The sequence below is a fragment of the Barbus barbus genome (assembly GCF_936440315.1).
Source record: "Barbus barbus genome assembly, chromosome: 9".
NCBI lineage: Eukaryota > Metazoa > Chordata > Actinopteri > Cypriniformes > Cyprinidae > Barbus > Barbus barbus.
In genome coordinates, this window is record NC_136737.1 from 21,405,767 (window position 1) to 21,477,855 (window position 72,089).

The 72,089-nt window shown below is 35.9% G+C and overlaps 5 protein-coding genes across 9 annotated transcripts in view; 1 reads left to right on the forward strand and 4 right to left on the reverse strand.

Moving 5' to 3' along the window:
• The first annotated feature begins 14,853 nt into the window (after positions 1 to 14,853).
• LOC306874751 (uncharacterized protein) lies at positions 14,854 to 18,019 on the forward strand. The gene is made up of 3 exons (XM_079424986.1): positions 14,854 to 14,978; positions 15,121 to 15,217; positions 16,824 to 18,019. Exons 1-3 carry the CDS (start codon positions 14,894 to 14,896, stop codon positions 17,134 to 17,136), a joined length of 495 nt encoding a protein of 164 aa, XP_079281112.1. The 5' UTR covers positions 14,854 to 14,893; the 3' UTR covers positions 17,137 to 18,019.
• LOC306874750 (xaa-Pro aminopeptidase 1-like) lies at positions 17,293 to 28,345 on the reverse strand. 2 transcript variants are annotated; one of them, XM_079424984.1, is made up of 20 exons: positions 28,229 to 28,345; positions 26,236 to 26,357; positions 25,410 to 25,473; positions 24,186 to 24,290; positions 23,821 to 23,913; positions 22,809 to 22,952; positions 22,582 to 22,677; positions 22,054 to 22,135; positions 21,743 to 21,953; positions 20,558 to 20,647; positions 20,427 to 20,477; positions 20,209 to 20,267; positions 19,921 to 19,998; positions 19,759 to 19,830; positions 19,472 to 19,532; positions 19,237 to 19,306; positions 18,982 to 19,155; positions 18,795 to 18,871; positions 18,460 to 18,558; positions 17,293 to 17,550 (listed from the first exon to the last, which is right to left on the reverse strand). In XM_079424984.1, exons 2-20 carry the CDS (start codon positions 26,350 to 26,352, stop codon positions 17,431 to 17,433), a joined length of 1,863 nt encoding a protein of 620 aa, XP_079281110.1. In that variant the 5' UTR covers positions 26,353 to 26,357; positions 28,229 to 28,345; the 3' UTR covers positions 17,293 to 17,430. The 2 variants fall into 2 exon arrangements, with proteins under 2 accessions (XP_079281110.1, XP_079281111.1); XM_079424985.1 differs by having other exon boundaries at positions 28,034 to 28,304.
• A 1,036-nt stretch (positions 28,346 to 29,381) lies between these two features.
• Positions 29,382 to 42,532, reverse strand: LOC306874712 (uncharacterized protein). Its single transcript, XM_079424923.1, has 10 exons — positions 42,271 to 42,532; positions 39,179 to 41,243; positions 38,531 to 38,630; positions 37,351 to 37,428; positions 37,154 to 37,252; positions 36,944 to 37,076; positions 36,729 to 36,843; positions 36,051 to 36,175; positions 30,143 to 30,226; positions 29,382 to 30,055 (listed from the first exon to the last, which is right to left on the reverse strand). The coding sequence occupies exons 1-10, from the start codon at positions 42,308 to 42,310 to the stop codon at positions 29,964 to 29,966; spliced, it is 2,931 nt and encodes a 976-aa protein (XP_079281049.1). The 5' UTR covers positions 42,311 to 42,532; the 3' UTR covers positions 29,382 to 29,963.
• A 13,823-nt stretch (positions 42,533 to 56,355) lies between these two features.
• LOC306875200 (uncharacterized protein) lies at positions 56,356 to 58,712 on the reverse strand. The gene is made up of 5 exons (XM_079425661.1): positions 58,629 to 58,712; positions 58,135 to 58,458; positions 57,799 to 57,927; positions 57,035 to 57,150; positions 56,356 to 56,863 (listed from the first exon to the last, which is right to left on the reverse strand). Exons 1-5 carry the CDS (start codon positions 58,651 to 58,653, stop codon positions 56,771 to 56,773), a joined length of 687 nt encoding a protein of 228 aa, XP_079281787.1. The 5' UTR covers positions 58,654 to 58,712; the 3' UTR covers positions 56,356 to 56,770.
• A 4,791-nt stretch (positions 58,713 to 63,503) lies between these two features.
• The window catches only part of LOC306875199 (sodium channel regulatory subunit beta-4-like), a 57,826-nt gene continuing 49,240 nt past the window's right edge, over positions 63,504 to 72,089 (reverse strand). Inside the window, exons 1-5 of one of the 4 annotated variants that reach the window (XM_079425657.1) lie at positions 72,034 to 72,089; positions 66,318 to 66,358; positions 65,367 to 65,693; positions 65,172 to 65,253; positions 63,504 to 64,713 (exon numbers count right to left, since the gene is read on the reverse strand). The exon at positions 72,034 to 72,089 is cut by the window's right edge and continues 52 nt beyond it. In XM_079425657.1, the coding sequence (XP_079281783.1) occupies positions 64,467 to 64,713; positions 65,172 to 65,253; positions 65,367 to 65,693; positions 66,318 to 66,358; positions 72,034 to 72,044 (708 nt within the window). In that variant the 5' untranslated portion in view covers positions 72,045 to 72,089 and the 3' untranslated portion in view covers positions 63,504 to 64,466. Of the gene's footprint in view, positions 65,254 to 65,366; positions 65,709 to 66,317; positions 66,359 to 72,033 lie in introns of all 4 variants that reach the window. The other 3 variants (XM_079425659.1, XM_079425658.1, XM_079425660.1) reach the window with 3 other exon arrangements.

Sequence of the window (72,089 nt, forward strand, 5' to 3'; positions counted from 1 at the left end):
GTTCAATTGTTCGTTTTTGTGATAAGTTTGATTTTAGCTAGTAATTTGATGCTATAAAAACAGGGCGTGTCGTTATGGTTGATTGGATCTGAGGGAGTTTGGGCGGGAGTTTGATACTGCGGCTCCACCCCATGACACTACTACTCTGGCTCCAAACGAATCTCTACTGCGCTGAATCTGGCTCCAAACAAATCTCTACTGCGCTGACTCTGGCTCCAAATGAATCTCTACTGCGCAGACTCTGGCTCCAAACGAATCTCTACTGCGCAGACTCTGGCTCCAAACGAATTTCTACTGCGCAGACTCTGGCTCCAAGCGAATCTCTACTGCGCAGACTCTGGCTCCAAACGAATCTCTACTGCGCTGAATCTGGCTCCAAACGAATCTCTACTGCGCAGACTCTGGCTCCAAACAAATCTCTACTGCGCTGAATTTGGCTCCAAACGAATCTCTACTGCGCTGAATCTGGCTCCAAACGAATCTCTACTGCGCAGACTCTGGCTCCAAACGAATCTCTACTGCGCAGACTCTGGCTCCACACGAATCTCTACTACGCTGACTCTGGCTCCAAACGAATCTCTACTGCGCAGACTCGGGCTCCAAACGAATCTCTACTGCGCAGACTCGGGCTCCAAACGAATCTCTACTGCGCAGACTCGGGCTCCAAACGAATCTCTACTGCGCAGACTCGGGCTCCAAATGAATCTCTACTGCGCAGACTCTGGCTCCAAACGAATCTCTACTGCGCAGACTCGGGCTCCAAACGAATCTCTACTGCGCAGACTCTGGCTCCAAACGAATCTCTACTGCGCAGACTCGGGCTCCAAACGAATCTCTACTGCGCAGACTCGGGCTCCAAACGAATCTCTACTTCGCAGACTCGGGCTCCAAACGAATCTCTACTGCGCAGACTCGGGCTCCAAACGAATCTCTACCAGACTCTGGCTCCCCGCAGACTCTGGAGACGCGTCGTCCATAATTTTTTACAGTCTATGTTTGAATCTGAGGAAAAGGGGGAGGTTTCGCCCTTGAAAATGCACAGAACAATGGTATGACGGTACCTTAATACAACAAATTCAATACCGACAAATGTTAACGATAAAATTTGTATCAACCTTATTAAGTATTAGCAGTTATTTACAATGATTTGTAAGAATTAAGAATTTTTAAAACATTTCTTAAAAACAAGGTCTTAGTTTTTTTTTTTTTTTTTGCAAATACAAACATTCCTAACTTTTTGTCTCTCTTAAGTTTAGAAGATAAAAACAAAATTGCAATTAAGATTCATTTCATTCATTCATTCCATTAGTAACTTGTGAGTTTGCTTTATATCAAACTCAATAGCAGTGTTTACGAAGGCTAGCATTGTATTACTGTTGCATTATGGATTTTAACTAATTTTGGCATGTAATTTGTCACAAACCATTAGTGCTGTAGACATGAATGGTACCACAAACCATACAGATTTAGTTTCTAAGTGATCAGGCTTACACACACACACACACACACACACACATATATATATATATATATATATATATATATATATATATATATGTATATATATGTTTGTTTTTGTTATCTGGCAGATGATAAAACGGGAACTGTAACATCTAGCGACCAATCTGAAGACCTTAGCAACGGCCTAAACAATCAGAACACCTTAGCATCTGTCTAACAACCCTTTGGTAATCAGAAAATGCATAAATTGTGTTTTTCATTTCTCAAAAAATATTGCGAGATATTCCTCCCACTCCCATAAGTGCATGAATATACTCACAAACCTTTCCTCGATCCCATTAGAAACTTAAGACTGATAAAAGCTGCTTTTTGGACCCGTTTTAATTTTTCCGTTTGTCATTTATCTGCCTTTTTGCAGCACAAGTACATTTACGTCAACAAATGCAGCTGCATTCCTCATGTTTCTTCAACAGCATTATGTTCCCATTTCAGGAAAGATCTGCTGATAGCATCGGATATGTAATGTAGCAAAACGGCTCCTTTGCATAAACTTCACCGCTGGAATGCGTTCAGAGCCGAGGCCGCTGATACGCGCACTACTCAGAAGTCTGAAGCTGTACAGAAACACATCGTCCTGGCATTGTTCTTACAGAGCCAGACCCACCTGATGGATCTGAGCTGGAGCTTTCCGACTGCAAAACTTATTGGACAGACCGCGGAAATAAAATCTCTCTCATAAAGCTGTAGCAGTAAGATCATGGAGTGTGAGAGAAAATAGCTGACAAACTCTAAGATTAATGACCTCGTAATGGATGTATATTACAGTGCTGGAAATGGTTCTTAAATTTGACTGATATTGAGTTAATTTCTCAGCAGGATTCATGCACCCGGCTCTCCATCTGGCTCCTTAGAACCTAATTTTCAGTGCTTGCAGCTGTATTGGACGTGCTCCTAAAACTGTAGCGTTCTTTAGTGTGTTGTGTCTTTATCTGCATACACAGCTGTGCTGGCATGTGTTAGAGTTGGGTTAGATGAGCCTCATCTACTTCATTGTTTACACTTGTCGGTGCTAAGAAGGAAATTTAACCATTTACTCATTGAAAATATAACCACTTCATAATTTATAAATTCTCTTTTTTAATACTTATATTATTCTAATGTTTTTGTCCTATATGAATATAAAATTTATTTGAAAGAGATTACTGTCAATTTGGATGAATTTAATGTGTGTCCTTGCTCCATAAAAGTATTGGTTTCTTTAAAAAAACAAAAACAAAAAAACAATCAAAACAAAAAACTTATTTTGCTGATCAAAACTTTTGAATGGAAGTATAATATTATATTATTATTTTATATTACGTTACATTATATTAATGTTTTTAAGAGTTCTATTTTATATATATATATATATATATACATATACACACACACACACACATATATACACACACACACACACACACACACACATATATACACACACACACACACACACACACACACACATATATATATATATATATATATGTATGTACTGTATATAATACACACACACACACACATATATGTGTATATATATACACACACACACACACACACACACACATATATATATATAAGTTTTTAAAACAACTTTCAATTCATTTTTTGTCTTTACTGTCACTTTTGATCAGTTTAATGCATCTTGAATAAAAGTATTCATTTCCTAAAAAAAGTCTAAAAAGATTAAATGGATGTGTATTATATTATTCTATTTAATATTTTTTTTATAATATTAATGTTAAATATTTTAAAAAAAACTATTTTATTTGAAATAGTATTTATAAATGTCTTTGCTGTCACATTACTAAAGAATTAAAAATGTAGTATTAAAATTTTGTATTAAACCCCAAACTTTTAAATGGAGGTGTATATTATTATATTATATTATGTTATATGTTATGTTATGTTATGTTATGTTATGTTATAAAAATTCAAGAAAATATCACATTTAATTACTGAAAGGTTTTCTTTTTTAACTTGTTAATGTAATTTAACCTAATAACCTCTTCAGAAACCCCATAGCAACGCCAACAGTAGTTGTATGGGCAGTTTTTCCGTTTTGCAGGTGTAAATGATTTCATTTCATACACAGAACACTGGTTGAGTTGCTCGTTTGGTACATGACTGCTCTGTCACTGCTGTCCTGAGGGCCTTAGCAGGAGGTGTGTTATCAGCAGCAGACAGAGAGGAATGGCTGTGTTCTGGCATGGCTTGTGTCTGTGTTCACACTCCCGTCATGAATCATCACGTGTGTCCGTCTCTGTGCAGATGAATGTGAGACGAGACTGAATTACTGCTGCACACTGGCAGTTTTTCAGAGGCCGTGTTGACGTGGTGGAGTTCAAAACGCTTTCTGCTTCAGGGATGAGTTTGATTCAATCCACACCTCCTCGAGCGCAGGATCCAGTGCTGATTGGTTTGGCTACTGAAGATGTTTGGCAGTGTTTGTGGTATTTAACAGCGAATGTGGCTCAGTCTCCACTGAAAGCTCTTTAATCTAATAAAAGCCATAATGGTTTTTTAAAATACATATCTTATGGATGTGTCATAACTATTTAGGCAGGTGCACTGAAGCAGGTCTTCTGCTTTGATGTATAGTCCAACATGGCCAGGTTTGGCAAAATAGTAGCTTCTCCCTGAAAATATATCTTACATAGTTTTTATTTATTTATTGTCTGTCTGTATGTAACAGCAACAAATGGGCAAGAAAGTTCTTAAGAAAGTGATTTAGTCTTGATTTAGTCAAGTGATTTAGTTGATTTAGTCAAATTTGCAGGGGAAAATTAAATTAAAATATACATGCATATATGTGACCCTGGACCACAAAACCAGTCTTAAGTCGCTGGGGTATATTTGTATCATTAGCCAAAAATACATATGCCAAAAAATCATTGGAGCATTAAGTAAAGATCATGTTCCATGAAGATATTTTGTAAATTTCCTATTGTAAATATATCAAAACTTCATTTTTGATTAGTAATATGAATTGCTAAGAACTTCATTTGGACAACTTTAAAGGCGATTTTCTCAGTATTTAGGTTTTTTTTGCACCCTCAGATTCCAGATTTTCAAATAGTTGTATCTCAGCAAAATATTGTCTAATCCTAACAAACCATACATCAATAGTAATGTTTGCAATTTCTGAAAATTGAACTTTATGACTGGTTTTGTGGTCCAGGGTCAAATATTGTAATTAAATATAGTATTGTAGGCCTAATATAAATATTATTTAGATATTTCATTATCATCTATATTATATATTGTACAATAGATGGTATTATCAAAATACTGTGGAAAAAACAGTGGAACGAAATGTCGTGTCTCGCAGGACCACGGTGCTACATAAATACAGACATACAACAATGAAGTAAAAAACACTATAAACCTATACACTACTAACAGATTTAACTATAAATATACTATATATAAGTATTTACCCTATACAAACTAAAAGAATAAAGGATAAAAAATACAACTATACGAATGCTTCACATAAATATTTCCCTATACAAACTAAAAAATAGAAGATAAAAAATACAGACTATACGAATGCTTCACAAATACTGTACATGTGCAAAGAGAGACATTTGAGTCAGCAGCTGGTTGGGGAACAGTGCAGGATGATTTGTAGTGCATGAGCATGTAAACATACATATATTGCTGAGTCTTTTGTGAGATTGTGCACACGCAGCAGTGTGTGTAAGTGTCCATAGTGCACATAGTGTAAAGTGTAAGTGTCCATAGTGTAAAGTGTCCATAGTGCACATAGTGTAAAGTGTCCATAGTGCACATAGTGTAAAGTGTCCATAGTGCACATAGTGTAAAGTGTCCATAGTGCACATAGTGTAAAGTGTCCATAGTGCACATAGTGTAAAGTGTCCATAGTGCACATAGTGTAAAGTGTCCATAGTGCACATAGTGTAAAGTGTCCATAGTGCACATAGAGGAGAGTGTCCATAGTGTAAAGTGTCCATAGTGCACATAGAAAAGAGTGTGTTACTACAGGTGGTTTGTACAGGCCCACTCACCTGTGTGTAGCACACTTGAATTGCACAAAAAAAAAAAAAAAAAAAATTAAGTTCCATACAGTTTTTTGTTTGGGGTGGGGTCCATGTTCAGGAGGTAGGGGTTTGTATGGGGTTTCAGAGGGGGGCAGGGTGGTTTGAGTTCAGGGCTCTCACAGCCTGGGGGAAAAAGCTGTTGAGCAGTCTGGCGGAGCGGGCTCTGATGCTCCGGTACCGTCTTCCTGATGGTAGGAGCTGGAAGAGACTGTGGGAGGGATGGGTGGAGTCCTTCACGATGCTGTTGACATATATTTTACCATTGTCAGTAAGTTGAAACAGTGTGGACAACTTTGTGATCAGATGTCGTCTTCTAAACTGAATATTAATCATGACAATCTCTCTTCCCCTTCCTTTCTCTTTTTTGCCCATTTCATTCATTCTTTCAACAGCACTGAGGTTCATCACATGGACAGAATCTGTGTTTACACAAGTAAAAGGCTCAGACAGGACTTGCCATCACTAATGAAGCGCCGGGACGTCCCGACTGGGGTGTTTGTGTGGGCTGTCAGGCTCCCCCATCCAGGATCTGTAAAACGGGCTGAAGAGAGAAAAAACAGACAGAGATTAATCTGTGAAACACAATTCAGCCTGAAATATGTCAGACATACAGAGCAACTCTTTAAAGATTAATGCATTCAGACACACTTTATAACTGCTTACAGTTCATATCTGACTTTTAAACATCTCAGACACACACTATGTAGTAATGGCTGATTTATATTTATGTCTGTCTATATTCACAGCAGTATCCCCTGTGGGTTTTGGGTGGTCTTCTGTTCTGATCTTTTGTCACTGAACACAATCACCAATGTGCCGATAGTCGCCGGTCCACTTCACTTCATACAAACAACCCAATAATCAAAGCCAGCCACAGATGCTCAGACATGAGGCCCAGCGGCACGTTCAGACGCTTCCTGCTGTTGGGTTCAACCTGACTCGGTTTTACTGCGACAAAACTAGATTGTATTGCATGTTATATTGATTATTAGTACAACACAAGAAGATAAGTTTTCAGTCTGAAAACAAAACACAAAAGTTTTCTCTTCAAATAAATGACTTTCAGTAGGAATGTATAAAGAACATCATAGACTGGTTTGTAGATTTGCACCGTTTTCTAGCTAAAGTGTGTTTATGAATTCATCTGTTTTCATGTGTTTGATTTTTTTTATTTTTTTTTCTAATTTTCATAGATTAAAAAAATATTAGAAATGTAAGAAACATGGCCTGGCTCTTTAAGGATTCTGTCCAACTCACTTGCCAGTTTACATAAAAAAAAATTAAAAAAAAGGCAAATATTCTATCTATCTAAATGTTCTGTATTTTTTATATCTATTTGATTAGCAAACGTATTATAAATATTATCTATATATTTATTTTTATTGTATATATTTTATAACATATATATTCAAAGTAAAATATAAGTTCTAAATGTTTTTTTTTTTTCATTTTCTGTCAGTAATACTATTTGATTTTTTCTAAATTATTGAGAATTAAAATATGCCCCTTTTTATTATCATGCACTGCAGATTAAAAATGTATAAGACAACAAAATTAATAAAATAAATTTAATTTAATTTACTACATTTATAAATGTTATTTAATAAAATAAACTATAACATTTAATATATATAATATATATTCTAATATACAGTATTTTGAAAACAGTTTAAAAAAGATTAAAAAAAAATATATGGAACAAAATTAAAGACAACTAAAGAAAATAAAATCACCTGACCCTTCAAAGTTTGTGTACAATGACACTACAATTATATGTTATTAAATATATATTACAATAAGTAAATATGCTAAAAAAAAAAAAGTTAATATGTCAGTGAGGTGGACCAATGTGGTTGCTATTTTAGGAAATATAATACTAACAAATTACATGAATTTTAATAAGAAAATGTAAAAATCTAAACTTTATGCACACACACAAGTAGAATATCCTCACTGTTAAGCTCTGTAATGTCTGATATTTCCCTAACAGTAATGTTAATATTTCCTTGCTCATAATGTGGTGAAGTGTTGGTCCAGGGGTTTGGCGGTGGACGGATGCTACAGAAAAACACACAAAGCAATCTAAGCAATATGTAGTGTCACTTGTTGATGCTGGTTTCAGATAAAAAGGAGTTTTGCAGCAACAAATAGAACAGAACTCATTCGGTTTGAATGATACTTACTGATTTTTTTTTTATTTTGGGCAAAAGCAACAAAACTAATTTTGACTTTATGTGAATGAAGAGCCACACAATGCTCTTTCTCAATGTGGAAAATCTTACAAAGGGATACAATTATTTAAGTTACCAAAAGAAGTTTAATTAGGCTTGCCACACCACATTTGGAAATGATTCATAGCAAGGCATCTTTCTCCTGCACTTTGTCATGTAAGCTGTTGTTAACCTGGAGTTTGACATCTTTGTTTGAATAGCGGACAGAGTCTGAGCGCTGCTTCCATTCACTGTCACTGGGCTCTGTCTCTGACTCGCTGAATGAATGAACTCTCCGCCGCTTCCCACATTGTGCTCACGGGTCACTTCCCAAACAGTAAGCAGTCCTGTGAGCAGAAATAGCCGGGCCTGTTCGCTCTGGCCCAGCGGGTTTTTGAGAGCGGTCCAGTCGAACACACATCTCATGCTGAGCATTTGGATAAAGGTCAGGCTTTTGGATAAAGGCAAGGCCCATCGGTGCCAAATACAACTCTGTTTCGACAAGTGTTAGCCTACATACAAAAACCCTTAAAGGAGATCAAACCCCATCTCTTCATTAACTACACGCATTAGTGCAGCAATAAATACAAATGTGTAGGGAATGATTAAGCTTTATACTTTGGACAACTTTTCAATAATAAATAAAAATATTTTGTAAAAAATAAATAAATCAGAAATATAAAATATCAATGTACAAAATTATAATATATATATATATATATATATATATATATATAGAATATATATAAATCTGAAAAAATTACAGAAAATTAAGAAAATTACATTACATAAATATTAAATGAAAAATGTAAACTGAACTATTACAAATGTTGCCTTAAATGTTTAAGCTGAAGCACTAAAATTACTAACTGCACTGTTAAAAAAAAAGAGAAAAAATGTTGAGCAAACTTACAATTTTAAGGCAACCAGCTTCAGCAGATTTTTTGAGTTCTCAACTTGAGATTTTTGAGTTCTCTCAACTTTTTGTTGTATAAACTTAAAACAACAAGTTGAGAAAACTCAAAAATCTGCTGAAGCTGGTTTCTTTAAACTTTTAAAGTTTGCTCAACGTTTTATTATTATAATTTTTTTTACAGAGAATCTTAAACGTTTAAGATTAAAACTCAAAACAAACTAACAAACAAAAAACTAAATAGCAATATTTAAAATATAATAAAACATGACAATCACATATGATTGCTAAAGAATTAAACAGAAATTAAATTGAAAACTGAAAATACAAAAATCTTTAATAGCATAACTAAATAGCATATAAATAACACAAAAGTCGGAGTAACACAAAAAAAAACAAAAAAACAAAAAAAACAAATAATTTTAACATCAACCAATGATAAAAAGTTTAGAGTTCAGGTTTGGTTATATGAAATATAATAAACATTTAATCAAAAAAGTAGCAGAAAAGCATGTTTGTGAAGAACAGAAATATGATTTGCATGTTTGCTTGATGAAGTCAGACTAAGACCAAGAACCTCGTGTGTTTATATTTCGATGCTGGTTCTGAAGCAATATTTCTCAGATGAATGAACATGTTCTGATGCTGTAGATAAGACTGCATTGCATAACACTTATGAAAGACAATATCACTATTCACTATATTTTGTTCAGGAAACTGCTGCAGATTGTTAGAACATTATAAATAATATGGGTTTTGATACTTTAGCATTTTAAAATTGTAATATTTGCTTTCATAATTTCATGTCATTTTAGAGTTTCATGCCTGTGACTATAGCATGTTTATATGTTGCATGTCCATATGTATATATTGTGTGTTTATACATTATACAGTGTTTATCCTCTGTATATAGGTAAGGTCGACCAGGGTCACAAAGCCCCTATTAGTCTGTTTAATGGGTCATAGTCCATGTAAAACTACACTGATATATTATGTACATGTATAATGTGGTTTTGATTGCTTCTTATGTCCTCATTTGTAAGTCGCTTTGGATAAAAGCGTCTGCTTAATGACTAAATAAATAAATGTCCAACATGCACATAAATGGTTCCCATTTTGGATGCAGTTTGTTGTCTAGCCTATATTTCACAGAGATTTGCCATTCCCAGCTGTGGAAACATAGAACCTAACTATTTTTGGTGTGTAAATAGGCTAGTTGGGCTTACTATGGATATATTTAGCACGATAGGCTACTGAACATTTTTATTTTTATCAGACTATCTGACAGTTTGCATTAGTTAAACCCAGTAAAATAAATGCATGAAATTGAACTTTTGTTGAAATGAAAATATTTTTTCACTAGTTGTCTATGTAGTGACATTTCTCTGAATTTTCTGCAAGCGTGTCATTCACCTGCGATCACATTTAGCCTACTGTTGTTTGGCAAATTTTCGTGGGCAAAATCCAGCCGTTTCAATAGGAATTTGTGCCATCGGATAGTAATTTCGAATTTTTGTCTCACAACTCTAACTTTAATTTTGCTCTTTTTATATATATATATATATATATATATATATATATAGTTTTATATAATTCAGACTTCTTTTTGTCAGCATTCTCAGAATTACGAGATATGAGCTCAGAATTCTTTTTTTTTTCTTGAATTCTTTTATTCATTTAACTTTTGTTTCTGCAACGAAAAAAAGTCTTTTCAATTTTTATTTCACAATTCTTTCCCTCACAATCTTTTTTTTGAGTTTATTTCAACAAGTAGGCTAATTCTCCAAACAATTTTTGCTCGTGAAAATCCACTAATTAGACAGCGAATATAGGCTACGACTTTATGTGACTGTTCCTTTTAAAAATAATCAAAGAATGACAAATGAAATCACCACATAATTCAAACAGAATTCCTCACACTATCAATATTTCATTACACGTACTGTATTGGGCTTATCATGCAGGAACAATATTGATTCCTGAAATGAAAAATTGTTCAAACATAAGGCAGATTGCTGGGAACGACCCACAAGCATTGCTTGGTAGGCCTATTTGTGTGGCAGCCATTGGCGAATGGTGAGAACGATATTTCTGTGTTATTATAACTGGCTTTTGTCATAAATCAGCATTGAAGCCTCTCATTGACCCATGTCTGAGTCCAGTATAACCGAGATTTACCCAGCAGGCTGTGAGGTGTCAGTGATCCCATGAATTCTTATGCGCTGGGCACACGGTTCTGCATCAGATCTATTGACTCTGGCACAACATGAAGAGGAACACGTTTATACAAATAATTAAACCCTGCACTCTTTTACAACCCATGTTCAGGCTGGAGACCAAACAAGATGATAATTTCTTCCACATGTTGGCATCAGGCTTGAAACAGGCCTACCGTGTTACATGATTGTACCTTTCAGTAGGTCTTAAAAGAGAAGAAAATAATTGATTTCCATTTGCCATAAAATTACGAGACACAACAGCCAAACAAATCAAATTTCCTTCAGGAATAAATGGTAGGCCTATGTTTACAAAGATAAATATTGTTGAGTGAAGAGCCAATAAATCTCCAGCTCATAGGTCAATGATTCATGACTCATTATAAGACGTTTCAGAGCGGTTTATGTGTAGTATTTTGAAATATGAATTGTTTTATGATAGTTACTTGTAACTTTAGCACGTCCAGCTCGTGCTTGATACAAAGTGGATACTTCCATCGGTAAGTCCGATGTTTATTAGCTTCCTAATGCAATGCAGATTAATTGAATGACTGATTTTAATGTGTAAAACCGAGCACTTGTTAAACATAATAAGCTATAATTAAGTTCAACATCACATTGTCAATCTCTGAAGCTGTAAAATCAATAGATGGACGTTGCACTATAGGCTATGCGTTTCTTGCCAAATTGTTCATTCGCCGAAGAAAACAAAAACAAACACAAAACAAAACAAAACAAAACAAAACAAAACAAAACAAAACAAAACAAAACACAAAAGTAGGCTATTTGAAAACAAATAAGTAAATTGAAAAAGAACAAGTAAATTGTCTACTTTCCTATTTCAAATCAATTTTGTGACAATAAAATGTCAAAATATGGGGGAAATAATGTTCCAAAGTGTAAAATTGTCATTCAGCGGAATGGTCCGGGCTGTGATTTTACCAATACATCTTTAAATAAACATATAAACTACCAAGTTAAAAAATATATATTTGTTGTCTTGGCATTTTCAAGTAAGTATTGGCTGTGTTATATTAAAAGGACTATGTCTTATTGTTTTTATAAGTATTTAAATAGACAGAGGACTTTTGTCCCGAAAATGCAGTTTGTCTGAGATCATTCAGTGTAACAGGAAAAAGAAGTTCTTCTGAAATCATAGAAAAAAACTGATAGTCATTTGCAAGTCTGTGACATCATTAAATGGCACCTGGCAGAAAAGTGAGTTTAAAGCTCTTAAATACTTGATAATTTCACCTTTTCATGGTGTGGTAACATAGGTTACAAAAAAACACGTCATTCAGTGAAATGACAAAAAACACCTTTAATCTTAGATTTTTTGAAAAACAAGTAGATGTTGTGAATAATTGTGATTAACTTTACTGGTCAAGTTCACTGTTTGAAAAAGGTGAAATATTAGCTTAAGTAGAAGTTTCATCATTGGTGTTGTCATTCAGGGTAATGCAAATTCTCTGTTACAGACTGATATAAATAACAATTTTTGCATCTTATTTATATTACAGATAAATGAGGAATATTTAGAATTTACCTATGTGTTAAACTGAATAAATATTCATATTTGAATGCATTTTGGTATTGTTTTATTTGATTATTGATTAATTATAGACACCCATGAACTTAGGGAGTCACTAGACACTGTAAAAAGCCAAAAAGAAACTAAGTGTGGACCCAGTAGCTTGGGTGGCACTCTTAAAGCCCGTTCACTCCAAGAACAATAACTATAAAATAACTATAACAGTATCTATGTTAGCCTCCACACCGATGAGCAATAGCATTCATTCTAAGCATGTGCTGCAGATTTGTTGTCTGCCACTTTAAATGCTTGACCTCTTTAAAGTAGAATAAATTCTAATTGGCTGTCAATGCTTTTATCATTCATCAGCTGGAAAAAAATAAATAAATAAATCCAGCAATATAAAAGAGATTCCAACAATACGATTTCGCTGTGCAGTTATCGTTAATTATTATTTTATACAAAAGGGTTTTTTTCCCCACTTTTTTATTTTTTATTTATTTTATTGATTTTTTAAATCTTTATCGTTACCGTACTTGGTGTGAACGTGCCTTTAGCCAGGAAAAGAGACGGATATTGAGGATTGTAATTGTTGGAATAACAGCTTGCCAATAATTCTGGGCAGAGAGACCCCCTCACTACAGAATGTCAGTAGCTCAAGAGAGATCACTGAGGGGATTCTCCACCCCAAATACTCATCCTGATAATGCCATTTATGTTTGCAAATAGAAAGTATTAATAAATGTGGCTGCAAGCAGGAATTTTTGAGGCAGAGCAAGTCAGAAACAAAGTGACAAGCCAAGCAAACATGGCAGGGGAGCATCAGGAAAATGAGTATTATATTTCAACATCTGTTTCTGCAGTCATTTACTCAGGATTATTATTAAAACTAATTTAATGACACAGATTAATATGAAAAATATTTCAGTTATGGGAACAATGGCAATGTTATCTCTCTTTTTGGCAAATTGTCATTCAGAGTAACAAACCATGGTCATTCAGAGTAACACATATATTTATGTAAAAATGAAACATTATACTTATTCTGACCTGTACTTATTAAAATACAAATAAGACTGTACGATCATAATACATTTTAATCTATTTTAAATGATTTTCACTACCTTACAAAAACTTATTGGAAAACATAGTGGTTTGAAGGACATTAGCAAAGTATAAAGATTTAACAATTAAAGTAAATTGATATTTGAGGTCTGCACATGCTTAAATAGAGTTTCAAGTTTTAAATATACCTAAAAATATTTTTTTGGTATATAAATATTGTTACACTGAATGACGTTTTCTTCTGTCTTCTGTCTAACATGGTAAAAAAAATGCATGATAATTATTTTTTGTTCAGAAAAATATCAACTTAACACATTCTAATGTATGGGTAAAAAACAAAACTTTTATTTTTTTGATGCTTGAAACAACCTTTTCGTCTTTGACCCACATGCATGTTTAAACATGTATATGTTTCCTATATGATTTTATGTACGTATACTGTGTTATATTGCTCTGATGTAACTAGCAATATAAAATGTGCGTCAACACTGACCTCTAGCGGTTGGTTTGTGCATTGCATGATCACAAAACGTTCAAACTAATCATTTAACTAAATTCATTTAACTAATGTGCTTTGTCTATGTATGTATGGTGTACAAATATGCCGTTTGAAGTTAGATCTGGTATGATTCCCTGTCATTTGTAGGTAAAAGCTTTCATATTCTGTCCAAATATTATCAGCCTATGTATTTGCTTTATGTTTTACTGGGCCGTCTCAGTCTTGATAATACACACTGTGGCCAAATTCACAATGTTTGTGTGTATTTGTGTCTGAGGAATGTTCTTTAGGAAACGCGGAACTGAAATCTGTTTATTGTATAAATAGAAGGACCAATGGGATTGTCTAAAAATAGAACTATTCCCGAAAAGAACTTTGAAGGCAAATCAAGAATAGGCAGCATTTTGTAAACAATGTAGGAAACGAGTGAGCATCATGGGATTATTTCCCAGTATTCTCATGTCGAGAGCCAGAGTTAATTGTGTAATATTGTTTTTGAAGTCCCAGATGAAATGAAGCATGAATGCCAATGAATGCAGGCTTTGTGTTTATCTGTTCAGACTGCAGCAGGCCCTGCTAAAAGAGATGCAGCATACGTGTTACGAAATTTCCCCTTTATTTTGCACAAACACTTTTAACGAGTTTCCAAATCAATCCTGTTCTCTGGATTCTTTGGATTAGGCACAGAAACTTGCTGTTTCGCTGTGTTTCTGGGATGCGGCCAAGATCTTTAAGGACCCCAAACTGACAAAGTTGAATGAAGTTAGGGGGCCACTGGCGGCGTTTCCGTGGAAACAAATCCACAGTCACATGACTTCATACTAATGAATATTCTCACCACCTCTTTCCAGACCGAGCAGTTTGTTGGTCACTTTTGGCCTATGCCATCAGCAGCATGAGTCTAACGGGGATCGATCTGTCTCTTAACGGGACGGCCTTATTGAAACCAAATGACACACAAACACAAGCCGCTCTCTATGGTGAGTAAACCACGTTTTAACTCATGAACATGATCCACTAGCATTTGACAATCACGACATGTTATCTTGTTAACAGTATATTTTGTCATTTGAAACCAAGTAAATATGTTTACGCTATCTATTTTTCACTTTTCTCTCACAGAAGTCAAGGTGTTCAACATCACCCTTTCATCAATAGCTCTGTGCATCCTGACAGTGACAGGAATCATCAGCTGTATCTCGTACCGAAGACACAGAAGGTGAGTAAACACCCGTACAATGGGGCGTACAAAAAAAGTGCTGGACGCTTAAGCCACAGATAATGTTTGCATAAATGTCCTTGTGTTAAAAGGCTCTTTAAAAAAATAATAATTTGGCAATGAAACAACACAAACATTTTTTTTAACAAAATATTTCACAATGTTTGCAGTTTGTCAAACTATAGATATATTGTTCAAAATTAAAACAAAAAGTACTTTTGAAAGAATAAAAGTAAATCCCTCAAGGAGACATGATAATTGAAGTAGTGTATGTGAGTTGGGAAGTAAAATTATATTTAAATGATTTTGAGGTCTCTCAAAAAAGTATTGTGTTCCCCTGAGAATCTTTGCATTCACTTCCAAAAGCATTGGAATAGTTTTTCCTCCTGCCTCACTTCACAAAAGTTGCAAGTAAATTCAAAAGCATCAAAATATGCTTTTTTTTCATTGTTTTTGAGCTTCTTGCAAAAGCATTCAAATCTAGTTTTTCCTCCTACCTCATATTATTTCCAAATTCATACAAAGTTTCTTAGGGGATGCAAAATCATTGCAAAAGTTTTGTGAGCAAACGCATATATTTCATTCTCTCACAAAATTACTATATGCTCCCCCAAAATCTTTCCTTACAAATGGGAGAAACCCCAAAATATTGAAATACTTTTTTCTCCCACTATATTTTACACAAGTGTTGCAAGTGAATGCAGAGTTTCTTGAGGGAATGCAAAAGTTTTGTGATCAAATGCAAAAGCATTGCTATAAACTTTTGCTTGCAAAACTAGCTTCCTCTCGCAAAAATTGCAAGTGAATGCAATGGGGTTTTTTTTTTTCAGGGAAGTGCAAAACTCTAGCAAGCTAACAAAGTTTCTCAGGAAAACAATATTTTTGCGTAAGAACGCAACGTTTCCCAGAGGAATGCAAATTTTTTGCTAGCGTATGGAAAGATTTTCAGAGAAAAACAATTTTTGCGAGCGAACAAAGTTTCCCAGGGAAATGCAATAATTTTGTGAGAGAATGCAATCTTTTGCAGGGAAATGCAATGATTTTGTGAGAGAATGCAACCTTTTGCAGGGAAATGCAATGATTTTGTGAGAGAATGCAACCTTTTGCAGGGGAATGCAATGATTTTGTGAGAGAATGCAACCTTTTGCAGGGGAATGCAATGATTTTGTGAGAGAATGCAACCTTTTGCAGGGAAATGCAATGATTTTGTGAGAGAATGCAACCTTTTGCAGGGAAATGCAATGATTTTGTGAGAGAATGCAACCTTTTGCAGGGGAATGCAATGATTTTGTGAGAGAATGCAACCTTTTGCAGGGGAATGCAATGTTTTTCAGGAGAACGCAAAACTTTTGTGTGAGAATGCAAATTTGGAAATGCAAAACTTGTGCGAGCAAACAAAGATTTTCAGGGAAACGCGATACTTTTCGCAAGAAAACGCAAAACCTTTGTATGCAAACGTTAATATTTCGAGTGAAGTTTTGTGATTGAATGCTTAAGCATTGAAATATTATTTTTCTTCCCATCACCATATTTTTTGGTCAGAACCATCTTATTGGATCCTAAATTGTGTCTAATAGCTGTAACGGTACGTATCTTTGTGTCACAGGAAGTGTAAACAGGCGTGTGTCTATGAGAGCGCCATAGCCAGCGAGGGTCCTGAAGAGCCAGTGGGTGTTATGTGTGTGAGGAAAACCCATAGTTTCTGTAACCCACTCGCCCTGTTCAGAAGACAGGTCAGGCCGAAGGACAACTCACGCATCCACTACATCTACACCAACCCTCTGCCTGTGGGACACGAGGAGGACAGGATTCCCCCTCACACCGTGTCCATACACACTCCACTCACGCTGCAGGACTACGCCAACGACCCCAGCAGCGGCATCATCCTGGCCCCGCCCATTTTTTACATGCAGTTGTAGGAAATGAGTGTTTAAAGAACAGTTTGCACACACTGTCATGTCATCCCAAACTCATATCACGCTCTTTCTTACATAGAGCACAAAATGAGACGTTTAGCAGAATGTTCATGCTGCTCTTTTTCTTACAGTGTAAAGAGAAACGCTGTGTATCTTTTTCCACACAGTTTAATTGGCTCATAAAACAGCTGATGAAAGCGTGCTTTACAAAAGAAGCAGAACGTGAATTATATCCACCAGAAAAGCAGATAGAGACCAAGACTGAGAGAGAACGACAGTCAAAATCTGTCAATATTTTTAGACAATCGGCTGAGTTTCTCGGATCAGCCAATCCAGAGCCTCCTTCCTGCCTTGCCGCTCGAGCTCCGTCCCAATCGTCTCCCAGCATTTCTTGTGGTAGTCATTCACCCAATCACGCTGCAGGAAGACAAGTCTGTATTATTACAGCATTCCATGCTATAATGAAAGCCATTTCACAGAGGTTTAATGGAGAGGTTTATACTTCAAGTTTAAGTACACTTCAAGTTTTACAGGTTGCTGATGTAATTTGATGTAAATTACCTAATCGTAATGTAATAATGATGTAAATTTTGTCATTAGAAGAGTATGCAATCACATGAAGCCAGAAACGCATTTGTTTTTCATTTTAATTTTTTTTTGTGCTAGCTAGTTTGCCCATAAGATGGCAACACTGACCTCGGTTTGTGGTTCTACATTCAAAAACAAGACAGAGGACGGTTCAAAGCTTGAGTATTGCTTCGAAAAGTTGTGTGTTCCGCTACAAGTGTACACTAGCTTCAATTTCAAAAAGTATACTTTGAGGTTTAGACAGATTAAATAATTTTTAGATAATTTATTAGATTTCTTAAAAAAATAAACACTTTGTAACAAACAATGTTGGTGTGATTTTTTTTCAGAGTTACAAACAGCCTAATTGTTGAAAACACAGCACATTGTTAGCATATGCTAATTCTAAATGTTTTAGCTAAAAACACAAAACATATGTGTTTTGGCCACTCATTAACACAACAACAGTGGTTTGGCGGCCTGAAAACGCAAACTGTTGAAAACGCGTTCAAGTGCAAGAAAACAATATCATCGTGTAAAATATAAAAAATGTGTATTTGTAAAATCAGTTATGTCATTATGTGCTCAATATATAGGTATCTATTAGTGTTTCTCTACGAAGTGACATCAACTTCCGGCGTTTTAAGTAGTTTTCGGAAAACTTTTCCATTTTCAGTACATTCAGTCACGTAAAGCACTAACACTACTTAACTAAACCAAATTATATTTATATAAGAAAATCTGTCGGCCTGTTTTTACCTCTTTCTGTGTGAGCAGGTCTGTGTTGATCATCTTCAGCTGGATGGGGACCAAAGTGAGGGGTTCAAACGTCAGACTACCTTTGTTTCTGTAGTTATACTGAAAGAAAGGAAAAGCTGAAATATCATACTTGAAATCTCTCAAAAGTACATGATTTTTTGGTTTAGATTGTGCTGTTATGTCTTTGACTCAATACTGACACTTATTGGTGTGGATGAAGCATCACTCACAACAACAAAACACTGGGACAAAAATAAACCTAGTGCATCTTTGAAATGAACCATGTCAGAAAGTTAAAGTATTTTCTAGGTCTCATTATTTGATGCAGTCATTACTTTAGTTTTGGCAGGAATAACCAGGACGACGTTTTCTATCCGAATGCCAAAAGATCCATCTTCATAGTACCCAGGCTCTTGAAACAAATAAATGTACAAGACATAAATTTACCTCAGAAGTCATTTACAATGTACTATGTAAAGATATCACTAAAATAAGGAGAGAAAATATAAATGATTTCCGTACCATCGCTGACAATCATTCCAGCCTCCAGAGGTTCGTCTGCAAACGTTTTGTAGCTGATGCCACATGGACCTTCATGTACATTAAGGAAACATCCGACACCGTGGCCGGTGCCATGAAGATAGTCCAACCCAGAGTCCCAGAGAGCAGCACGAGCAAACGAATCCAACAGGTGACCTGAACCCAAGAGCACAATCCACTGAGGCAAAACATTTCTCTCTCTCAAACTGCTACAAGTGTCTGATTTTAAGCTCTTACCTTTGGTTCCATTGGGAAAAACGGCAGCACTGACAGCGATGTGTCCCTTTAGGACATATGTGAAGCATTCCTGTGGAGATCAGAGCGTGGAAGGACAGAATTATTAGCATTATGGGTAGACCAATAGCTTTCAGACTGTAAAGTAGGAAGAGAGTTTGATCTTGAAGTAAAATAATAAAATAAAAAAATAATGTAATGAAACTGGCAAATCCACAGGTTTTTTTAGATTATTTACCTTCTCATAATCCGTGGGTGTGCCAAAGTGCACCGTACGGGTCACATCTGTAGTTCCATCTCTGGATACCATAGACAAAAAAAAATCTAAGTTCATAGTAGATATTACTTGTATTTATTTGATCCCGGATAACTACATTAAGTACAGAGTTATTGTATACGAGTAAAAACAAACAAACTTTTAATTATGTTGTTTTAATACAATTTCACTCAGGAACAGCTACATTTACAAATAAATATTATCTCAGGTTGACTGTGATTTCTCTTGAGCTGTGTTTGTATGCTTACAAGTACTGAGCTCCGGAGTCAATAAGATAAACTTCATTAAGAGAAAGAGTCCTGTTGGTTTCTGGGAGAGGCCTAAAAAAACAAGACAGAAAAGGAGACTTAAACATAAAACAAAAATTCAATTTAATGTATTATTAAAAACTGATTATTAGAAGAGCTCACCTGTAATGTATTATGGCCCCATTTGGTCCCACACTAGAAATGGTTGGAAAACTCAGGCCAACAAAGTCTTTCTGTTGACTAGATAGAAAGAAAAGAAAAGATTTTCATTCGAGAGTAGATTGTTTTGCTGCCTCAGTGTCTGCAGTTCCACAGATCACCAGTAAGAGGCTCCACAATCTCATAAAAGACAAAAACAGCAAGCAAATTCACTAAAAACAGTTCTTTATAGAAATACATTCATCTGTGGATAAATTCATTATTTGATCAAATGCAGCATGTTTGCCTCACCTTCGCAATTCTTCAGCTTTATCTGCCACTGATATTTCTGTAACCGTACCTTTGGGAATCTGTGCATATGACAAATACAAGCTCTTATATTTTCTTCATTCATTCAATAAAAAAGGAAATTTTACTACAAAAAAAAACAAAAAAACAAATGCATTGAGAAAATCTCCTAAATATATTTCCAAAGAATTAAAAAAAAAAAAAATTGTATACAATGATACCTCTTTTTCCAGCCAAGCAAAAAGTTCACACAGTGCCACTGCGTCTTTGATCTGTGATAAAAAAAATATTGTGATTCATAAAGCAAAACAAGTTTAAGATTTCTGAAATATCTCTAGTTATGTGGACTTACGTGTGCCATCTTCATGCCTTGGATCTCTGTGGGGTTCTTGACGGCTTTAGCCAGACATAAGGGTGTGTATGGGATTGCAGATCTGTGGGACTGAACGGTTACAATTCTTTAATCAATAATATTAAATCATATTCGACCATTTTAGATGGAAAAACTCAAATATCAAGACTTATTGAAGCAATAATTCACCCAAAAAATGAACATTTTGGGAAAATGTACTTTTCCACAGGTTTCCGAGATGTAGATGAGTTTGTTCAGATTTGGAGAAATGTAGCATTATATTACTCACCAATGGATGGGTGAATGGGTGCCGTCAGAATGAGAGTCTAAACAGCTGATAAAAACATCATAATAATCCACAAGAAAACTACACCATTCCAGTCCATCAGCTACACCTTGAGAAGTGCAAAGTAGCTCATTTCTAAGAAACAAATTCATTAAGGTGTTTGTAACTTCAAACTAAAATATCTATAATATTGTTTTCTCCAGTTATAATATTGTTATTGAGTCCTCCATCTATAATATTGTTTTCTCCAGTTAAAAAGTTGTCTTGTCTGAATCAGGAGAGAAATATGCCAAATTAAGCACCGATTACAAGTGAAAAATGTCTGAAACTGTTCTAAACAAATATTTTGCTGGGTTTTGATGCAAGAGGACGACAAGGGATGGCCTTTTTTACTGGATGAAGCGTTATTATTGATTATAGACTCGTATTTTGGCGAAAGATGGTTCAACGTTAAAAGTTCTTAACAAATTTGTTTCTTACAAATATGCAGCTTTCACTAGACATTAATTGATGGACTGGAGTGGTGTGGATTGCTTGTGGATGTTGTTATCAGCTCTTTGAACTCTCATTCTGACGGCACCCATTCACTGCAGAGGATACATTGGTGAACAAGTGAAGTAATGCTGAATTTACCCAAATTTGTTCTGATGAAGAAACAAACATCTTGGATCTAGAGTAAATTTCCAGCATAATTTTCATTTTTGGGTGAACTATTCCTTTAAGGTTTAGAAGGTTTTTTGCATTGCAAGAATAAAAAGACATACATCAGCATTCAAAAACCATTTAACGTAAATAAAATGACAAATTTCTGAGCAAAATGGAATGTTCTGCAGGAAATAACATCAGTAAAAACTTGCACAGTCTTCACAAGCACAAATTCACCACATATCTTGACTCACCTTGGGTATGACTTGTGTAAGAGCGCAGCTGGCCTTGTCACAAATCCACATTTTTTCTTTGGGCGCCAGCGCCGCACAAACCGCCTGCAGCTCCATGTACACAGACTCATATGGAAAACACTGTATGGTCAGTTCTGGTTTGCTCGGCCTGTCCAGTTCTAAATGCTCCCGGACCGCAGGGGCCAACAGACGCTTACTGTCCACAAACAATCTAAAACAACATATTGACCAAAGGACAACTATGAGTAAGAGTTCATTTGAAATCTGGAAAATTTTCAATATGAAGTGAAGAACCAGGAATGCAGTTTTACTTTATGTTGCTAATGCCGATGATAGCGTAGGCGAAAAACACAGGGTTGTATTCGATGTCTGACCCACGCAGGTTAAAAAGAACTGTAGAGAGAAAGTGAGATTTTATTTGATATATTTTCAGTATTAATTCATTAATCTTCTATCATGCAGTAAAAAGGCCAAAGAATGAGAATAATAAATTGTTGCAAATACACAAACACTAGCATTTAAATTCAAAATATTATTAGAATTTAAGATAAATTTATTTAAATATACTTGAAAATGTAATTGTATTTCTGTAACAGCAAAGTTAGATTTTCAGCATCATTACTAAATTTACTTACTTTACTAAATTTCCTAAATATGGCAAAACAAGCTTGTCCCTCATGCAATCATGTCCATAATTATCAACATCTGACACAAGAGCTCTTTCACGGGGGTTAATAAGAAAGTGGAGAGGGAACGAGTGCCAAGTCGTGATCTGACCACTAAAAACACACACACACACACACACACACACACAAAGCGTGCTGTATGGCGATACGTACATGCGATCTCATCTAGAGCTGTGACCACAAACCAGGAAATCTTCCTTTCTGCCATTTTTCCTCTCAGAGATGTAACTTTATCTTGCCAGGTGAGACCTACATGGGCAAAACCAACCACCACAACATATCGTCTTATTTTACTGTGGCACAAACTTGTGCAGAGGCTTTATGACTGACCTGTAAGATCATATTTCTATACTGTAAATCATCCAGTGAGATGTGCTGACCGGTGTATTTGAGGCCCAGCGTGATGAGTTTGGTGCTGGGTCGAGCGGGCCGGTCCCCCCAGACGGCGTCAATGAGATTGTCCTGCACCGCAACCAAAGAGTGACCCGCACTGCTCAAAGCCTTAGACATGTTCTTCCACTGGTCTGAAAACACAATCACAGACACATGATGCACCTGCACGATGTCTAACAGTCAAAATAATTAAGATTTCTCTCATTGCATACACAACATTACTGAATGTGAAAATACTATAGAAGGTACATTTAAATAATAAGAAGTCTTGAAATGTTAAATATTAATACAATTATGTTTTTTATGAAAAATAGGTAAACAGAGCATTTAAAATTCAACAAAATACAGTATATTTACACATATGTAAAGAACAACAAATAAAGAAAAAATAGAGTAAATGTTGCATGACACCCCTACTGATATGATTGAAAATATTCATATGGATATGGATGTATATTCATTATTTTCAGTAGTCCTAAACTAACATGCAGAAGTGTCATGCCCATTTAAACAATTAATTGATTTTTTAAAATGGTTTATTCAATATATTTGTTTTTAATTTATTCTAATTATTAATACATTTTTAAATAAAATAAATGTATTACTACCATTAAAAAAACTAAACAAAAAAAACTTTCACACATATGTAAAGAATAAAAAAAAAATCTAGCAATAAATGAAATCCCTCCTAATATGTATGAAAAAATTGTATGGATAACTATATTCATTATTTCCAGAAGCCTAGATTGATATTGACAAGAGACATGCCCATTTTACCGATTAACACTTTTAAGAAGATATTAATTCAATAATTTTTAAAATAAATTATTAACATAACTTTAAAAAATAGATCATTTTGAATTCACTAACACATATTTGTACACATAATAGCATGTTCCATTAAAAAATAAGTTGCATGACACCCCTATTAATATGAATGAAAATATTTGTAACAATGCAAAACTCTCTTCATAATGGTCTTGTTGTTGAATTCCTCACCGGCGGCGATGATCCAAGGGTCGACTCCCACTTTGGAGTTTTCTGGAAGAATGCTGATGAGCCAGTCCTCCTGAGATGGCGTTTCTTTCAGCCCTGACAATACAAATAGTCAATCATTTTTGGATTGCTCTTTCGAACAATGTTGTATATTATACACTAATCAATGTAAAGCTCAAGACTGATTTCTGTAAAATCATGAAGTTCAGTTTCAAATTCAGGAATATATTCTAATAAATGTTTTGCAATGGCTTATGAAAAGCAGCACCTTGGCCGACATGCTTTCACGATTATGTAATAGCAATCCGATAACAAAAGTAATGACCCAGCAAGCGCACATCATAAAACTATGCTAACAATCACTGTACCCATTTTCATCAAAGTCCAGTTATTGTCCATCTGTTGGCTGGCCTGCAGGAAGTACCGGCCGTCTGTCCATAAAGCAGCATGCTGTTCTGTCACAATAGCAGTACCTGGAATAATCAGGTTTATAAATCACAGTCTGTGCATTTATAAATCACAGATTAACTGTTTAAAAGGCTTAATGTTTATAAATTACAGGATGCATATTTACAAATCACAGGCTCTATGTTTACAAAGTTATACATGTTTACATAGTGTATACCTCACAGGCTGTTGATTGCTTATAAAGCAAAAGCTGAATATTAAATGTTTATGAATCACAGGATATACACTTACAAATCACAGGCTGTATGTTTATAAATCATGGGTTTAATGTTTAAAAGGTTGATTGTTCATAAATTAGAGCCAGACCATTTTTATTAGGTTATATGCTTATTAATCACAGGCTGTGCATTTCTAAATTCGCAAACTGCATATTTATAAATCAAAGATTTAATGTTTAAAATGCTATGTGTTTATAAATGTTTATAACAGACTGTGTTCTTAAAAATCTGTACATTTCTAAAAACCATAGGCAGTAAGTTTATAAATAGGGCTCTGTTTATAAGGCTGAATGTTTACAAATCACAGGCTACAGTGCAATATACAGTATAATACAATTTTTATTACTATTATTTATATATATATATATATATATATATATATATATATATATATATATATATATATATATATTTTTTTTTTTTTTTTTTATCAGTTGTAGTATATGAGGGAAGTTTGTTCATGGTTCATCCTGCCCTTGAATGAGCCACACATGGGCCACCAGTCAAAAACATCTGGTCAGACCACTGAGCTGTAAATCATGTATAACAAAGCAGCCTCTCAAAGTCATAATATATGAACCACAAATACCAGTTTAACTTCCCCATGCTTTGAGTGAAATTCTTTGGGGTGGGGTGAATTGAATTGCATTGTCATGTAGCGACTGTTAAGAATTGTCAGGTTTTTTTTTATAATCTGGGATTATACTGTGTGCTTTTGGTCTATTTCTATTTCTATAAGTAATCTATGTCTCGTTATTAATGTCATTGTTTTTATGTGTGTGTTCACCTATGATTCTGCAGCTCTATAGTTGATAAATCTCCACTGTGATCGAGTAAAAACTGTATTTATTGGTACTATTGTCATATTGCAATTAATAAATTTGAATACTTTGAAGTTACACGCACCTGCAGAGCCGTTGAATCCGCAGATGAATTCACGTCTGCAGTCACAGGGCGCGATGTATTCACTCTGCAGGATGAACGGATGAAGTGAGAAAAACAGAGATCAGCTCTGTCAGCAATCAGTCCTAATTACTGCTAATTTAACCTGCCAGCAGCATGAAGGAAAACACTCGTCAGGAGGTCTCACACACACACACACACACACACGCGCACGCGTAATCAGAGGTGATTTCATAATCACAGAGCCAGAAAGGAGGGGGTGAGGGAAGCCCATCACTCACACAATAGATGTTAAAAGGCACGACAGGGACAAACACACACACACTAACACTGCAGCAGCTGAAGTGAATGATGTCAACTGTTTTTTTTTCTAGGACGTTGAATGTTTATAATCTTAAATGTATATTTATCACAGGCTGTATATTTTTAAATCACAGGCTCCATGTTTATAGTTTATACATAGTTAAAGTTTATAAATCACATTCAGTATTTTTTTCAAATCACAGTCCGTACGTTTATAAATCACAGGTTGAATCTTTATAATAACATGCTGTGTGTTTATAAATCACAGGTTCAGTCACAGGCTATATAAATCACACTATGCATGTTTATAAGGTGAAGTGTTTAGAATGGGTTAGAGGTTGAATGCTGATAAATCAGAGGTTATGTGTTTACAAATCACGGATTGAATGTTTATAAATCACAAGATCTATGTTTAGAAGATGAGATGTTTATAAAAACAGTCTGCATGTTTATAAATCATAGTAGTCACATTTGGGGAGCACAGCTCAAAGGGTTTCCAGCAGGTTTTAGTGTATTGATATATCACCTGATGTGCATCTCCTGATGGGACGATGTACGCTTGTATGGGCTCTGTGATGTACTTGCTGTTCTTCATGGCCTGGCGGAGCTGCCTGAGCAACTCCACTGTGATCTTTGGAGACATAGCGTCTGTTGAGAGAAAAAGAAAGTCAGACGTAAAATTTTCACACCATGTAATTTATGACATCTGGTCATCACCAATCACTACCCTGTAAAAAAAAAAAAAAAAAAAAAAAAAAAAAAAAAAAATCAGCAATTTATCAATTTTTCAATCAATATCTAATTCTAAAAAACATGACCTTTCACTTTCAGACATGCACTATATTGCCAAAAGTATTGGGTCACCCCTTTCTAATGAACATGTTTGACTACTTTAGTAATTTCTATGAGTACAAATCTTAATGTTTAAGCATATAATGATATTCTAGGGAACTGTGTGCTTCTAATTTTATAGCAACAGTTTGGACAGGACCCTTTTCTATTCTAACATGACAGTGCCTCTGTGTATAAGACACGGTTCAAAAAGACATGATTGATTCAGTCAGTGTGGAAGAACTTGACTGGTCTGCAGAAACCAAGTCCTGATCCCAGCTGAACACCTCTGGTGTGACTTTATATGCAGACCTTGAGCCAAAAACTCATCAACATTGGTACGTTAACCAAGACCAAAAAACAAAACAAAAACAACATAAAACAAACACTATTTTGTAAATTTGTTGAAAACATTGTAAAAGAAAAATGCAACCTTGATATTTGATTATCATAAATTAAATCCGCTGCTAGTGACATCAGATCAATTTACGAGTTTATGGACATGATCACAATTAACAACCAAAGCACTGACAGAACAGACATCTACACGTTTGTGACTGTGCAAGTGTGTGTATAAGTGCCAAAAAAAAGGCTTTTGTGAACATAAAGAATTACCTGCAGCCATTTTCCCTCTGTGAACCGGAGATCTTACTTGTAACGTGGAGCTCAAAGTTGGAAAGATATGAGACTGTTAACCTGCACCTTGCACAGACGGTCTCTCAGGTGGCATAAAGTGACCGTCCCATAGTTAAAGATTTACTGTCTACGTCTTCTTGTTCTGTGATCATGCAACCCAAACTTTTTACAAAAGACTACCACCTAAACCTTCTCTTTTAAAGATACCATTTTCTGTAATTATTATCAAAGGATGAGGGAATCAAATTAGTGAATGAATGAATTAATTAATATTCTGATTCAAGTTTATACTGTTCCTATGAGGGACTACATTATAATTTATTAAAAATAATCTTAGTAATTTAGGGGGAAAACATGGTTACATGGTTAAAGATTCCAGCATATTCAAGTTATAGATATTTCAAATATCTCTCATTACAATTTAGTTTTATTTGTACTTATGTATACATATATATATATATATATATATATATATATATATGGCTTATTCATTCATAAAATAAACAACTTTTCTCAGAAGCTACAGCATCAACAAGCCAGCGTTAAATCATCCAATCACAACGCTGGAATTATCATATCGACAGCTGATTGGACAGAAGGCTTTACTGTTCAACAATATAAACATCTATATTTAAACAATCAGTTTTAAGCATTAATTTAGACGGGAGCTCTGCAGTGTACGGGGGCATAACAACATATCAATAAACTTAAATTTAATCCACAGAAAACTTTGTTAGAATGTATTTTTTATTATGTTTTGTCTGTGGTAGGTGTGGCAGTCCCCCGTGCCGTTTAAATAATATGCTTTCAAAATACTCATCTGCAAACATACTTGTTTTTATTTATGTCTTACTTACTACTTTCCCTTTCAAAGGAGAGAGCTTGTGTGATCCGCGCCGACGCTTCTTCATTTATCAAAACACAAGCATGTTATGCAAGCAACAATAACAACAACAACACTCGAGTTGATCTCAAGCAGCACAATCCACTGCTGTTTTCTGAGCCTGGAGCACACACACTGAACCACTGACATCAAACAAGTCACCAGTTACCTTAGAGAAGCGAGTCTTGAGATGTAAACTATTGTGTAAACTCTGCTGTTCCTTGTGTTAGTGTGCAAAGGAAGCTGCCATTACAGTGATGTCTGCGCCACGTGACACACTGCCTCTTCCAATCACGTGGCGCGAACAGAGACACGCCCACTTTCAGCCAATGAGCGCAACCCATTTGATCTAGTAGTACACAGCAGTCTAGTAGACATTGGACATGTTTTATACCAGGGCTGTCCAAACTCGGTCCTGGAGGGCCGGTGTCCTGCAGGACTCCAACTTGCCTCAACACACCTGCATGGAAGCTTGTAGTATGCATAGTAAGAGCTTGATTAGCTGCGTCAGGTGTGTTTAATTAGGGTTGGAGCTAAACCCTGCAGGACACCGGCCCTCCAGGACCGAGTTTGGACACCCCTGTTTTATACAAATAGCTATATATTTTTTTGTCTATATTTAATATATATATATATATATATATATATTGGTATTTTAACAAGACCGAACGTAATGTATTCATTGAAAAATAAGAAATTACAGATCGTCTCAATATAAACCCACTCAAAACCCTACCACCCAAAAGACGTTAGAATATAGAGCCAAGAGAAAAAAATAAAACTAAAAATAATTTTAAAATAAAAAAATGAACTAAATAATACATTAAATAAACAAATAAAGATAAACAAATACATAAAAATAAATGAGCATTTCTCTCTCAAGAATCAATCTCCCCTCTTTCCAATAGAAGTTAATTAATATTTTCAATTTACTGCTTTTTATTTCACTTTAGTTTTTTTAGTTTTAGTAATTTTGCTGTGTTTATTTGTTTATTTGTTTTTTTATTGTGTGTGTTATTTGAAGTAATACAAATGTTTTTGTTTTTTGTAACTATATTTAAGATTAATATATTAATATTAACTAATGAACATGGTAAATGGATTGGGTAAGAAGTCTCATGTGCTTAAAAATGCTGCATTTGTTTGATCACAACTATTTTGTGAAATATTATTACAAATGAAAATAACTAATTTAATTTTAATATTTTTTTTAATTAATATATATATTAGCATTTTCTGCATCATCAGTGTCACATTTGAGACATTTCTTATTATTATCAATGTTGAAAACAACATTGAAAACAACATTAGGATTCTTTGATAAAACGTTAATTTGAAATATGTATTTTTAACAGTGTAAAAGTACATCCTTGCTGAATAATTTATCTTTTTTTATTCTTACCACCCCCACAGTTATATGTAGCATTTATATGAGTAATATTCTTAGTAAATCACCCGGCAGACACCCATGAAAAACGCACAAACAATGTTAGTAAGACGTATGACTTCATTTCACAGGCTCACATAACAAATTATAGTCATGTTGCATGAAAACAAGGGCTGTGTTGTATTCACTGCATCATACAAAATATAAACTGAATAGAAATAAATCAGGGAAGAAGTAGAAAATAGTATAAAGTTAGGTTTTTGAGGAATTTATAATGAATGCATGTCCATTAATCCCATTCAGAACAGTGCAGCAAAATACAGATGATTGTGAAACATGATCATATCATTTTCTTTAAAGGATGTAGGTGTGTAACATGATGAAACGAGGAATGTTCTTTAAGGTTTGGGTTGCAGTTTTGATAATTTGCCACATTCTTGGAGTTGAGCTGAACATGTCCTGGTTTATTAAAGTAAAAAATGTGAAGGCAGTGCTGTGATATCACTGAAAGGTCCATCTAGTGCCTCAGATACCCGAGCAGACAGACTCCAGTCGACATGACAGACAGTAACACCCTGCAGGGGACCAGCATCAGTCCTGTGTTTCCAGCTGAGGAAGAAAGAAATTCCAGGTGATCAAGTGTAAAACACTTAATAATAATAATGTAAATGTTGTAATCACAGAGTTACGGCTTACTTGGAGTGCATGCCTTTGATTCTTTGAAAACACCCATCTTGTCACTTGTCTGAACTGATTTCAGCTTCTCTTTGCTCACCTCACCTGGAAAACAAGTTGTTAATATAACAGTTTTAAACTATTAAACAATAACTATTAAACTTTTGGTCATTTCTAACTTAAACTAATCCAAGTTAATAGGTTAAAACTGTGAAAACTTTTATGACTTTTTACATATTTTAAATCAAAAAGTGTAACTAAAATATATATTTTTTTTTTCTGTATTATAGAAGAAATGTTATGTTTAAATTTGGAAATGATACATAAATATGTTACTAATTTGCCTAAATTTGAACATTGGATGTAGTTCAAAACTCTAGTTTTATTTTCTTGACTTATTAGAGTCAAAGGTTCAGATAAATTACAGAAAAAATACTTTTTTTGACTCAGTAAAAAAAAAAAAACTTTGTAATATAGACATATAATAAAATTAATAAGTTTGGTGTATCTAAGTGCTACTGAAGTGGGGGGAGGGGGAACTGAGAAAAAAGTCTTTAAGGATGTGTATTAGAATTAATATCTAGATAAAGTGCAATAAAATAATCACTTAAAAGTGTTTTCAGCATGTTTTCTTTACACTAGTATGAAAAACACTTTATGAAAAGCCAAAAAGCCTAAAATCTCAAATTGTGGATGAAAAAAATATATGTTTTGCCTGTAGTGTCGAATTTTTATTTATTTATTTGTTTGTTTGACCGTCAGCTTTCAATATGTAATAATTTCAACTATGCCATATAGGCAGCTACAAAGTTATTTAGGTACTTCATTTAGTATGCAACTATATAGCAACATCTTTTCACCCCCCACAACTCACAAAAAAACTTTATATGACTAAAGTTACTTCATAGTAAAATTTATTTAAATTGATTTCCGGGTCATTTTTTGTCTATTTAAAGGGCATTTTCCCAAACCGTATTAAATGCATGCATCATCTTTCATATTAAATTCTTACATTTTATTAATAATTTCACTTAATATAATAAGACACTATAAGGCTGTTACCAATCCTACGTAATCAGTATTAAAAAAAAAGATATTTCCACTGCAGAAGACACAGAAGCAGCTGAAGTGGCATTTAGATGCATTTACACACACAGTTTAATGAAGCTGAAATGTAGCATAATTGCATTTACACTCCAAAATTATAACAGCAAATAAGGTTACGAGTTTGGTGTTTTAAATCAGTTTTTTTTTTTCTAAATATACAGATTAAAAGATAAGCTACTTTTAAATCTAAACGTAAACCACCAGTAGGTGGCAGCAAGTGACTGTCTTAATGAGTGAGTCATTGGCCCTGTCCAAAATGTCACCCTAAACCCTCTCGGTTCCGCTTTGACTGTCTGGTGGACGTCTGCTGCACAGCTCAGCAGAAGTGTGGATCGTGGGCACATAGCGGGTGCAAAGGACAGACAGGCTGCACGAGCCTCAACTGGTGCAAAATCAGAATCATTCTCGCCAAAATTTCCATGCTTCCCTAATTAAATGTTTTAATCAGATTAGTTTTCCGTTCAGGTAATACAAATGATCTTTCACTTGCTCCTACAAAAAATCTACTTGTTCCAGACAAGCATTAACGTCAAGCTCTGTTACCGTATATAAAATTCAGCCTGCCGAAGTGGCTAGTGGGAGTGACCATGTAACCCGCCACTGCTGAAATTCACCCACATTTGGCGGGTGTTAATGTCAAGCCCTGAATGTTTCTGTTGTTTCCTCAGTTGTCCTGTGGTATAGACCTCTGTCATATACCACTCTCCTGTTTCACGATGTTGCGCAAGATCACAGGGTCTCTAAGCTCCAACCGCGCATCAGATTACCGTGCAATTTTCCTTTTTTGTGTCTTTTGAAAGGACGGGATTGTTCATTGTTTTGACAGACAAAGCATACTAAGTCAGTTCAGGAGAGGAGAGCAACAATCAAACAACTTGAAAATATATGAAGAGACACACCCTCTTCTGCCAGCTCTTGTACTGGAATATGTGTATAATATTAATATTTTATATATAATATTAATATATTATATATTAGAATTATAAAAAAAAATATGTTAATATTGATAATAATAATACTACAGTATATACATAATATGGATAATGTCAGGGTTAAGCGGGGCAAACACTATTTAAGCAATGTTTTTGTTAAAGACCAACTCTCACTGTACAAAGAAGTCGCATGCGATGTAAAACCAAAGCTCAGGATGTGTGTGCTCACACCAATGAGCTGCTACTTGACTGCTCATACTATACATGACTACACACTATACTTAATTCTGTAGTACTTGGAGTTGGTTTGGCTCTGTCATTCGTGGTTTGAGTTATCCTGTTAGTTTGCACTGTTTCTAGATCAGTTTCATTTGTTTGTGTTCATCAGTTACCATGGTTACTCATTAGTTAATTTAGTCACACCTGTCCTGTTTTACCCCTCATTAGTTTGTGTATATCTAGCCCTCAGTTTGTGCTAGAGTTTGTGCGTTATTTGGTTGTTTTGTTTGTGTTTCCTAAGACTGCTGAGCAACCTGTGAGTTCTTTCCTGATTTTGGTTTATTTACAAATAAAAATTGTTACACTTCGATCTTGCCTTTTTCATCCCTGCTGCAACCAATGTGTCACAGAATACGGGCCAATAAAATGGATCTGGGAGCAGTGAATTTCAATTCACCTCCTCTCAATTTCTTAAGAGACACATGCAGGCTTTCTTAGATTCGTACAACCTTGTCTGCTATGACAACGATAACCTGTGTGCTTTTCCAGACAGGTCTCAACACGAAGACAAGAGCGCACCACAGAAAGTAACTTTATTACAGAACTAATGTAACCCCTCTGGTCACATTAACAAGGATGTTAAAGACCATAACCCTTAGCATAAATCACTAGTGTGCCTCTTGAGATCAGGGAAGTGAGGTTTACCTGCATAGCAATTAGCAGCTGGCCTCCGTTACACTCAACCCCCTAAACCTCACTTACATCTGGGTCACGGCACCAATGTAACCCCTCCGGTCCTAACCGCCCTGCCTCGTTGTTGTTGTGTTAACTGATAAGGTCACACATTCTGACTTTGGCTTGACCAATAAGAAATGTGTAAATTAGAGCAGGAAAAGTTTCTTTGTATGGAAGCTGGCTCATTTGCATGATCAGAGTGGCCAGGCAGTTTTGTGCCCTTTAATACTCTGATTATTATATCAAGCATACAATGCCTGTTATGATGACCTGGTATATACCAATGGATAGTGGACTAAACAAGGATTGTTTTAATATCAAATACGTTGATATCATATGCATGTTTATTTATAGGAAGGTTTGTCTATGAATTTAATGCAGAGAAGTTCTTGTTATAGGCATTTTGTGGCCATTTCAATAAGGTATTAAGTGAGAGGAAAACTCTCTCTAAATTTGTTTGGGTCTTATCTGGACAGACTTTTCTGAATACTGTGCCCTTGATGCCATTGTAACCAGGGTTCTGTTCTTTGTTTGGGGGTTGTCTGCAGTTCGGGGGATGGTTTGCTTGTTGGGTGAGGAATGTTGCGGATTATTTGTATAATAAATCCGATAATAATGTGTTTACCTTGTCCTGCCATTACAGCAGACTATGAGCCCTAGCCTGCCGTGATTAAAGAGCCAGAGCTACAGATTACCTTGGAGCCTGGGCCAACCAGATGTTTGAGCTGGCAACAATGACTGTCATAGAGGGAATACTGGTGAAGTATGAGGGGATGGATTGGAGCCCTATCTCTTCAGTTAAGGTGGCTGTAGACCAGGGTTGCCCAATCCTGCTCCTGGTGATCGACTGTCTTGTTAATATATAATGTATATATTATATATTATAATGTAATGTTTGATTAGAGTTGGAGCTGATCTTTGCAGGACAGTCGATCGCCAGGAGCAGGATTGGGCACCCCTGCTATAGACACTTTAAACTCTGAGCCATTGAATAATTTTGAGAATGATTGCACAAAACATGTTTTGTCACCCAGCACTATGTTGCTAATGTCTGTGGTTCTGCCCAGCCCTGAATGTCCTGTGTTCCCGTCCAGTCCTTAATCTCCTGTGTCCCCGCTATTTCCCACAGGGTCTGCCCAGTCCTGTACTTCCTTGTGGTTCTGCTGGTTCCACCCAGAACCAAATCTGTGTTGGGTTCCTCCCAGCCTCCCACTCCTTTGTGAAGTGAAGTGAAGTGAAGTGAAGTGAAGTGAAAGTGACATACGGCCAACTATGGCGACCCATACTCTGAATTTGTGCTCTGCATTTAACCCATCCAAAGTGCACACACACAGCAGTGAACATACACACACCGTGAACACACACCCGGAGCAGTGGGCAGCCATTTATGCTACGGAGCCCGGGGAGCAGTTGGGGGTTCGGTGCCTTGCTCAAGGGCACCTCAATCGTGACATTGAGGGTGGAGAGAGCGCTGTACAAGTGGCTGTCATGTGTCACCCTGAGAAGATAATTCTGTGTTCCATGTGGATTTTAAGACTGTCTTGTGTGTTAATGTTGAACCTGTTCATTCACAGCCAAATCGTTAATGTTGAGCCTGTTCATTCACAGCCAAATCGTTAGCCCTGCCTTCACTGCCTCTCCTCAGCCCTTCGTCTCCTGCTCTGGTCACCATTAAGTCACCTCGGCCTGAGTTGTCATCAATCTAGACCTGAAATGGTGACCCATTAGTTACATTTTGGACCTCCATTCCTGTCACTCCTCCTAAGCCTGCTGACCAGTCGGTTCCACCGTGGCTCTTCACTCCATCAGCTCCAGCTGGGATCATCGTCCCCTCGGCTCCACAAGGCTTCCTCGTCCCTCCGGCTCCACCTTGGTTAGTTGCTGATCTGCCTGTGCCGCAGACTTCCAGTCATTCACCTGCACTTTGTCCACCCTCTTCTTCAGCTCAGTTGGCTCCTCCTCACCTCCAGTTCCACCTTGGATCTTGGGTGCTCCGCTTCCGCCTCAGTCCTCCGGTGCCTAGGCTCCACCTTGGCCGCTAGTCACCTCGGGTTCCCTGTCATCGCCTGGTCCCTGCAGTTGCTCGGCTCTACCTGGGTCTCCACTTTGGCCAGCTCCATTTCGTTCCAGCGTCCCCCTGGCATCACCTGCTAATGCTAAACCCATAACCTCTCCCTTCCTCATCTCTGCCATGTGCCTGCATTCTGGCACTTCTGCTTGGGATTCCAAAGTGGCTCCTCCTGTCGTCATGTTTCTGCCTCTGTCATCTCCTTGCCTCCTCCATCCTGCGTTGTCCCTTCTGCCAGTTCTGCATCACCCTCCTAAACTGCCACCCACAGGGGTTACAGGGGTTGCGTGTAATGGTAGGGCTACGTTCTGTGTTTCTGTAGTACTTTCAGTTGTTTGTCTCTGTCATTCATGGTTTGAGTTATCCTTTAAGTTTGCACTGTTTCAAGATCAGTCTCTTTTGACTGTATATATCAGTTACCATGGTTTATGCTTCAGTTTGTGGTTGTTCTGTTCATGTTACCTAAGACTTGCTGAGTTCTTTTTTGGTTTTGGTTCAGTTGCAAATAAAAATTTCTGCATCTAGATCCTGTCTAATTATAATATTATTTATACATTTTACAGCTGTTAATAATTAATAAATTATATTTGATTTAATTAAACAATATTTACACATTATAGAATATTTATATATTTATAGAATAGCATATTGTATAACAATTTTTCATTTATTTTATTTCCATACAATTAAACATTGAGCTCTTTTTAATTGTTGGTCTGTGCATACATGTGTCAGATGAACATCTCACAGTTTTTTGTTTTGTTTTTTCAATATCTCACAATTTGGGCGTCAAGATTTTAAGATGTTTTGTGAAGATGAAAGCAATTCCTTAAAGTTGCACTTCAAATTCTGTGCTATTCTGTGTTACCTGAAACCAGATAATTGACCTGCTGGCATTTCCCATCAGACCTTTGTGAAGGAGAACCAGGTAAAATAGAAACTCTGGATATGTGGACGTTCAACACATCTGCCACTCTCTTCCGGAAATCATACCTGTACACAACAGTAAATGTGTCATAATAAAACATGTATGGCTTATGCAAAAACAATATTTTATATATAATGTAATAAGTGACCTGTGATTTTTTTTTTTATGCTTAAAGGATAAAAAAACACATCACAGCATGTACTAAAAACCGTTACAGTAAGGTGTAGAATTGTGTGTTACATGAAACCAGGAGTCATCTGAATTATAATAGTCATTTCCCATCCATTATTTTTTCCAGTTTTGTTTGTCTTTGTGAAATTTAGCCAACAAGGCTTTAAACATAAAACATTCAGATATTTTACTAAAGACATTGATATAAACATTAATTTAAGTTATGGAACATCATGACACTGGCAATGGCATAATATGTATATTATTGGACATTTAATTAAGTTATTTCATGTAGTAAAAACATACAGTTGTTACCTTAAGGATCTACTTCTATTTAATCTAATATTTTAAAAAAAGCCTTTTTTAGTTGTTAGGTTGATACAGATAATAATTCTGAATATTTAAACCAGTTAAAAGCATGAACATGCATGGATTTGAAGAATATACCTGCTGAAGGAAGTGATTTTGGGGAAGATCTGCGTGGCAGAGGGAGATTCTGGGAGAATATCTGCACATGTGGTTGTGGTGTTATTGAGCCTGAGAACTAATGACCTCTGGACAACTGCGGGTAAAACATTGAGACCATTTCTATGTATAAGATCTATGCCAATGCATGAAAATATAATATCTGCACAAGGGTTAAAGTTATTCATATCTGCTACCTGTGAAGTCTCCGGCCAGTTGCAACAGAATGTCATTGTACAGCTGCCTCTTGGTGAGACTTATGGATCCATGTCTGCCCTTCAGATCTCCAACCAAACAGGACAGAGACCTGACCTGAGAACAGCTGTTCATCTGACAAAGAATGATTTCTGTCTTAATTATTTTGCATAATGTTTTTACAGTTTGATGAGAAAATAGGCTTTACTCACATTTGTCGTGTTGAATGGATTAAATATTTCTTCTTCACCAGGACATGCTCCACCTGACCCCACTGGCTTATTTGCGATGTACCAGGAAGCCTCTGCAAGCTAGAAACCAATAGCAGAATTCCTCATATTCAATGAAATGAAATATAATTGTGATAGCTAATATGACTAATAAAAAAAGCTGATAAAATATAACTTACATTTGATGATTGTGATGCCCGCACATCCACTTCCAATATAACATCACCATAGCTGCCATCTGGAAAGGTTATCTGGGACTAAAGACATATAAGGTGTATCACTTAGCATTTATTTCCAATCAACCAAATTTCAGAAACTTCCCTAACTCAAATTTTTGATTTTGAATTTTTACACCCCTGTAATTTGGCTCTGAATCTCAGGTGAAAACAGCCACTTTGGAGGAAAAAACTTGCGCAGTGCTCTTTCCACCATTGGCACATAATGCAACAAAGATTGCAGAAGTCAACAGATTTTGTAAAAATAAAACAAAGATGCTGCCATCTTTCAGAAGTCATTTTTACAGCCCTGTAATTTTACTCTGAATCTCAGGTGAAAATAACCATTTTGACCCCCCTCTACAAAATAGTGGATTACTGACTAAATATTCATCAATGGAATTTAATATTTTGGCTTTCATCACTATATCTTTCTTCAGAAAAATATTAGCAAAATCTAAAATTTAAGCCAAAGACCTTGAGTTGACACGGAATGACCCATTTAATATTTGTTTATATATATATATATTATGCAAACATTATAAAGTACTGTATAAACAATATTTTAGGACTGGGTGGAGGCAAAGATAAAAAAAATTTAATTAAATTAAAGACAGATGCTTAAATGCACCAGATGCTCGGGACAAGATGTATTATAAATATAAAATTATTACTCATTACTGTAAATCATGTGTATCATTCTTCTGCATGCAACACCAAGACCACAAGACAGCTGCTGGTTTGCTGTGCAGCATGTGACAGATCCATCTGCCTGCATACCATCCCAGCAGGACAAAAGCTGTACCCCTCCACAACCACAGCCTCACCCAGTTACTCATCTCCCCTCTCCACCCCATCCTCCTCCATCCAGCATTATTAGCAGCGTCATCTTTTTGTGGCAGATTTAAAGTGACGGTAGATTTAAACCACTTTAATGTGGGAGAGCGTAGAGATGAGGGATACTTATTTTTCACAATTCCCTCTATAATTAAGCTACCATAGGAACAGTGAAAACTATTCAAAACAGGCAATTCAAGCCATTTAGCAACATGGTCCTGGCAACCAACCAGCAAAACCAAAAGAGTTTTGAACAGACAAGAACCATCTATAAAAATCTGCTTATACAATGTATTTTTCTTTTTACCATTGTCACTGTCCCAGTTACAGCACTACTGAACATGGCCTTAGCGATCACCCAGTTTCCATCTGGGGAGTCTTCTGCTGAAATATCTGCACACCGCATTCTGTAAATAGTGAAAGAAACCATTTTAAGTTGATAATGTTCAAGTAAGTTTTGAAATTTTCTTTTCATATTCCTGGGTGAGTCAAAGAAATCTTGTTTATTACTTGTATAAATAAACACTGAATGACGTGTGTAGACGAATAAGCTGTGTGAATCTTCCCACACATGGTTTTCATTACAGTTTGGTTTTTAGGTATTTCAGATATCTGACAATGTAATTATGCTAAAAAGCTGTACAGGAAAATTATGTGAGGTCTCTTCCGGATTACTAAATTTTGCCTTTGGGGAAAATAAATATTAAAAATTATCTTGTTGTCAGTTAAATGTGGCTAATTCGGCAGACTGCCAAAGAAGAACTGGGGAAATTAGACAAAATGCAGAACTGGGAATCAATTGTTTCACGACCTGCACCTGCAGTTGTTTTCCTGTCTAGACTATTTATGGTTCTGCTTCTAACAGAAGAGAAGCAAACTAATATCTTATACTTATTTTCAAAGGTCAAAATACTGTGCCTGGTGAATGTTTGAGGATATACGATTCGTAACTAACCTTGAGCCGTTAGTGTAATGTATGACCAGAGACCGGCCAATTATGCTGTTCGGTCCTGAAAGTGGCATATTTCCATCCGTGTACTGATTCTGAAAGTTGTTCTGACTGGTCAGGTCTCCAAACTTCCCACTGATGTCTCCAATCTCATACTGGTCAACTGTGCCATTCCCTGGAGCTGGAGATGAGGCTGCGTTCACAGAAAACGGGTTGAAGTGTCCCATTATGTTAGTGTCCGAGCAAGGTTCCTGTGTGCTTTTGATTGGAAGAACATGGATGTGGTAGCCACTGGCTCTCGCATTAAGACCAGTAAAGGAGATATTTAGGATTGTTGGTCCTTGAGGAGAGACTTGGGAGAATCGGACTTGACCTTCAGAGGTTCCAGGTCCAAGCCAGGAATCTGAGCGTGCGGAGGGAAAACGGTACAAGGTGAGGTTAGCACAAGCGATCCGTGGACCTGTTTGGTTTGGACCATGTATCACCACAGAACGTCCAATCATTCCAGACATCCAAGAAGTGGTGTCAGTAAAAAAGTTCTTGGTTGCTACCGTTCCCATCTCAGACTGCAGGTCAGCAGTTTTGTGCTTGCCAGAGATATCCCCAACTTCACAAGCAAAAGGGCTGTCGGGAGCACAGTTTACAGCGTATGCACTCACTGTGATGTCTATGTTGTATGGGTTCCAGTGTCCCCCAGTGGACAGACAACAACCCTTGTCATTGTCAGTCTCTGTGCTGATGGGATAGTTGTGGATGTGCCAGTTGTGATTCACTGTAGAAGGTGCAGAAAGCTGTCCGTAGGATACGTCCATGAATACGGAGACATCAGAATATGGGTCACTACTGAGTTGGGTGAACACGACTGTCCCCACAACCAGACCACGAAAGGCAGCCTTGGCGACAATCACTTCGCCGGGGTAGCCGATACTTGCACAGGCAAATCTGGTTGAGTTGGGCATGTGTATCACCACAGAGCGACCCACAATGCTGTTCCGCCCAAACAGGGGTAGGTTCCAGTCCGTGAAAGTGTCTTGAAAGTTATTCATATTCTCCAGAGATCCATGTCTGGCGCTCAGATCTCCGACCTCAAAGAGATCATGAGTGGAGCCTCTTGGTGGCGGATACGCTGGTGCCTGAGTATTCACATTAAATGGGTTCCAGTGACCCCCAAGGTTGTTGTTACTGCAGCTGCTATCTGATGGAGAACTCATTTGAGGAAGGGGAAACTGATGAACATGGTACGGGCCAACTCTTCTGTCCAGGTTTGTCAGGTTAACAGTGATGGTAGTGAGATCAAACGGAGATGGTTGATGGAAGGAGAAGTAGCCTTTAATCCCTTGCATGTTCACAACAGCACTAACTACCTTCATTGCAACGCTTCGCATCTCTGCACACATGTAGCTTGAGGTCAAGTCGAGAACGGCGAAGCGGACATTAGAATTGAGAGTGGATATATCCAATCGAGATTTAACAGGTTCCAGAGGTGATCCCACGTTGATAACACCCAACTTTGTAAGATTCTTGGGATCCAGACTACTGAGAAGTGCATTGCAGCTGGTGGCAGAGCTTTGTGATGCTAAAATCGTGACATTTGAAAAAGTCCTGGTCTGATTGACATTCCTTAGATCTGAGAGAACCCTTGCCCCTGCTTCTCCCATCGCTTGCCGGATGTAGACGTTTCCAGCCACGGGACTGAAAAACCGTGCCCTCCATGTTCTTACCTGGGACTCCGAAGTAAGTCCGGCACAAATCCTTGAACCATTACATGTGTCCACCAGCACCGAGAAGGCATCCAGACTAATGTGCTGTTCAAACAGAGTGGACACATTCACAGCAGCCTGAGGCTGATCTACAGAAAATGTGAACACACTGTCTCCTATGTGTGACTTTTGACAAGGTGAAGCAAAATGGCCATACATAACTGGGAATGTAGTTAGGGAGACATTGAATCGACATGTGCCAGTTCCTGTGAGATTCACTGTGGACTTGTGCTCTGTGGAGTCAAAGAGGATCCAACCAGTGACTCCCATCATATTGAAGTCAGCCTGATACTGCACACAAGAGGCAAAACCTGAATAGAGTCAACAGAATAAACAAAATTAAACATTGTCATTCATTTCAGGAAATCTACAAACTATTTCAAGCATTTAATTTTAGAAGGTCACATGCAGATATAGCAGTTCAGATGCTGTCTTCTGTATCATTGAAATATTCATAGTATATTCTAAGAAGTTGAGTCATGTTTCCGATCATGTCAGCACCTCTTCTGTTATGTCTACACTTGTGAGACACCAGTAATTCTGATTAAAGGACATTATTATCAGCTTTAGATGCGCTTGGGTGGTTTCAGGTGTCAGTGTGTCACCTGCAAACATGACATTTCTAAGAGATTTTCTAAGAAAAACATTGACGATTGTCCTGTTGAATTCAGGGAATTGTGAGGTTTGATACATAAACAAATAATGTCACAGTTGAGCTGGGTCATACTGAGCAAGAATGCCAGAGGCAGGTAACTTTATTCAAAACTCCCAAACATGAAACATATCAAAGTCATGGAAGCATGATTTTACTTTTCCACCACTTTCCTTGAGTAACAGGTACGAAGGTTAAATTGAATTTTTAACTCATACAGCTTAAAATTTGGACACAGTTTAACTAAGTTAACTTAAAGAAATGGGGCTTAAAATGAGCAATATTTCAACATGGAGTAAAAACTTAGCATGAAAATTTTCTCACATACATTGACCTTGACATTTGTTTACAGTGCCTGTTATGGATTAAGCATTATGTTATACCTAATGAAACACTAGGTACCACATACAAACACTAAGTATCACTAGATCCCTGAATAATTTAAGCATTGTTAAGCAATTGCAGACTGTCACATATATGCTAACTAAGAATGTATAATACTCAAACAGTATCCAATAGAAAAGTGTAAAATATCTTAAAGTGACACAGTCTAATGCAAATTCATAAACTTTTTCCTTTACTTGCAACAGTTTTCCAGAAACTCAAACTTGATAGACCAAAGGTTTTGGAAATACAGTGTTGGGATACAAATCACAATTTTTCTTAATAAAAAAAAAACAACTTACCGCACAGGATGAACAGGGTCAAAGCTCTTGGCAGCAACATGTTGACAGCTGTTGCTTGTGTGTGTGTGTGTGTGTGTGTGTTTGCAAGCAAGATGTAGAAAGTAATATAGACAGTCGTAGGAGTGGTTTCACAAGGGAAGCCCCTCTGTGTGTGTCTGTAACCCTCTGTACTGGAGAACGTCTATAATGATGTGTGCTTGTCTGCGTGCATGTGTGTGCATGAGTGAATTCCTTGCTGTCTCAGTGTGTGACTGGTTTGAATGGGACTCTGGCTTGTCCCTTCTGTAGTCTCAAAGGAGGGCAGCGGAGGGAGTGGCTTCCCAACATCCTGTGTTCACGCTTTTCTTGACATAGGCACATAACAGCTGATATAATATATAAAACCATGGAAACATGGTTTAGCAAGTTTTTCCTAAACAAGAGTTTATGAAATTGATAAATACACGACAGGAAAATAAATACACTTAACATTTTTGGGAGCAGGCATAAATTAAAGGAACAGTTGACACAAAAATGAAAATTTGCTTAGAGTTTATTTACCCTCAGGCCATCCAAGTTGGTTTCTTCAGATTTACGTCAGTTTCTCAGCAATGGATCCTCTACAGTGAATGGGTGCCGTCAGAATGAGAGTCCAAACAGCTGATAAAAACATCACAATCATTTACAAGTAAATCAACAGGAGTCCATCAATGAACATCTTGTGAAAAGCTGTGTGTTTGTAAGAAATAAATCCATCAAGGCATAATCCAACATAACACTTCCTCCAGCGAAAAAGCCCATCTCCTCTCACATTAAAATCCACCCACATTTGTTTAGAACTGTTTTGGACGGTTTTTGCAGGTAAATGGTGCTTGATGTGCCTATTTTTCTGCTGATTCAGACAAGCTGAACTTTTCAGTTTTGAAGTAAAAAATGCCTTACTGATGGATTTCTTCATTACAAACACACAGCTTTTCGCTTCCCACTTTTTTGATAACTTGTGAATTGTTGTGATGTTTTTACAGTTTCAACAAATGTTTGAGTGAACTATCCTATCAACTATCCTATGGCATTTTCTTTTTCTCGTAATATGTTCATGTTTCTTGCTGTTGTACTGTTTGATTTCTCCTCAGTGTTGCAAATGCTAAATATTTCCTTGCTAATTTTTTCTCCTTGCTAAATTTAGGATCAGGGTATTTTGGCCTGAGCTGTTTCAAGAAGCTCTTGAGGTTCTTCAACCGGTGCTATTTTAGATAATGACTGTAGAGGCCTCAGCGAGGAGATGTGACGTAGACAAGAGTTCGCTCAAAGACACAGACTCAACAGTCTGCACACTATTATTTCTAATTATAGCTAGTTTCAGTAGAAGAAATATTGTGTGTGTAATTTTAAACATGAAGAAATGAGTACAAAAAAAGTATTAGATGAAAAAGTGACTAAACGTGATCCACAGAAGCTGCTATACAAATCTGTTGTTCCCTCACTTTCACTTCATTATTAAAAAGAGAGAAGCAATTATTTCATCAGATGTCTGTTCTGTTCATTGTTAAACAGGTGGCTGTATTTTAATCAGCGTTAATAATAATTAAAGATACATAATTGCACATTTAACTTCTGGGTATTCACATTAATAAGCTGTTAAGGCCACTGAAATAACTACAAAATCTGCATTTTATTAGTATATGGTCGCAAATCCTTCAACAGTTCAAACATTTATGGATAGCCTATACATTATCGCTTTATGTGCATACTGTAAATACAGTATGTAACTCTGTATTGTATTGTTCAGTGTAGCAGTATTTTGTTTGTTTTATAGACATAGTCCTACATGTGTGTTTACATCAGAAACTGTTCACAGCAGTCCTTACTCTCCTGAGCATGACGTAAATTCAGCTCAAGTTTTAACCTGGTGTCACATGCCATTATATTCACTTCACAAGTTTGCCTTCCCACCCAGTCCGCATGGTCAATGGTAAACAAACTCAGCTTGCTGTCCTCAATGGAGGTTTGAACCCGAGGCTCTGCTTGAGATCAGAGTTCAAATCCCCCCCACCCCCTTGCGATATTACATAGAGGGAGAAAAACTAAAACATATACGTTTGGAACTTCATTTTATATTCTTCTCTGGAAGGCTAACATTGTTCAGCTTCAGGAAACTAATTTGCTGAAATTATGATTCTACAACAGTGTCAGAGGATCAGAAAAGTTGTTAATAGGCCACTGTCACTAAAAAAAAGCAATCAAATTACACATATTGTTGATGTTGTTCCAGACTGTGCATGTTTGATCAGATAATAATGATTATACATGAAGGATTTAGCATTTCTTTCAATTAATTTATGAGTTAAATGATTGGGGATCTTTCTCATTCTACATCTACTGTAGTATCAATTAAATGAGGGAGAACAGCCAGTTTATATGATAACAAAAAATAGAAAATATATTTCAAAATCTAGTTTCTTCGTTATACATAACTCGAAAATTATTAACCAGAAAAGCATATTTTATTGGAAAAGTAACACAGTTACATTATTATTATCCTCAAAATGTATTATTATTATTATTTTCACAGTCACACTTAATTCCACAGTTCACTATAACAATGTTGCTGAGATTAACAGTAAATTTTATCAGTGAAAAACAGCTGACGTGATTTTTGGACATTTGCTGTAAATCATCTCTCAGCAGTTCCTCTGCTGTCCTCTGTAGGTCATTAATCAAAGTTCACTGTATTCAGTTTATTAGATTTATGGTCATAAATGTTTTTTTTAGAGATATAAAGAGATAAAAAAGGGGGTATTTATTCAAACACAACACTCAATAAAAATCATCTGTGAATCAACAACAAGAAACAACTGCAACAGAAACAGTGTCTTGAAAAATATGTTGTACTTACCATAATCAGTCACAGAAATATAAGCTATTTATCAAGGGTGAAGGTGGCTGGTGCTAAATATGCATTAAATGTGAAGTTTTAAAAATAAAAATAAATGCTGCACTGTTTCTTTTTGAAATTAAGTCATCTGTGAGAAATGAGTTACGTAAATGTATATAAGTACTGGAAAAACCCTGCACTCAGTTTAAGGTTAAACCTCCACTTGAGACAAAAGTGAGTGACCCTTTTTGTCATTGGCTGTGCCAAGACCAATGGAACATATTTACGTTTTTTTTTTTTTTTTTTAGTTTATTTACTATGCATTTCAAAAGAATCTGACAAATGCTGTCATAAGCACTGACATTATTGAAAATAATTTCACAAAAATAACAAATAAGCACATTCTCCATTCTAAGATATTTCCTTACACAGTTTACAGCGAGAACAAAGTATGGTAGAAAAATATATTATTATGTCAACAAATGGTCACAGAAGTTTCAACCAACATTTTGTAAAAGATACATATATATATATATATAATTCAATTGAGAAAAAAACTAACAAAAAAAAAAAAAAACTTATATACACAAATTGGTTTGATTGGCAGGGGTTTGAAAAACTTTTTGATGCCACAGTCCCCCAAATATGACGATTCTAAATCCTTAGCAGCTAGCAGTGGTTATACGTTTCAGACTTGAATGAATATAAAGAAAAAGTGTATAAAATAAGTGTACTCATGTGTTCATGACTACGGCAGGTTTAGAGCAGCATAGCTGCTGTTGACTTGGCTGGAGCGATTTTTACGAAGCTTGGAAAAATCCACTGTGGCATACTGAAAGAACACTATTAGCATTTTCAGCTACAGTTGAACAAAAATGAACCAAAATGAAGTGTTATAGAATGCTATTGTTAGGATAACAAGAATGATGAATAATAATCAAGACAGGAAGTGTTATATTTGACCTGTAATTCATCTGGGTCTTGACTTTGTTCTTCTGATGAAGAGCGATGTTACACGCTCGTGATTGCTCTGCTTGCCTTCTGATTCCAACATTTCTGGACAAAAAGTACTAGTCCTAAAAACAAAACAGTGAATTCAGATTTGATATTAACATACATGAAGTCACATAAATGACAAAATAATGATCAAATAATCAAAAGCCTAAATAAGGAACTTTTACACAATTAAACTAAGCTGGTAAGCATCATACTAATATCTTTTACAGATGGCTGAAAATATCTCACCGATCAGCAAACGATGTACACATTTTTTTCATTTGTCATATACATATATCTAGCATGATTCATAATAATAGAAATAATAATTACTAAAAACAGTCATACATTTAATATAAAATATATATAAACATTCATAATAATAAATTATAATGAACATTCACCATATAACAGCAGACTTAAGACAGACAGTGCATTTATTGTTAGATACAAGCACATTTTACTTCACACCAGACTTGATAACTGAAGGACCATTTACCAATAAATGTGATAATGACATTTAATATGTGTCTGATCACACAATCATTTAAACTATATATTTTTTCTGGTCTATACACACATCCACTTTCTAAATTAGTCTAAAAACAAACAAACAAACAAAACACAACAACTTATTTTACTGTAAAGAATGACAAAAAACCCCATGATACTCCTTGCATGCTACAATGTAAGGTAATTTATTCTTAACATAAGGTAAAAGCACACAATAAACTGCATGATATAAGAAAATGTTATATTGTAACATATTCAGAATGCAAGGATTCACATAAATTCACCTTATTGTGATGCTGATCCGTTTGGGTCTTGGAATTTATATACAACTCGTGTCCACTGTCCATCAGCATTATAAAAGTGTTTTTCCAGCCGTTGTGCTTTTCCAATGGCAAAAACTATGAGACAATTAATTCAACAATTACTAAATGCTAAATGACCCATTCAAAAATTCAAGAGATGCAAAATAAAAGGCAAAAGAATGGAAAATATGCAATTACAACAACATTACCTTTTAAGAAGAGGACTGGTATTTTTTATTTCATTTAATTTGCTAATATTATTTTTCTTAAAGAACAATAACTCACCAGTCACAACAATGATCAGAAGTCCATTCATCAGACTTGATATGATGAAAACAATCTGCCATTGTGTTTGATCAATGCAATTCACCACAGTACTATTCTCAATACACTCCATCGGTGCATGATTGGGACACTCAGTTAGTTGGACTGATTCTGTAAAGAAAGTGTCCACACTATAAGTGTCCACTCCATAATAGCACAATGACTGCAATATCGATCACATAATTATCTCTCTGTGAACTGGAGCAATCGTTTTTAGTGTCTGAAAAAACTAGGTAGCTAATAAAAATAGCCAAAGAACAAATGAACTCACCATTGAAGTATATTCTGGTGCTGTTGCTGAGTTTTGGAGGTGTTTCTGTGTTCATACAGTAATAAACTCCTAATTCATCTGCAGTCACATTATTAATAACCAGACGATGTTTAAACTGCACTGAATATTTCTTTCTGAATGCATTATTTAAGTAAAAAGGTGATGTTGTAGCTGACATTGATCGTAGAATCACTGCTGGAGGATCTGCTGTTTTCAGTAAAATCCAGTAAACCTCATTTTCATCAAGATCACAGTTTATGATCACATTTGATCCCAAATCGGTCAGTAGATCTGATACTGCATACTGACAACAGATTAATATATCTACAAGATTGAAAAAGAAGAACATGCATCATATTTAATATTACCTGATTAAAACACTTTAAGCCTTTAACATAAATCAATTGAATAATTGCATGTAAATACATTCATTAGGCTACATGTATAAACTTACAGAGCTGAAGCCAAATGACATTCATGCTGTTGTGATTAAAACACTTCAGAATTAAATATTTTCTCCGCACAATAGTTAAGAGGAAGTCACTGCAGCTCTGAAGCAAAGACAGGAAGAAAAGAACTTCCCACATCAAGTCTACTTAGTCTGACCTTGGTGAATTGGGTGGGCAAAAAGGGCAGCAGAGAACAATCTAGCCTTAAGTAGGCCTATCTTATCTACGGAATCCGTGGTTCCTGGAGTTGACCCAACACTGCACATTTGACATCTTCTTTACCAACTTATTCAGCTCTGAAGCTCAGTAGAGACTCAAAGACCTGTGCTGTGTTGAAAATTGCTTTTGCATAGTTTGTGTTTGCTGTTTAAGAATAATTTGAAATTTAACAAACTAGCTTCAAACTAGCATGTATAAACCTCCAATAACATATTTAATAATCAATAAAAAAGACATTTATACCCGTGTGATGTAACGCTGTAAATCACAATGGACCAGTGGTTTGGAAAATGGATGAATGTATGATTAAGCTGCTAGCACCATCTTCTGGCAGGATACGAGAATTCATTCAGTACGAACTTCCCGGTGCATTAGGGGTATTCTCTAGCTGGTGAATGTACATAGGTTGTACACTCATTATTGCAGTGCATTATGGGATTGAATGAATTTGCTCAATAATGCCACCATAGCCCCTTTCACACAGAGATTCCGGAAAATACACAGGTAATGTGTTCCGGCAATTGTTCCCGGGTCGTTAGATTTGCTGCAATCACACTGCCAGTGATTTCCCGGAATCTGTGCGTGCGTTCACACAACCCATAAAAGTCCCGGAATGACACGTGACGTCATCATGTGACGTATAATGTACGAGTCGAAAACACTAGACAGCCAAGAAACAGGACGAACGTCAAGAAGCAAATCGGAAGTGTTTGTACTGCTTTATAAACATATTTTGTTATTCACCGCTCTCCGAGTTTAAAACACAGACTAGTCCCTCCGGCACTGCAGGGCTGTATTATTGAAAACACCCGCTCAAAGAGTCGCACGATAACTACGTCATCACTACGACACATCCGTTACGGCATTGGCTCCGGCTTTTGTTCACACAGCGCTTGTTCCGGGACTGAATCCGGCAATGTTACTAGGTCCCTATCCCGGGATTAATCCCAGAATCAATCCCGGGTCGTGGTTGCGTTCACACAGAAGGCACTCTGGCAATTTTCCGGGACCAGTGTGAAATGGACTTATGATTGCAGATCCACTATAAATGGCTGTCCCCTCAAATAGTGCCCTATTTAATGTATAGGGCGATTTCAGATGTGAAAAGACCTGAAAATGGGAAAGGACAAATGCAAAATGTGCAGTGATGGTAGGGTTGCCAACCGTCCCGTATATTAGGCTTAATTTATGTGTCCTGTCCGTGACCTCCCTTGTCCCGTTTCTTGACTGCTAACCACTTGAGAATGATCACCGACGCCTGTCATCATCCAATCCACAGCCACCCTCATGCAGTATAAGTTAAGTAAATTAAATCAGAAATCGTGAACATAACTGTTCAAAGAAGGCTGTGGAATCCTCTGCCGGCTGGTCGCTCCCACTTAACAGCAAGCGGCGGTTGCGCTAACACCAATTCCATCTGTGTTTTGACTTCAGCCGTGCAGGAAAACATGCAATCTAACTGAGACATGATCAATAAGGGAAGTCGTCTTTCACTATTGTAATGTTGTAAAATAGAGAGAAAAAAAATAAAATTGTACATTTAAGTAACTACCCAGATAACATCCGGATGTGGGCCACTTAAGGTAATGATACGGCACTGCTGGCCTTCTTATGGCCCATATAAAATGGATGTAAGCCTGAAGTGGCCCACATGTAAAATAGCAAAAATGACCCAAATGTATCAAATAGCATGTGGGCCTCTGTACCCTGCAAACAAGCCTGCACTGGCCCTTTACGGGACCACTTAGGGCTAGCCTAAGGGCCCCCAGCAGGCTGCCAGTCCGAGATTTTGTTAATTGGTAAAACGTTGGCCCCTTAGTGCTGGCCCTGCACTGGCAGCTCTTCTTCTTCTTCTTCTTGAAGTGTTTATTGGCGGTGGGCAAACCAACTTTTGGTGCACTGGCAGCTCTTACTTGGCCCACACTATTAATCTACAATAGGGGTGCCCAACCTTTGTTAGGGTGGGTATACAAAATGCTTTTTTATCCTTGCTTCTAGGAAATCCTCAATACGCTTTCTAACAGCTTCATGTGGCTGTAAACGTTTAATTTTAATGTGGCTTTAAGCACTATGCATCATTAAAGTTTCACTTTCACCACGTAAAGCCTGTAAATGTGGTGTTTGTAATAATCATACAAGTTTACCTAATGGTACGAACCCAGAGTTTCCGCATCAGTAGGAAAGTGATAAACTCGAGCATCTTCCATCTGAAGACTTGTGTCGCATTTCGGGGCAAAGCAAAAAAACATTGTCGAACAACAATATAAAGTGCGGGAAACTATTCATTCATTATTCTACAATTAGTTGAATTACAAATTATACTACAACTGGAAAATACTGTACATTGATAAACTGTTTGGCGTGATGACTTTTAATGTCTCTGACGTGCCTGTAGTCCTATTTAGCAACTTGTTAGCAACCGTCTTTTTTAAGAAACGTAACAGTTTAAAAAAAATCATGAGTGGGGTGTAACTGGTGTGTTTTATGTCGTAGAATAAAACTTGAAAGTATCTTGAGCTTGTGTGAACCACGGACCTTATTTAAGGGATTTAACCAAAATCCCATTGAAAAAATCCATTGACCCTGGGACGATGGAACCGGAAGTGATGCTAACTCGCTTCCAGGTTTTTGCCTACAAAGTGACATCATAGTTCCACCACTGTACTGCTGCTTGCTATTGCTAATTCTCTCAACCACATGGCTTTACTTAAGGAAACCTAAAACACCCTAGCACCCCTAGTGGTAAGGAACAAAACTGGCCACAAAATTCTTATTAATAGGCTCATGTCTGGCCCACACTGGGCCATCATTGGATTAATGTGGGCAGTCCCATAGTTTGGGCTGCTCACAGAGAGCCTGCGGTGAGCCCAAAGCGGTGGGATTCGCCTGGGCAAGCCCGCACTGGACCTGTTTAGGTTTGGTGTGGGCTGGCCCTAGCCTACTGTGCCAAAAAGCCAGCATGGGCCCCACAAGGACATGTTTGCAGGGTAGGCAGAGATGTGGTGTTGACAGCAATGTGTAATCTGAATGTGACCCTAAAGTGGCCCATGTGGTAAATAGTGATTATGGCAACAAATAATGCCAACCAAATGTAGGCCACCTTTGGCAAAAACGTGGCACAATCGACAAAGGCTAATCAGGGCATAAACCAAATGTGGTCTGCATATGTTTCAGCAAATGTAGCCCAGGTATATTAAAACATATCTGGGCCAGTTTTGGTAAATATATGACAAAATAAGCACTGGTTAATGTGGCTGTGAGTCTAAAGTAACCTGCATATGGTGCCACAAATGTGGCCCAGTTATCCTAAAATGTATCTGGGCCATCCATCTAGATGTTGCGACTTGGACTTCTCACCCCTCCAAGAAACCTTGAAGGACCTATCTGAGAGGTAAGACTCAAACCACTGGAGTGCGATTCCTGAGATGCCCTTTGCCAATAAGGTTGACAGAAGGATCTGGTGGTTAACCATGTCAAAAGCAGCAGACATATCCAGCAAGATAAGTATTGAAGATTTGGAAGCCACTTTTGCCACTTTTATATATATATATATATGTATATGTTTTAAAATTACTATCTTGCAAATTGCTACAATTAGAAAATGTTCTTGTTTAAATTATTTTGTGAATACCAGATTTCCAGTGTTACCCTGCTCAGATTTCTGTTCCTTAAGTTTTTTTAATGCCTAATTTAATAAAACAGGCTGTGAAACTTTGATGGTAACTTACCGCAAAATGTACACTGTAAAAAAATTCGGTAAAATTCACGGTAACAAAAAGGCAGCTGTGGTTGCCGGAATTCTACCGTAAAAAAATACGGTAACATTTTAGGTTTTAACTTAAGTAGTTAAATACCATAATTTTATTAACTGATATAATGTTGACATACCAACCTATTGAACTACTGAAATCTGTTTTGCAACTTTGAAATAAACTGATAGCCACCAAAAGCAGGTGGTGACGAGAAAGTCACATGATGAACCAAAGCCCATCACAAATAGCTTTTAAATAACAATAAATATAGAAAGTGCACAGTTTGATTCACACAAGCACTAAACACCAAAATGGTGAGACTTATTAAACTGACATATGCAATAAACATTAATTTAACAACTTTAGATGTAACATCCAACCCTAATAAACATAACCGATAAGAAAAAACTAGAAACATATGGCGCTTTTCCACTGTGTGGTACAGCACGGCACGGCTCAGTTCGGCTTGTTTGTGTTTCCACTGCTGTTTATTACCGCTTTTAGAGAGGGCGGGATTATTCACGTGTCGTTATAGTTGCGCCGCCTCTACTGCTGTGACTCCTGAAAAAACTTTTAAATTCAGCGTCGCTCCATTAAGCTCTCCCTGGATCCGCTCCTTGGCTATCAACGAGAGGGACGTCTGTATTTCCTCAACAGACAACGACACAGCCATTTTTGGTTGTTAAAAAAGGTGCGCCCATTCAAAACAGTTGTGTTCAATCTTTCGCTGGCTGTGCTGATTTAAATCTAACGGGTCTGTTGTGTCTCGTGCCGCTAGTTCAATGACGCAGGCAGAGATGATTTTCTCCGGCCAATCAGTGATCAGCAGAGTTTACCCCTCACGTTTTGGTAACGGTCCGGTTCGCTTGGAACCTCGGCTGAGGTGGTACTAAAAAAAGTACCAGGTACCAGGTACTGTACCCAGTGGAAAACCCCCCAAAAGTGTGCCGTACTGAACTGTACCGTGCCGTACCGTGCAGTGGAAAAGTGCCAATAGTTATTTCAAAGAAAATACATCAAATTCAAACAAAATTTGAAATGCAACACAGGGAATTCTGGGAACTTTAGCTTACAATTTTGTAAATTTTACAAGAAAACCATTTCATAGGTTTTTACTGTAGCATTTTCACAGTTTTTTGCCGTTAAAATCACGGTCATTTTTTACAGTGTACATGCAGGTGTGAGGACTTCCATGGAATGCAGTGGATAGTGGATGTTACATTTTTTTTCTTTTTATTTTTAATCAAAAAGGTGCTGCAGGTCTGTCCTGTTTTTTTTTTTTTTTTTTTGCTGCTGGTTTTGCGTGCACTCTCTCTCATGCCAATACCTCCCCACACACCATACTGCCGCCCCCTGCCCTAGATTCACATGAAGCTGCTTTGACAGTTACAAGACAATTGTCAGATGCTCTTGTGTTAAATGTACAGTATTAGTACAGCACAAGATAAGAACAGGCAGATAACTACCCTAAAGACCGTCATCTGGTGCATACTGTTAATATAATGTAACCATATACTGTATCATTCAGTGTTGCAATATTTAATTGGCTGTATACAGTACATGTGTGTTTACATCTGAAAGTTTTAACCTGGTGTCACATGCCATTATATATTATATCATGCTTTTCTCTGGAAGGTGAAGTTGTTCATCCTGAGGAAGATTTAAGCTTCAGGAAACAAATTTGCTCAAATTATGATTCTACAACAGTGTCAGAAGATCAGAAAAAAACTGTCACTAGGCCTATATCTGTTTTTCCCAGATTAATCACTGATTTACTAATTTACTCATTTTACTACTCATTTACAGTTATTGTTAATGTTGTTCCAGACTGTGTATGTTTGACCAGATAAAAAATATTAGGGTAGTTATCTGCCTGTTATATCTTGTGCTTTATTGACAAATGTTTATGAGCAGGGTTGCGTTAGGTGCTCATAAATGTGTAAATAGTGTAATATAAATAAAACTGTTGTGACTGTTTACATTGAAAAATCACACCCCAACATATATGCAATAATTGGAATATTATTAGCCAATATATAATTTAATCATGACAATAAAATTCCCAGTGCTTTTCGCGTCGGCAGATTGACGCCAAGGGTTTCTTATTTAAAGCAATGGAGGACCCTGCAAGTCAAAACATTATGCTAAAGGTGTACCCTGTGTGTCCAAATGTGATGCCATGGGGTCCTGACCAAGCGTTAATATGTGACGAGTTGGGAGTGAGAATGTGTTGCATTCAAACTCAAGAGAGAACAACACTTCAGTGAATCAATGTGACATCACTGAGATTTGCAATAAATATGGCGCACCTCTACACAAGGTTACACGTGGCTACTTGGTTTCACACCTTGGTCTTGTAAGGGGACCCAACACTTGAAAGAGTACTGTGGACGTTTAGCTCAAGGGAACTTGCGAAACTGGAAGTAGGCAGCTGCTTGGAAGATGGGTGGGAAGCAGGGGCCGCCCAGAACATAACCACAAGTTCTGCATGTTTGCAAAGACACACTCACACTTAAAAGTATATGATTTTCTAAACATGTACCATGACGTATATGTAAATGCAATGCACATGAATCACAGAAACACTTTATCTAATACATCAATGTGTGAAACTGTAGGCTAAACAATAATAGCCAAACAAAATGGAACCCATTTTCTAAATCCTTATATTCCATCAATCATTCCCCAAAGCATAATACTTAATTTTGTCTTTCAGTTCTTTTTTTTTTTACTTTTTTATTTTGCTTTTCCTCACAAGCCCTAGATTTTCACCACTTACAGTATCACTATGAAAAGTTTTTTTTTAAATCAAATCCTCTGAGAAAGATCAATGTGAAACGGCTTTGGCACTTGGCTTCTATTCACAGCAATAGAACATTTGGTATGAAGAGTGAATAGTAATTAACAATATCAAATGATCTAGACAGCCTGCAAGCTGCAACGCTGCTCGGTTTCCACTTGAGGTTAAGACAACTGTGAGAACTGAGATACATAAATGTATAAATATACCAGAAAAAAACTGCACTCGGTCTAAAGTTAAACCTCCACTCTAGACAAAGTTGACAGACACTGTTTGTCATTGGCTGTCAACTGACCAAACAAGTGGAACACATTTATGGTTTTGGTTTAGCACTTCAGTTGAGTTTAACCACACGCTGTAGCTTGTATTTTTGTATGCAGTGTGTATCACAGGCCTATATGCACAAACTAAACAGGACATACAACTTCATAAGACATTTAATAGGTTTATTTATTATTAATTCATTATTTATTTACCACTGTATCTGCAGGATGTGTTTCATAGTCAGTGTTTAATACTGAATCCATACAGTCATAAACGTATTAATAGAGATTGTGACTTTATTTAATATGATGCTATAATTGCATTTACTACTTGCGTTTTTATTTAAATAACATTTGGTTTATATGATATATTTATATACTATTTATATTAAAAACTATAGTAAATCTAATTGTAAATTGAATGTAGATAAAATAATTAAAGGTATTAAAGTCATATTTATATTGTTTAACGATAAAAATGTTTTCCATCCAGAAAATATTTACAAAGGCAAAAATAAAACAAATGAATAATAAATTAAGTAATTAATCCACAAAATCTTTAACTATCAAAGGTGACTTACTTTTTTTTATACAGATTAATTCATACAGGTATTAATAGAGCATCTTATCAATATAAGCAGTTCTCTTTATTCTAAAAAAAATAGGACATTTTCCAGATATTTCTAAGTCTTATAGGCCCAAAAGCATGTAAAAACTCAACCAAACAGGCTCCACAAAAATGATAAATAATGTTCACATTCTCCATTTAATATCATACAGTATATAGACCAAAATATGATTGCTAACAGAAGTTTCAACTAAAGTTATTGCAAAATAACTTTATAAATAACTATACAGTTATTGCAAAACAAAGCTCTTCCAACTGAGAAATGAAACCAGACTTTTTTTTTCTTAAACACACACGTGACCCCGGACCAAAAAACCAGTCAATTTTGTGAAATTGAGATTTATACATCATCTGAAAGTTGAATAAATAAGCTTTCCATAGATGTATGGTTTGTTAGGATAGGACACACTTTTGGCCGAGATACAACTAAATCTGGAATCTGAGGGTCCAAAAATAAAAAACAATAATAAAATGCAGTGCTTAGCATATTACTTATCAAAAATTACGTTTTGATATATTTATGGTAGGAAAATGACAAGATATCTTCATGAAACATGATCTTTACTTGATATCCTAATATTTTTGGCATAAAAGATGTATGTATTGTTGATAAAATGTATTGTTGGTTATAAATATATAAACTATTTAATATTTATAATACTAATATTTAAACTGTGAAACAAATATGAATATTTAAAATAAAAGCAAAGTATTACTTGAAAATGGGATATTTATTTTCTATTCAGCTGTATTTTTTTCCCTGCGCATTAGAGTGAGTTTATATGTACTATATAAACCTAAAGAGAAATATAAAACTATAGCTTTCAATACATTAAAATATGTGTGATTCATTTCATGATTTCCAACCTTTTAGACCTTTTCACATCTTTAGAAAGCAGAATGATCACATTCAATCGAATTAAACATTTTGAATTCATTAATAAAAAATAAATAAATAAAATTTTACACTATATATATTTCAAATATTTCTACAGACCCAGTTTGAAAAGCTCTGCTCTAAAGAAGGTAAGGCTGGCTGTTATCTTGCAGGTTAAAACTGTCTACCAGTTCCTGGTTAGACATTTACATGAAGATCAATAAAGTAGCATAAGAGCAGTCATGCATGTGTTCATGATTTCGGCAGGTTTAGAGCAGCATAGGTGCTGTTGATTTGGCCGGACCGAATGTTTCTACGTAGCTTGGAAAAGTCCACCTCAGCGTACTGAAAGAACAATGAAGGAACACATTTAGTATTTCAGAAGTTTAGTTGTCCTTGTAGCAAAATCAATTCTATAAAATACTATAGTTGTAATAATAGGTCAGCAAGAATCCTCGCTTACAGAAATACAGTTAATAAATTTAAAAGTTATGATTGTGTTTTCATATAATTTACCTGTAACTGGTTTGGGTCCTGATGCTGTTCTATAACTTGTGTCCGCTGTAGATCACTGTTGAGTTGTGATCGCTTTGCTGATCTTCTTTTTCCAACAACAAACACTTTTACTACTCCTAACAAGGAACAGTGATTTAATCAGATTAGGTATTTACTAAAGGTTTTTTTTTTTATCAAGGGGTGAGAACCAGAATGGCGTAAGTGACATTTTTGTTAAAATTGAGAAATTAAAGCTCTTAATGAGCTCTTTCTACTGGCAAAACTACTGTCATCCATGAGTTTACAAATTTGTATAATACACAATTGAAATCAGTACACAAAGTCAGATCAAACTATGGTTAAAATAAAGTTGGTCAAAAAAAGTCAAACAAGCACATCCCAACCACCCAGATCGGGCTCAGGTGCAGGACAACTGAGGAACTTGAACAAAGAAAAAGGAGAGAAGACCACACACTGAAAATAGCTGCTCCAAATGAATTTAATAACAGCAACGTTTCGACCCTCAGGTCTTGAGCCTGATGAAGACCTGAGGGTCGAAACGTTGCTGTTATTAAATTCATTTGGAGCAGCTATTTTCAGTGTGCAGACTTCTCTCCTTTAAAATAAAGTTGGTGAAATGTCATTTGCGCCTTTCTGGTTCTCACCCCTCAAATTATATATATAGTCACATGAATTGCAAAACAGCAATGGAAATCAAAATTAGGAACTTTAACAGGAGAACAACATCATATCAATGTTTTTACAGATGGCAGAAATTAACTCACCGATCAGCAGAATGAGCTGAAGTCCATTCATCAGGGCAGATATGATGCTTATAATCTGCCATTGTGTTTGATTCTGATCAATAAACTCCTTCACTGTATGATTGTGACACTCAGTTAGTTGAGCTGATTCTGTGAAGAAAGAGTCCATAGTCTGTGAAAGTAACAACTGTTACTATTGGTACAACAGCTGTGATTTTGTGAAGCTGAAAATATATACATATTGGAGATAATATATGGATATAATTATGTTATTCATAAGTATTTAAAAACCTGAGACAACAATTTAAGTAGTTATTATCAATATGTCTTAATCACTGAATGAATAAAAGAACTCACCATTGAAGTATATTCTGGTGCTGTTGCTGAGTTTTGGAGGTGTTTCTGTGTTCATACAGTAATAAACTCCTAATTCATCAGCAGTCACATTATTAATAACCAGACGATGTTTAAACTGCACTGAATATTTCTTTCTGCATGTTTTATTCGGGTAAAAAGGAGGTGCTGGTGTTGAGAATGATCGTAGAATCACTGCTGGAGGATCTGCTGTTTTCAGTAAAATCCAGTAAACCTCATTTTCATCAAGATCACAGTTTATGGTCACATTTGATCCCAAATCAGTCAGTAGATCTGATACTGCATACTGACAACAAACTAGTACATCTATAAGATAAATAATAATAATAATACAAATAAAAACAGGCATCATAATTATGAAGAGATTACTTTAAAAGATTACTCTTTAAAACCACTTTGAATCATAACAGTTTTTACTTGTTTTTGGAAGTTTACAAAGTATGTGTAAATATATTCATAACTTGTAATAAACTCACAGAGCTGAAGCTGGATGATCTTCATGTTGTTGCTGTAAATAAACGTTGTTCCTTCCACACAACACTGAAGCTGAAGTCTGCTGCAACTCTGAAGCAAAGACAGAAAAAAACTTCTGCCACATCAGTAAGAGGAAGTCAAGTTTGCTGACCACACTGTACAAACTTTTTTTCAACACCTAATGAGCAACACCTAGACCTAAAGCACCGCCATCATCACTTTATTTAACAAGCTGAGCATGTTTAGTTTGTGTGTATCCGGTATTCCCTATGCTATGGGGTCCAAATGTCCCAACAATTATAGTAATACCAGTCAATTTTGAACTTGTGGGGACATTTTTTAGGTCCCAACGAGGAAAACAGCTTGTAAGTCATACAGAATGAAGTTTTCTGAAAATCTAAAATAGCAGAAAGTTTTGTGTGAGTTTTAGGTTTAGGGGTATGTGTAAAGGGAACAGCACAGTAAAGCCATTACATCATTGGAATGTCCCCACAATATAGGAATACCTGTGTGTGTGTGTGTGTGTGTGTGTGTGTTTACTGTTTTACAATATACTATTTGATCATTAAAAATATTTGGTAAAACCGCCTCAATAATCAATACTAGCAACTAGTCCCCATTTCCCCGTGGCCCCACTCACCCAATAAACACAGACATATTGCACCAACATATAAATGATTGTTATGATCTCATTATTTTAATAAATTGAAATGAAAAAAACAAACAAACAAACACGACTGATTAATATGAAAAAAAAGCAGATTACTCTATTCTTTTTTTGATCGACTTTAACTATTTCTATAGACCATTTTATGACATATAACACCCATGTAAATATTTGATGTGTTTACTTTACTAATGTTCTTTGAGACCTGCAGGTACAGCTCAAAAAATTTTAATATCATGAAAAAGGTCAATATTTTTTGTCACTCATTTCAGAAAGTGAAACCCATATATTATATAGATTCATTACACATAGAGTGAAATATTTCAAGCCTTTATTTCTTGAAATTTTGATCATTATGGAAACAGATAATGATAACCCAATATTCAGTGTCTCCGGAAACTATAATATTACATAAGATAAATAAAAAAAGGATATTTTAAACAGAAATGTCAGGCTTCTGAAAAGTATGTTCATTTCTATGCACTCAATACTTGGTAGGGGCTCCTTTTGCATGAATTACTGCATCAATGTGGCGTGGCATGGAGGTGATCAGTTCGTGGCACTGCTGAGGTGGTATGGAAGCCCAGGTTGCTTTGATAGCGGCCTTCAGGTCATCTGCATTGTTGGGTCTGGTGTCTCTCATCTTCCTCTTGACAACACCCCAGGCGAATGTCAGGCGAGTTTGCTGGCCAATCAAGCACAGTAACACCATGGTCATTGAACCAGCTTTTGGTACCTTTGGCAGTGTGGGCAGGTGCCAATTCCTGCTGGAAAATGAAATCAGCATCTCCATAAAGCTTGTCAGCAGAAGGAAGCATGAAGTGCTCTAAAATTTCCTGGTAGATGGCTGCGTTGACTGTGGACTTCAGAAAACACAATGGACCACACCAGCAGATGACATGGCAGCCCAAATCATCACTGACTGTGGAAACTTCACACTGGACTTAAAGCAACATGGATTCTGTGCCTCTCCACTCTTCCTCCAGACTCTGGGACCTTGATTTCCAAATGAAATGCAAAATTTACTTTCATCTGAAAAGAGGACTTTGGAGCATTGAGCAACAGTCCAGTTCTTCTTCTCCACAGCCCAGGTAAGACGCTTCTGATGTTGTCTCTGGTTCAGAAGTGGCTTGGTAGCCCTTTTCCTGAAGATGTCTGAGCGTGGTGACTCTTGATGCACTGACTCCAGCTTCAGTCCACTCCTTGTGTAGCTCTCCCAAGTGTTTGAATCAGCTTTGCTTGACAGTATTCTCAAGCTTGAGGCCATCCCTGTTGCTTGTGCACCTTTTCCTACCCAATTTCTTCCTTCCAGTCAACTTTGCATTTAATATGCTTTGATACAGCACTCTGTGAACAGTCACCCCTTTCAGTAATGACCCTCTATGACTTACCCTCTATGTGGAGGGTAAGTCATAGACTTACCCTCAGTGTTCATCTTCTGGATCATTGCCAAGTCAGCAGTCTTCCCCATTATTGTGGTTTCAAAGGACAAGAGACACCCAGACTTTATACTGTAGGGATGGTCATTTAATGAAGCTCAGATGTAAATATTATAATATTTGGAGCAGTGTTGGGGGGTAACACATTACAAGTAATGCAAGTTACATAATACTATTACTTTTTTCAAGTTACTAGTAAAGTAACAGATTACTTTTTAATTTACAAGAAAATATCTGAGTTACTTTTTTCCCATTTATTGACTGACAGTGCACTGTGTGAACATGCTGTGACTGTAGTTCTAGACTAAATGTGAATGTGCATTAATTCATCCCACTCGCAAAAAACAGATTTAGTATTCATCAAAATGTATTAAAACAGTGAAATGCAAATTCACAATATGATGCAAACCTTCAATAATTAAATATGTTAAACAACACAAATGTATCTAATCCCATTTTATTAACCAATGTCTTTGCTGCTGACCTTTGATGATCCAGTTCAACCATACTAATAAGCAAAAATGACTTTAGATGAACTAACAATTGTGCTTCATTGTTTTTTTATTACTGTGCTGAAGAAGGTTGAACCTTCTTCTCCTGCTTTCTACTGTACAGATGTGAATTTACTTTTCCTTCAGCCTGAGGTTTATTCATTACACTTTTTGGTGTGAAAGGGCTTTTACATTTGCTATAATTAAAACTTCTTGTATTAAAATCAATCAAGCCCTGCTCATATTTAAAAAGTAACGCAAAAGTAACGTAACGCTTTACTTTCCATAAAAAGTAAATCAGTAACGTAATTAGTTACTTTTTAGGGAGTAACGCAATATTGTAATGCATTACTTTTAAAAGTAACTTTCCCCAACACTGATTTTGAGATACTGATTTTTGACTTTCATGAGCTGTAAGCTCTAATCATCAAAATTAAAACAAAAAACTTTTTAAATGTTTTACTTTACATGTAATGAATCTAAAATATATGAAAGTTTCACTTTTTGAAATAAGTTACAAGAAAAAAGAACTTTTTCACGATATTCTATTTTTTTTTTACGTAGGCCCTAAGTGTATATTACTACAGCGGTCAGCTCGATCATCAGCTGTCAAACATAAATTGGATTATTCATTGGCTGAGCCAGTTATGGCCAATATGTGGCTCTTGTCTGTAATGCAGATCTGGGCCACCACAGGAACATCATTCTTTCTATAGCAGAGGGAGAACTGCTTGGGCAGACTGCAACTGGGACAGAAAAAATGCTGTGTGGACAGGAGGAACTGGTTTGAAATAAATCTTTCACGTAATAAACTAACTGAACCCATTAGAGCCATTTCTGAATTAGATTTATCATTGTGTATTACGGTGTGCGTAACTAGCTATCCAACATATTTTACAATGCAAAAATAAGTACACCTTTTACCTTCACAGCCTCTGGAGGGCAGCAGAGGACAATAGCACTTTAAAGAACATGGACGGCTACATTGGTTTTGGTTCTGTATGGTATGGAAGGTGACCTGGTGTAATAATAATAGTTGTAAATAACAACAACAATAATAATATAATACAACATTTTTATGTTCTGTTTAGTGAAATACTAATACATGTAAAACATCACAGCAAACGGATTTCATCTACATGTAAGAACCAGACTAAGCAGAACAGGCCTTAAAACTATTTTGCTCAGATAAGACAAAATCAAATGAAATTAAAAGTAATAAAACTAAAGACACATGTTAGCATTACAACAATAACAAAGAATAGGTGTGAACACATTTCAATGTCCCAAAAGATTTAACTGAATTAAAATACACATAGCACATATAAGCACACACCAAAGTGATCAATAAATCCCGCAAAACTTTGAAAACAGGGTATTTTTTTCTCTATTATTTTTTCTCTTTCAGGTTCTCTGAACGTCACAAATGTGGGTGTAACTGGAAGATCTGCATTCGTGTGTTCTCTCACAGAACTGAAGTCACGACATGACAGTGTAGGCTATTAAAGACAGAATGACAGCAGGAATGTGAGACAATTCACAATAAATAGCTTTTGACAAAATTAAATGCTACTTTATTACATCCTCCATGTTTGATTAATTTCAATGAACAGTGTGCAATTATTGATAAAGAACATCAAAATATTAATATTATAAAAGCATTGCGAGCTGCCAGTCAAAAAGAATATACTCGTCCGATTTTTGTGAATGGTCTTAAAATCCCTAAGTTAAAGTCTTTCCTCCTTTAGAAGAATATCGCTTTACAGTATTTGAACAGTCCATCAGGATGAAAACAAGAGATAACTATGAAGCAAATCTTTCTGGACTGAGAAAGAAAACAATATCACAATAATGGTCATTTCTTACTGTAGAAAAAAACAACTATTGACTATTTTCAGAAGAGAGTAAGTGTTGTAATTCTGTTCTATCAGCTGCATCTGTTGGTACTGTGAATATAATTAGAATGGCAAATTCATGGAAAAGACAGATTGTATTTCCCTGTTGTTTTAACTAACTTGTTTCACTCTCTCTCTCTCCCTCTCTCTCTCCCTCCCTCCCTCCCTCTCCCTCCCTCCCTCCCTCCCTCTCTCTCTCTCTCTCTCTCCCTCTCTCTCTCTCTCTCTCTCTCTCTCCCTCCCTCCCTCTCTCTCTCTCTCTCTCCTCTCTCTCTCTCTCTCTCTCTGTCAGGATGGGACTGGAATCTCTGCATTCTTGTCCTGCTCTTACAGTGACGATAAACTCAAGTCATGACATGGCATCATTTTAAAGACTCATTGACAGCAGGAATATGAGACGTCATTCAGAGAAACCTTTCACTTGAGAATCAGAATCCAGAATACAGTTTTTCCAGTGCAGCTGATGAAAGGAAGCTTCACTCTCATACTTACGTAAGTTACTGATTAAATTCACCCATTATTATCTTTGATGACATTTTCAGTTTACGATCTTTGCTCCCATTTCATCAAAATAAGATTGAGTAACATTCAACTATATGTGATAATGTATAAAATCAAGAATTTAATTTTAAAATTTTAAATTGATATATCAGGAACATTAGTCTACCACAGTTTTCCAGAGGTTCTTAAAGTAAGACCAACTAAACAAATCACAGTTACTGTATAGACTACCTCTCTTGTGGCAAATTATATAACTGTTTTATTTAATTAATCTCAAATATATAATATTGTATTAAGCTTCAGATGTACAAAATGCGTCTTATTTTTCCATGAAACGTAAATAAGCGCTACTCAATGTCCGATAGTTTGAATGTTCAACATAACACAAAGCAGACAAACAAGGCTGACAAGAGTCAATGGTGTGCCATGGAAGGAAAGAGAAAGATAAAACCAATAATTGAACCAACTCCATTATACCCCAAATTTGAAAGAGCAAATAATCTATTATATAAATATCAAATAAAACATGCAGAGCTGAATTAGGACATACACTTTATTAATCACATTAAAAATAATTAAAAAAATACCCGAGTTCATACTCTGCTCAAACCCTGTAATGCGATAAGCAGAACATGCACATTAGTGCTCACTGGAAAGATGCCACTAAATCACCATCCAGAAGACAGTACTCCATTTTTGGGCTTATTTTGGGAGAAAACTCCAGCAAGGAGCAAAATATATATCAGCCTGCTATATTTACAGTCAGATAGTGGAAACTACAGTCAGAAATATACACCTTAACATGTCTGCATGTAAGATTTGTTTTAAATATTAGCTTAATAATGTCTTATTCCTTCATAAAAAAGTTGACATTTTTATTGTGTTTATGTATTACATAATTTTCTTCATTGTATGTTCCTGTATTGGCTGATGCCTTGGTAATACTACTCATGCTAAACACTTTTTTTAAATTACTTGAGGGGGGGGGGGGGGGGGGGGTGTTAAAACAACAGGGAAATACAATTTGTACAATGAGCATGTAGAAGTATATAGTGGGATGCTTGAGGACCATGCTTCTGTTTATCTTCAGCAAACTGTATGGATCAGGAATTAATGATTCAGATTATTCATTAAATAAAAATACATAAACAATAAAAAATATATTTCATATTTGCAAACACAACTAAGAAAAGAAAACTTGTGGAACAGAAACAGAATTGTTAAGGCACACATTAACAGAATCTTTCATTCTTCAATTTTAAACAGAATTCCTGTTTCAAGACCTCATGTGGTTTTACAATAAGAGCAACGTGGTGCAAATATCAAGAATATAAGAGCACAAAACAGAGTCTCTGACACCAGAATGAAACAATGAAAGCTGTAACAATTTAGGTAAAATAACTTTTGAAATGTTTACACATTTATTTCTGTCGCTTTATCTTCAGTCATGACAGGAGAGAATAAAGCAGCTTGAATGTTTTTTCTAAAGCCAATGATTAAACCGGCTATAAGCATTATTAATAATAATACAGGTACTGTGATGTAAACCCACAGCAAAGATGATGTCACCACATCTGTTTCTGGTTTTGGGGTTTCTTGATCAGGTGATTTAGTTCCATTTTCTGTTGTTGTCTCTGCAAAGAAAAAGAAAGAAAGAAAGAGAAAAGAAAGATTACTGCAATGTGAACAGAACATTACTAGAGAACTTTTTTAAAAAATTATATATCAATTAACCATTACTACACACCATTGATGATCAGCTCCACAGTCTCATGTTCAGATGAGTGTGAGATGAGACAGCTGTATTTTCCTGCATCAGTGTGTTGAAGTTTGTTGAGTTTGATGGAGAAGTTTCCTTTCAGATAATCATCAGGGAGAGTTTCAGTTCTGGTCTTGTATCGTGGGTCCAGTTGCTCTACTGAATCTTTACCCTCGATTATATCAAACACATTCTTGCTGCCATTGTGTCTCCAGCTCACATTAATGTCTTGAAGTTTGTGATCATGTTCAGCTGAAGAACACGGCAGAACAACAGAGCCACCAATAACACCCTCTACTGTGACCTGCAGACACACTGAAATCACACAAACTGTAAATACACAATATAACATGTTGTTTGTTTGCTTGTTTTAATGCATGCCAGATTATTTGGAAATTCATGGCAAAAACATACTTTAGTTACATTTTAAATTAGTGCTATCAAATGATTAATCGCATCCAAAATAAAACTTTTTGTTTACATAATACATGTGTGTATACTGTGTATATTAATTATGTATATATACAGATACATGTATATATTTAAGAAAAATGTTATGTTTACATATAAAATATATTTATATATAATATAAAATATAATAATATGAATATATAAATATATAAATATATAAACGTAAATACTTTCAAAATATATACTATATGTGTGTGTATTTATATATACATAATAAATAAAGAGTACACATACATATATTATGTAAACAAAAACTTTTATTGTGGATGCTATTAATTGCGCTTAATCGCTTGACAGCACTATTTTAAATACAAAATATATTTGACACATTTTGCTAAAAAAAATCTAAAATGGGTATTAACTTGTTTAAAACCTTTTCAATGGAATAAGCAGAATAAAACAATCTAGAAATATTACAATCCAGTAAATGTTTTACATGGATATTAAATATGTCATTCAGATACTTACCTTTGTTTATCAGCACTGCGAACACACAGATGAAGTAGAATCTGTAGAAACAGAAATATTTTCCATTAATTTCCTGTAGCTCAACCAGTAGATCACCACACTAGCAATAAGCTCGTCTGAGATGATCACATGATCACCACGAGGTGCATGCTGGTTAGAAATACTTTGACTCAATATTGTGATCAAACACTTGTGAGAGCCAGATGGTGTAGTTTTTAGAGGAAGCTTCAGTTTACCAGCTGAACAAACTAAAAGCATTATTAGAAACACTGACGATACAACTTAACCCATATCGCTTAAGAATAAGAACGGGGTTTGGTTTCATAAAACATGTTAGTCTTTTAAATTTAAATGAAATTTCCTACTGTTGTGTTCAAGACGAGATGTTTGGCGTCTTAATACCAAGTTCTTTAATTCTTAATTTTGGCACTGATACTGATTATTCAGAATGACATCTGTGATACCCATACTGATAGTTTGGTGGTTCTGCTTTTTAATACCTTTAATAATTAATTAATTAATTAAATTTTATATACCCTTTTATTTAACCATACTATGACCGACAAGACCAGGGGACAGAGAAAACAAGAGAGAGAAAGAAAAAAAAAAAAAAAAAATTATAATAATAATAATAAAAAATAATAATAATAATTATAATGATAATAATAAAAATAATAATAATAAAAAAAAAAAAAAGGAATTAGAAAACAAAACAAACAAACAAAAAAAAAATTGTGGATAAAGTCAACAGAGAAGGGGGAGAGAGAGAGTAAAAAAAAGAGAATGGGGGATAGAGAGAGAGAGGAAAAAAAAAACAAAACAAAAAAAACAAACAGACAATTTGCTTCGATACCTGCTGACAAAAAGAGAAAACAACAGAAGACACAACAGAAGACACAACATCAGAGAAACTGCAGCAACAACCAACATCTGTATGAATCACAATAAATTCTAAATGTTAAATGTTATTGAGCAACACGCATAACTAATATTACAAAATAAGTTTTGAAGCAACAGCAGATCAGAACAATGTGTGTCTGTGAGCACCCGTTTTTACACCAATGTGAATGCTTGAGTGTACACCTGTGTGTGTGAGCGCGCTTGTGTTCATAAGGTTCCTCCATGTAAATGTTTAATAGTGTGTGTGTGGGGAACAACAGCCCCATCCCGCAAGGCATGAAGCAGGCATGGAAGAGACTTTTTAGATATTCTTAATCTTATTAACATTAATCAATAAGCATCCTGTTAGGCTCACAATAACTCATTTCCTTTACTAAACAGAGAATCAATCGATAGTCAAATGTGATAAAAAACATGACTTTATTTTTCTTAAGAGCTTACAAAATCACAATACTGTTATATTTCTATTCTGATGATACTTTTAATTAAAATCCTGGCTAAAAATAAATAAATGAAGTCGCCGTCGTCTGATTTAAGTAAGCAAATACTTTTAGGACTGAATCATTATTGCAATGATTAATATATTTCTGGCATGTTATGTTTGGCAACGATTATTTTAACCCTAACTGATGCAGTGAATAAATTTCTATTTCTCAAACCACAATATCAGAAGATGTACTTGTGTCCATATTCCAGGATGACAATACCAACATTTATCAGGCTTCAATTGCAGGGATGCAAACACATCATGGGTGAAAAAGGTGACAAAAGACACGCAACACCCACTCGCCCCAAAAAAAAAAAAAAAAGTAAAATACTTATACATTATTTTAAAGCCTTTATTATATTTTAACTCTACAATTGTGCTGTAAAATCCACTTTAAAGATTCACTTTTCACTGTTTCAGATGACATAAAACAACGTGCCAAAAATCCTGGAGGAAAACAAAGACTTTTAAGATGACAATTACATAAATTTACCGCTATATCCAGTAGATGGCAGCAGAGGATCACTCATTAGCTCAGTTGCCATTTCCACTCCCTAGTTTTGAATTCTTGCTTTTGTATTTATTATAAAATTACTATTATAACAAATAATTTAGTACTGTGCTTAAGTAGTATAGCAAGTACAATTAAATAATAATGCATTAAATATTTTGAAATAGTTTTAGATTTAATTTAAAATCTTAATTTTTTAAACATTGCCTTAAAAAGGACACATCAAAAAGAGTGTTTTATCTTTAACTATCCTTAATATATTCAGCCAACATAGACTTGTCACTGCTGTAGTTATGTTACTCTGCATCACTTACTGCACCGGTCTATTTTTGACATCAGTTTGTCAGATAGTTTGTTCTGTCCATTGCTACCGTTATCACTGTCAATCATAGCAATGACTGGCGCAACAATTTAGTGGATTCACGTGCATCATTTTTTACACTCGCGTTTGTCATTCCTGAAACTATATACGTGGATGTTCAGTCCTATATGTTAAGAAACCGAGCAAAGGGCTCCTCTGCAACTGACTGAGCTTTATTAAGTGAAAACTCAATGATATAATCAATGACTGACTACACAATCAATCTCTTATTCACACTGTGTGTACGCTTTTCTCTCTCTCTCGTTCTAATAAGTAGATCTGCGAGCGAGTAAAGCTCTACTTGCGAAAACAAAAATGAGCTCAGAGCGGATTCTGACTAGCCTACAGAAAACACCTCTGACTGGCCATTGCTTTCATCAGAGATGTCTGTGATTGGCTTCAATACTCAACACTGCAAAAGCAGTAAATAAACGTGTGGTTCTGCAATTCTAAACCAAAGCACGCACACAAAAACACTATAACTACGACTATAAGCAGGTATAGAATTTAATTTGAAAAAAAAGACCCCCCCCCCCCCCCCAATCAAAACACTTTCTCACTTTTCTCATGAAAGTGACCTATTTTGATTTCAAAAAGGTGAGTTTTCACCGAAAGTTGAGCAGTTTGCATCTATGCAATTGTGAAAGATTGGCCACCACAGAGACCAGCAGACTTTACCCCATTGAAAATCTTTGGGATGTGCTGGAGTGGAAAAAAAAAAAATCTGCACACTCTAATAGTTAGTTGGATCCCCTTTAGCTTTGAAAACACTGTGCTTTTGTTGTGGCATTGTTTCAACAACGTTATGCAACATCACAACATTTCCAAAAGTGGTATAATTATTGGCTGAGATCTTGTATTTACAATGACAGAGTCAAGCCACTCTGTAAAGTTGACTCCAGCAAAAAGACTTTCCCAAAGACTTTCAATAGGGTTAAACTCAGGACACTGTGGTGGCCAATTCATGTGTGAAAATGACTCCTCATGCACACTGAACCACAAGGCAATGGACACTTTTTGTTTTAATTGGAATGAAATGCATTCCGACTGATGAATCCAAAACATAGTGTTTACATGGACGCTAAATAAATGATAAATAAATAGTTGATGTGTGTTTATATGTCACACGCTTCAAATCAGATTTGATCTTTTGATATGCATACACTCTACGAATATACAGAGTTTCCCACTGTTTTTGCTTAATAACCATTCTCCCTTTCTTTGTTTTAAAATGCAGACTTAATATTTTGGCTCTTATTAGGAGTTGACAAGCACATGAAGCTTTGTGCAATAAAGCATTTCATTCAGATTGGACTTCTGAATGACTATAATCAGAATACAATGCTCCATGTAAACGCACCTACTGTTAATGATAATGTTGTGAGTACATGCTTAACATGATTAAGAAATTAAAATTTACACACTGCATTAGTTAGGGTTAAAAGTATAGGGCTGTGAATTTAATGTGTTAATTGTTTAATTAGTTATAGAAAAATGTTTTTTAATGCTATTATTGCACTCACCCCACCCCTGCCCCACATTTGTCATCTTACATTTCATAAGTTGTGTTCGACCAAAGTTCCTTGATTCGTCTTGAAGCGGCGCTACGCAGACTGATCGCTGTATGACATTAAAGTCTTGCGAGGGCCATTCGAAAGCTTACAGAGTTGTCTACTCTCTATAGCTCTCGCAGTAACTTGATGTAATACAGTGGAGTACCACACATTTGACGGTTACTCCACCCCAAAATGAAAATTTTGCATTAATCACTCACAAATTAAGACATTTTTGATGCATGGTGGAGCATGGTGCTCGAGGTCCGATGCTAAAGTGCCCTTGCGACAGGAAAATACAACAAAGAATATCGTTTATATGTAGCGCATCAATTCTGCATGTTATGTAAGAGTCTCTCGCTCTTTCTTTCTTTGCGTGTGCGACAGCGAGTCGTTTACTGTACGTCAAATACAAATACAATTAGCGATTGGCTCTTTTGCTCAGAAGGCGGGGCTTTGATCGACAGAGCGGCCATATTGAGAGTTGCCTTTTTCCCCTTTCAAAACTATACGAGTGACACGTCTTGGGTATTCTATGTTTTCGAGCAGAGGAAAGCACGTGCATATGTCATGGTACTCTCGATAATGGCAGAGGACACTGACTTGGAGGAGAAGAATTGTTGAATGAAGTTGTTGTTTTTGTTTTATTTGCGCACAAAAAGTATTCTCGTAGTTTCATTATATTACGGTTGAACCACTGATGCCACATGGATTGTTTTACCAATGTCTTTACTACGTTTCTGGGTTTGGGAATATTTCAGTTGCATTGCTGTCAATGCAGGGTCAGAAAGTTCTCGGATTTCATCAAAAATATCTTAATTTGTGTTCCGAAGATGAACGAAGATTTTACGGGTTTGGAGGAGGAGAAATTAATGACAGAATTTAAATTTTTGAGTGAACTATCCCTTTAAGACCTTTACTGCCACCTACTATACATTCATATCAATAAAAAATCTAAAAATGAAAATGAAAAAATCCATATTAATAAAAATGGAAGAGATCGTTCTCCCCAAAATAAAAAAAAGGGGGGGGGGGGGGTAAACACAGTAACAAAATATTGGCTTTACATTATCATTTGTGGGTAATTTCACAGCCAAATTTGATTTGTGATTAATAAGTGATTAATTCGATTCTGTGTAATTAAGTATATTTAAAAAAAAATATCAATTTACAGCCCTAGTTAAAAGACTTGTTATAAATCGTATAACATGCTAGAAAGATATTAATCACTTTACTAAATATTCAATCCTAGACTCTTCAGTATTTGCTTTTTTTAAAATCCAAATGGTGACCTTTTTTCAGGCAGTGTATATTTCCTATAATTAGAGTAATTAACTGTTTTTTTAATAGTCCTTGTTCAACTAACTTGTCAATACGCATAAAAAAATAAAAAGAAAATATTTTCATTTATTTCCCTTAACAATATATTAGTTGATGAATCATCCTTATGCACCTGTTAAACTCGTCTCTAAATATGTTATAATTCAGTAGTAAATGTTGTGAAGCGGGGATCTTAACCTGCTGCTAAAACCTTGAGAACTTATTGAATTACTATCAAACAAACCTGCACCGGGACACAAAATACAGTGATACAACATGCAGATGTTAACTGCTAATAACTAAATCAAAATAATAATTAGCAATTTTCCAACAGATACACATGTAAATAATTAGTTAATTAATTTGTGTTTAATGTAGGTCTATTAATGATGTCCAAAGGCTTTGTTTAATATTAGTTTCAATAAAACAGTTACGGGGGAAAAACATAAAACAAACAAGGCCAGACGCAAATACGAGCTCGCAAACCAGGCTACATTAAGTATTTTTTTTTCACGGATCGCGGCAGGTTCAGATATGTGGGAGTATGACGTGTTTGGGAATGTTGTTAAAAATCATAAACATACCTGACGATCATGGTTAATCAATAACATATAGCCTTTTGTACGCAACCGAAAGTATT

Bases quoted from the DNA above. Each gene is read 5' to 3' on its own strand.
- LOC306874751 (XM_079424986.1), top strand. From the start codon at position 14,894: ATGAGTCTAACGGGGATCGATCTGTCTCTTAACGGGACGGCCTTATTG. The intron at 14,979-15,120 runs GTGAGTAAACCA...TTTCTCTCACAG, and splicing joins AACACAAGCCGCTCTCTATG to AAGTCAAGGTGTTCAACATC. The intron at 15,218-16,823 runs GTGAGTAAACAC...TTTGTGTCACAG, and splicing joins TCGTACCGAAGACACAGAAG to GAAGTGTAAACAGGCGTGTG.
- LOC306874750 (XM_079424984.1), bottom strand. From the start codon at position 26,352: ATGTCTCCAAAGATCACAGTGGAGTTGCTCAGGCAGCTCCGCCAGGCC. The intron at 20,268-20,426 runs GTATCATTGTAT...TCATATGCACAG, and splicing joins TTGCTTGGCTGGAAAAAGAG to ATTCCCAAAGGTACGGTTAC. The intron at 19,533-19,758 runs GTAAGCATACAA...TATGGTATCCAG, and splicing joins GACTCCGGAGCTCAGTACTT to AGATGGAACTACAGATGTGA.
- LOC306874712 (XM_079424923.1), bottom strand. From the start codon at position 42,310: ATGTTGCTGCCAAGAGCTTTGACCCTGTTCATCCTGTGCG. The intron at 38,631-39,178 runs GTTAGTTACGAA...CACTATTTACAG, and splicing joins CATTACACTAACGGCTCAAG to AATGCGGTGTGCAGATATTT. The intron at 36,176-36,728 runs GTATATTCTTCA...TGTTGTGTACAG, and splicing joins AAAATCACTTCCTTCAGCAG to GTATGATTTCCGGAAGAGAG.
- LOC306875200 (XM_079425661.1), bottom strand. From the start codon at position 58,653: ATGAAGATCATCCAGCTTCAGCTCT. The intron at 57,151-57,798 runs GTGAGTTAATTT...GTTCCTTGTTAG, and splicing joins TCAGCTCATTCTGCTGATCG to GAGTAGTAAAAGTGTTTGTT. The intron at 56,864-57,034 runs GTAAATTATATG...TTGTTCTTTCAG, and splicing joins AGGACCCAAACCAGTTACAG to TACGCTGAGGTGGACTTTTC.